Here is a 72,089-nt window from a genome sequence, read left to right on the forward strand (position 1 = left end):
ATCCCTCTCAGCGACTAATTTCACCCATTTTCACACCTCTAATCCCTAGCTGTGGAGTTGGTGAAATAAGTTGGTGAGATGGATGTAATTGAAGCATGGGAAGGAGCAGAAGACGTTGAGGAAGCATGGGTCGACGAAATAGAAGAAGAAATCAGAGAGTTAGGTGAGTGAATTTCGTATTTGGTGAAACCCTAATTTTACTGATTTGGGGATTTTGAATTTTTTTGTTGTAACTATAAAAGGGTGTTAGGGGTTGTAAAATTGGGCATCTCTGGGCTAGCCAGTGAACAACATGCTTTGAGTTATAAATTTTACTTCTTGCAATATTAATTTGATAATTGATATATTTTCACCTTGACTGTGTTTGCTGTTATGATGATATTTTTGAGTATGTCTACATCTGTGAATATGATGATAATGGTCATGTATATGTTCTAGTTTCATCTGCTAGGGATTTGAGGAAGACCTAACTTACTGTTATGTATTACACTATGATTATGTTGTTCTTGATTGATAAACAAGTTTAGGAAAGAATCAAAGTTAGTAAATCATCATTCTACTTTCACATTGTATGTTATGAATACATGGTATGTTATGAATACATTGTAGTTAGACTTATAGCATGTTGATAAAACTACAACTCATGTTCAATCAGACCACTCTTAATCCTTAGACTAGCTGTGTCTTAACCAAGACAATTAGTGCTTTGGAGTCATACTTTAGTTGATTTGATCTTTCTATAGGAGAAACTCCTTAGATGTAGAGAACCAAGAATGGAATCTTAATCCTTGCATCTTATAAGGCAAGAATAGCATAATCTAGTGAATACATGGTGTAAGTTAGAGGTGGACTTAATAACCCTAGTAACTCAATCCTTTTTATCAACTTTTGTCACTAGCTCCTTTGAATTCAGTTAACTTTTGAAACTTAGAGAACTTTAGCAAATCCTCCAAGTCCCTGTGGACAAAACCCTTATTTACTTTTTCTTGCTTCAACTTCCCTGTGCACTTGCAGGCTAGTTTAGGTACTTCTTTCCTTTTCCACCAAGTTTTTGGCGCCGCTGCCGGGGACTCGGTAGCGGTTTGCTTGTTTTTTGTTTTCTTTCTTTCTTGTTTTCTGTTTTCTGTTTTCTTTCTTTCCTTATTCTCTTTTATTTCTTTCTTGCTAATCTTTCTTTCTTGTCCTGACCTGCAACTTCCTTGTTTACTCCTGCTCTTGCATTGATCTTGTTCTTGCTTCACTAAGTGCATTGCCTTGCACTACCTTGCACTGACTGCTGTTGCTGCTGCTGTGAAGCTGCTGTTGCTGCTGCTGTTGCTGTTGCTGTTGCTGTTGCTACTGAGAAGATGTTGTTGCTGTTGCAATTCTGCTAAAGTTGCTAAGGAAGATCCAAGCCCAACTGGGCTAGTGCAACAAAAAGGGATAAAAAGCCCAAATTTGGGCTTCCCTCCAAAAATCAAGTAAGCCTAACCCATGAGCTAACCCAACTGGGCCTCATTAAATTTCTTTGGGCTTGTATTTAAGTATTTATATTTGGGCTTGTAATAATTTTAGTTTTTCTTTTTCTTTATTTTCTATTTGGGCTTGTAATGATTTTTATTTTTCTCTTTCTTTTTTCTCTTTCTTTTATGGGCTTGTAATTATTTGTTTGTTATTTTTTTCTTTTCTTTTGTGGGCTTGCACTTTAATTTGGACTTTAGGTTTATATCCCATCCATTGGGCTCCTAACCTTACAAAAACAATTCTGTTGGGCTTAGAGGCAACAAAATTCTGTTGGGCCGTGAGTTAAGATTTTTTCTCACCAAAATTCTTCAAAGAACCCAAGAACCAAAAGCCTTTTAGTTGGTTGGGCTTTGTCCCAATTAATCCAAAAATTTTCTAAACCCATTTTAAACCAAAGCTTCTAACCCTTTCAAACCAAAAATTTGGGCTCAACATTTTATAAACCAAAACCCATTGTGAAACCAAAACCCAACAAAACCAAATTTTAGGTCGTGTTTTTTTTTCATTGACTGTGGGCTTGTTAGATGTTATTTCATCGATCAATGATCTTATTAGGATATGGTTGTGACCTTTAGAGACTAATCAAACCGACTAATTAGAGTCAATCCAATAGACCCAATTGACATACCCACATCTTCTGAGGAAAACACACCGGACCAACCTGAGATAATGGAAGAAACCCGTAGCCTCAAGGATTACATGTACCCCACAAGGACAAGCCAACCCTCGTGCATTGTTTTACCAGAAGCTACTGGTCATTATGAGCTAAAATCGAGCACAATACAAATGCTTCACGTGTTTAGAGGAATTGAAAACGAAAACCCTTACCATCACGTGAGAGAATTCGAGGAGATTTGTGGAACTATACGTTTCACTCATATGTCTGACGAAACCCTAAAATTGAGACTATTTCCTTTCTCTTTGAAGGAAAAGGCCAAGTCATGGCTGTATTCCTTACATCCACAGTCAATTAGGACATGGGATAACCTCACAAAAGAGTTTTTCAAAAAGTTCTTCCCTAACCACAAGACTGCGACAATTCGTCAAAGTCTGAACAACTTTGTACAATTAGAAGGTGAAACCTTAGCTAGATATCTTGAGAGATTCAATGAATTGTTGCTTAAGTGTCCCCATCATGGTTTTGAAAAATGGAGACTTGTGCAAATTTTGTATGAAGGTTTAGATGTCTCCACCCGAACAATTGTAGAGTCTATGTGTAATGGACTCTTCACAGATAAAAGTGCTGATGACTCTTGGGCTTTCCTAATTGAAGTTGCTGAAAAAACTCAACAGTGGGAGTCCATTCGTGAACCTAGAAAGACTACACCTGTAGATAAGGTCCATAGAATTGAGTCTGATTTTGAGGGAAATGCAAAAATGGCAGCACTAGCAAGAAGAATAGAAGCGTTAGAACTTCAGAAAAACGTAAAACCTTCTACCACTGCTTTCTGTGAACATGTCGAAATGGATATCTGTGATATATGTAACGGTTCTGACCATCAGGTCAGTGATTGTCCGGAAATGCATGCATTCCAAGAATCTAGGCTGGAACAGGCACATGCTATGTTTCAAAAACAAGAGCATAACCCTTATTCACAGACCTACAACCCAGGATGGAGGAACCACCCCAATTTTTCATGGTCTAAAGGACCCATTCAAGGAGGACCATCTCAACCCACTCAAAGCTATCAAAACAGTCAAGGCTATCAATACCCTAAAAATCCTCAACAGCAGTCGTACCCTCAATACACTGCTGACAAGAAATTGTCTAGCATCGAAGAGAGTATCAATCAGTTGACCCAACATCTGATGAAAAATGAGAAAGCAACTGATCAACGAGTCTCCGCTCTAGAACTACAGATGGGTCAAATTTGCGATGCACTGAATACAAGAGAAAAGGGTAAACTTCCTAGCCAGCCCCAACAAAATCCAAAGAGGATATTTCAAGCAGGCACATCATCTTGCAATGAAACCTCACCCGATCAAGTCCATTCCATCACCACTCTCCGAAGTGGTAAGATTGTTGAGAACAATGTAGGCATACCACAATCAAATGAATCTGAGCCAAACATATCATTGCCTGCACCACCAAAGAACACCTCCAACTTAGAAAAGGAGCCTGAGCACATTAGTGAAGCCGACAATCCCACTGTTGTGAATATCCCTCTAACTCCTAATGCTCATGTTGCTCCATATCCTCAGAGGTTAGTTCATCAACAGAAAGCACCCATTACAATGAATGTTAGAACTGTTCAAAAGAGTCAACATCAACATTCCTTTTCTTGAGGCAATCAAGCAAATCCCTGCATATGCCAAATTCCTCAAAGACTTGTACTCAAAAGCGCAAGCTTAATGTGCAAAACGTGCTTTCTTAGCTGAACAGGTGAGTTCCATCATTCTAAACAAAACTCCACCCAAGTTTAGGACCCAGGTTGTCCAACAATCTCTTGCACTATCGGAAAACACGGTCAATAGAGCTTTATTAGATCTAGGTGCAAGTGTGAACCTCCTGCCATATTCTGTTTATGTGCAGTTAGGTCTTGGAGTTGAAGCCTACACCCATAACTCTCCAATTGGCGGACCGATCCGTCAAAGTCCTCGTGGAGTGGTAGAAGACGTTTTGATTAAGGTTGAAATTCTACTTTCCTGTAGACTTCATTGTCTTAGACACTCAACCTGTACAAAACCCAAATGTCACATTCCTGTCATTTTAGGACGTCCTTTCTTGGCGACGTCCAATGCGATCATCAATTGTCGAATGGAGTGTTAAACTATCTTTTGGAAACATGACTGTAGATTGAATGCGTTTAATGTTAGTCAACAGCATGTGAATCTTGATGATGAGGATGTACATGAGGTCAATATGATTGAGAGTTTGATACAAGATTCATTGACTGGCATTATGTCAAAAGATCCCTTGCAAGCATGTTTGGAAGATGTTAACTTGGAGTTGTATGATGATGAATACATTGGTGGTGAAGTCCAATCTTTGCTCGAATCTGTACCTCAAATGGACATCACTAAATGGCAGACTACAGTGGAACAACTCCCACTTTCTGAGAAGTCTGTTATATCTTCGGATGAGTCTCCTAAGGCCAAACAGGAATTGAAACCATTACCTGATACTTTGAAGTATGCATTTCTAGGTCCTTCTGATACTTTACCTGTTATCATTTCTTCACGATTAAACATAGAACAGGAAAACAAGCTTTTAGGAGTACTTGAGGAGCAGAAAGAAGCCTTAGGATGGACCATCTCAGATCTCAAAGGGATAAGTCCCACCATTTGCATGCACCACATTAATCTTGAAGAGAATGCCAAACCATCTAGGGAAATGCAAAGGAGACTTAATCCTAACATGAGAGACGTTGTTAAGAGTGAGATCTTGAAGCTACTTGATGCGGGTATCATATATCCGATTTCAGATAGTAAATGGGTTAGTCCCATTCAAGTTGTGCCTAAGAAGTCAGGCATTACTGTAGTTCGGAACGAAAAGAATGAGTTAGTCCCTTCACGTACAACCACAGGATGGCGAGTATGTATCGACTACAGGAAGTTGAACACAGTAACAAGAAAAGATCACTTCCCCCTTCCCTTCATAGACCAAATGCTAGAACGTGTGTCTGGACACAGTCACTACTGTTTTCTAGATGGCTTTTCCGGTTATAACCAAATTCACATTGCACCGGAAGATCAGGAAAAAACTACATTTACGTGTCCATTTGGGACATTTGCTTTTAGACGTATGCCCTTCGGGCTGTGTAATGCACCTGCTACTTTTCAGCGTTGCATGATGAGCATTTTTTCAGACATGATAGATAGTTTTCTCGAGATCTTTATGGATGATTTCTCTGTGTTTGGTTCCTCTTTTGATGAATGTTTGGACCATCTGGTCCTTGTGTTGTCTAGATGTAAGCAAAAGAATCTGATTTTAAACTGGGAAAAATGCCACTTCATGGTAAACTCCGGCATAGTTCTAGGACACATCGTTTCGGAAAAAGGAATTGAAGTAGATAAAGCTAAAGTCGACCTCATTCAACATTTACCACAACCCCACTCTGTGAAGGGGATTCGATCATTTTTAGGTCACGCTGGGTTCTACCGGCGATTCATCAAAAACTTTAGCCAAATCTCAAGACCTTTGTGTAATCTACTTGTCAAAGATGTTGTCTTTAACTTCGATGCTGCTTGTGTGAAGGCATGGGAAGAACTCAAGACTCTCCTCACCTCAGCTCCTATTGTCCAACCACCCAACTGGGAACTACCGTTCGAACTCATGTGTGATGCCTCTGATTATGCCGTTGGCGCTGTTTTAGGACAGCGTGTTGATAGACTACCATATGTGATATACTATGCTAGTAAAACTCTTAATGATGCTCAACTCAACTATTCGACTACCGAGAAGGAGTTACTTGCCGTGGTATTTGCATTAGACAAGTTTAGATCTTATTTGATAGGATCTAAGATCATCATATACACTGACCATGCGGCTTTGAAGTATCTTCTTTCTAAGAAGGATGCTAAAGCTCGCCTTATTCGATGGATACTCTTATTACAGGAATTCGACATCGAAATCCGTGATAAGAAAGGTTGTGAGAATGTGGTTGCTGATCACTTGTCCCGATTAACTAGTGAGTCTATTGATGAATCTGAGCTGATTAGAGAATCATTCCCTGATGAACAATTGATGTCTGTGTCAAACCTTCCTTGGTTTGCCGACATTGTTAACTACCTTGCTACAGGTAGAATGCCCTCACATTGGTCGAGACAAGACCGCTCCAAGTTCTTGGCTGAAGTTAAACATTTCCTTTGGGACGACCCATATTTGTTTAAGTACTGCCGAGACCAAATCATTAGGAGATGTGTACCCGACATGGAACAGAAAGATGTGATATCTTTCTGTCATGACCAAGCATGTGGAGGGCATTTCAGTGCCAAGAAGACCGCTGCAAAGATCCTGCAGTGTGGGTTTTACTGGCCATCGCTGTTTAGAGACTGCCATGAGTATTGTATTGCTTGTGAGCGCTGTCAGAAACTAGGAAGTATCTCGAGGAGAAACATGATCGTTGAATCCGATTTTGATCGTTGAGCTATTTGATGTGTGGGGGATTGACTTTATGGGTCCATTTCCTATTTCTGAAGGCAAATTATACATCCTAGTTGTTGTTGATTACGTTTCGAAGTGGGTTGAAGCTGTTGCAACCAAGACGAATGACCACAAGGTGGTACTCTCATTTCTGAAGGAGAACATATTTTCACGTTTTGGTACCCCTAGAGCTATAATCAGTGACGGTGGTTCACATTTCTGTAACAAGTACTTTGAGTCTTTAGTACGCAAGTATGGCATAACCCACAAGGTTGCAACTCCGTACCACCCTCAGACAAGCGGACAAGTAGAAGTTTCTAATAGGGAAATTAAGCACATTCTGGAGAAGACGGTCAACCCGTCAAGGAAAGATTGGTCATTGAGATTGAATGATGCTTTGTGGGCCTATAGAACAGCTTATAAGACACCAATTGGCATGTCCCCTTATCGTCTAGTGTATGGAAAGCCATGTCATCTTCCTGTGGAATTAGAACATCGAGCTTACTGGGCTATCAAGAAACTTAACTTTTCTCTCGACAAGGCGGGTGCACAACGGAAACTTCAACTCAATGAGTTAGAAGAATTAAGGAATGAGGCTTATGACAGTGCCAAGCTGTATAAGCAAAAGATGAAGTTGTTTCATGATAAGCGTATTCTGCGCAAGTCATTCACACCGGGTCAGAAAGTTTTGTTATACGACTCTCGGCTGCATCTTTTTCCAGGAAAATTGCGGTCCCGATGGACCGGCCCGTTCCTAGTACGCACGGTATTCCCTCATGGAGCTGTGGAACTTGAAGATGTCTCCAACAAGAACATTTTCAAAGTGAATGGGCAGCGATTGAAACCGTTCCTTGAACCACTTCCGCCTGACATTGAGGCAACCGATCTGGAGGATCCCGTCTATGCGTCCTGATTGGTCCACCCTTGTACATAAACCAGGTTGAACGTTCCATTTTATTTTATGTTTTTCCTTTTCTGTACAGTTCTTTCTTTTGCACTTTTAAACATTGAGGACACTGTTTAATTTAGGTTTAGGGGTGATAATCAGTATATACCCTTATAACATGCTATAATTGAAAAAAAACTCCTCCCTCTTTTTGAAAAAATGAAAATCAAATAAAAAAAAAAAAAAAAAAAAAAAAATCATAAAAATGGAGCTCATTTACCTTGAAATGTTGACTCTTGTGCAAATATGTAATTTTTAGGAGTCTTAGTCTAGATATTTAGGCACCCTGATTCTAGCACAATTCACATAGTGATAAGAAACTTGCACGCGCACGATCTACCAATACATGTATAGCCTCGATCTTCAAGGTGTTTATCGGAAGTAGTTGCCAATCACTTTAGAATACTGAACGAAACTTGACTAGCTTGTTCTTTGGTTGGTTGGGATAGAAGGTGGAGGTTACATTAAGAAAAACAACCATCGAATTTAACTGGGTGCATCAAAAAGGGCTACCTCTTGCAAAGTGTCATGTAATTTTTGTTTCTTTTGTATTTGTATCAAAAGTGTTTCCTTTTAAAAAAAAAAAAAAAAAAAAAAAAAAAAAATCAAGTATTATCAATTCATCCTCTCTTGTTCCAAAAATAAAAGAGAGTAGTCAATGTAAATAAGAGTCATGTAAAGAGTCATTTTGTTGTTTATTGTAATAAGCAAGGAAGGGTGTATGCCATTGATGTACAACGCGAGTAATTGTGAAATACCTCCAACTCATTCACAATTCTCGTAAAGTCCGGACAGCTAGCTAGATTTCGACCTGGTTCTTAGCCTGAGAAACTATCTCTTGGTGATTAGTAGTCATAACATCCGATCTTTCTTTACACATGTGTAGATACACTTTACACTCTTATCACATGTCTTTTTTGTTATCAGTGCTAGGATTGTGCCTTGATAGCTAGATTGACATCTCCATTTTGCTGTGAGCTTAAACTGACTTGCACATGTCACATTTGATGGAATATGAGCTTATATTTTGACCTAGAACTTTGTAGGTACGTTCTAAGCAAACCTTCACGAGACTTCACTCGTCCACTAGGGACACTTAGTGGTTTAAAAGGCTTAGTGCATACGCTAAATGCATTCGAGAAACCAGCGACAGTGGTATAGGTAGGATTTCCTTAGTTTTGTTTTACTTGAGGACAAGTAAAATTCAGGTTTGGGGGTATTTGATGAGTGCTAAAAAGTGCATATTTTTATATATTTTTCTTGGCATTTAACTCATCTTTTGTGCATTAATTCTACATTTTATCCCATATTCTGTATTTTCTTTGTTTTCAAGAATAAATATTTTTATTAATTAATTTTGCATTTTTAGGTAATAAATAAAGTTTGGATGAATAGCGGAGCGGAAAAGAGCAGAAAAGTAGTGAAAAGCCGGGAGGAATTACACAAGGAAGCCGCGAAGAATGTTGTGCACAAGACCAAAAGGCTAGAAGTGGGCTTGAAGAAGAAGAATTGTCCTTAAAGAAGATATGGGCTTGGCATACCCAAGGCCCAAAACCCTTACTAAAACACATTTCCACTATCCAAGCCCGTCTCGGATTTCAGCCGTCAGATCGAAGCATTTCAGCATCCTACGGTCGCTCCATCATCGCACATCAAACTCCGAAGCCCCCGCTTTACATCGCAACGCCCATCTTCATCTTGGTACGTCCGTTTTGCTACATCCCTTCATCCGACGGTCGCTCCACGCTTACCTCCGTATCTCCGTTGGATCCACCTACCATCTTCCCATCCATCGCTCCTTGTCGCAGATCATCAAACCTCGCCGAACCCGCCTAACACCCAAGTATCGAACACCCTATACCCATCGCCAAACACACCCTTCTCCCAAAACCATCGAATCCATCTTCTTCCCCTCTCCGTCTGCAGAACTCGTACGCCATCACCACCACCTGCTCCTTCTGCCACCACCACATCCACCACCAAAGCCATCATGGCTCCTACCAACTAAACCCATCCCCTATATCACGTCCTATATCCCTCTCAGCGACTAATTTCACCCATTTTCACACCTCTAATCCCTAGCTGTGGAGTTGGTGAAATAAGTTGGTGAGATGGATGTAATTGAAGCATGGGAAGGAGCAGAAGACGTTGAGGAAGCATGGGTCGACGAAATAGAAGAAGAAATCAGAGAGTTAGGTGAGTGAATTTCGTATTTGGTGAAACCCTAATTTTACTGATTTGGGGATTTTGAATTTTTTTGTTGTAACTATAAAAGGGTGTTAGGGGTTGTAAAATTGGGCATCTCTGGGCTAGCCAGTGAACAGCATGCTTTGAGTTATAAATTTTACTTCTTGCAATATTAATTTGATAATTGATATATTTTCACCTTGACTGTGTTTGCTGTTATGATGATATTTTTGAGTATGTCTACATCTGTGAATATGATGATAATGGTCATGTATATGTTCTAGTTTCATCTGCTAGGGATTTGAGGAAGACCTAACTTACTGTTATGTATTACACTATGATTATGTTGTTCTTGATTGATAAACAAGTTTAGGAAAGAATCAAAGTTAGTAAATCATCATTCTACTTTCACATTGTATGTTATGAATACATGGTATGTTATGAATACATTGTAGTTAGACTTATAGCATGTTGATAAAACTACAACTCATGTTCAATCAGACCACTCTTAATCCTTAGACTAGCTGTGTCTTAACCAAGACAATTAGTGCTTTGGAGTCATACTTTAGTTGATTTGATCTTTCTATAGGAGAAACTCCTTAGATGTAGAGAACCAAGAATGGAATCTTAATCCTTGCATCTTATAAGGCAAGAATAGCATAATCTAGTGAATACATGGTGTAAGTTAGAGGTGGACTTAATAACCCTAGTAACTCAATCCTTTTTATCAACTTTTGTCACTAGCTCCTTTGAATTCAGTTAACTTTTGAAACTTAGAGAACTTTAGCAAATCCTCCAAGTCCCTGTGGACAAAACCCTTATTTACTTTTTCTTGCTTCAACTTCCCTGTGCACTTGCAGGCTAGTTTAGGTACTTCTTTCCTTTTCCACCAATAGGTATGAGATTGGCCATAGAGTATGGTACATTTTTTTGGGTACCTTGTGAAGCTCATGTGTTGGATTTAATGTTGGAAGATACTGAAAAGTTCCCCTTTGTTAAAGGTGTGATTTCAGAAGCTAGAAAAATCAGTAAATTTATTTATAATCATGGTTGGGTTCTTGCTAGATTCAGACAACATTCTGGGGGACGCAATCTATTGCGCCCTGGATTAACAAGGTTTGTGACAAATTTTATCGCAATCAAAAGTATCATTGATCAACGTAATGCAATCGAGAGTCTTTTTGTAGACCAAGAATTTGTGAACTCGCCAGAAGAAAAACTCGTACAGCTAAAGATGTGAAAAACATTATTTTGAATGAGATGTTTTGGAACACATGCCAAAATGCATGCATGATGGTTGGTCCTTTATTGAAAATGATCCGTTTCTTGGATTCAGATAAACCTACCATTGGTTATTTGTTTCATGCACTTGCTAAATGTGTGGAAACTATAGAAAGGGGTTTGGGTAAAACTCGAAATAATTCTATTGTAGGTGTGATTAACCGACGATGGAAAGATCAGTTGAGTTCTCCTCTTCATGCTGCAGCGCATTTTCTGAATCCATATTATATCTACAACCCAGCAGCCAATCTCATCAACAATGAAATTTCTCAGCCCCAAATTTGTCTCAGTGAAGTTATATCAAAAATGATTAGTAGCCCTCAAGAACAAGCGACATGCATGCTAGAGGTGTGAATTTTTATTAACAATTAATTTCGTAATTATATGAATTTCTATTCACAGTTTTTGATATTTTTAGGCGGGAAGAATGCAAATGATGCAAGGCCAATTTGCATCACCATCAGCAAGATTGGCTGCTCTGCAAGGTGATCCTGTAAGCTGGTGGTTGTCATACGGTGCTCAGTTTCCATCACTCCAGAGGATCGCGGTAAAGATACTAAGCCAGACAAACACATCGTCTGGATCCGAGAGGAATTGGAGTGTGTTTGAAAGAATTCACACCAAACTACGCAACCGTTTAGTTTCGTCAAGAATAAATGATTTGGTATATGTTCAGTACAATTTAAGATTGGAGCAGCAAAGAGTTCAAGGTAAAGCAAAGCGACATAACATCGATGTCCACGATGTTCATAGCCTGCTGACAGATGAAAATATGCTTGATTGGATAGCAGGGGATGATGAAACACCAGTTTTACCTCAGGAAGAACATTGGTTAAATGAATTGGAAGAGGAAGCATCTAATAATCCAGAGCCTCTCCCTCCACCATACGAATGGCATGATCCAGAAGTTGAAATCTCATATCAAAGGTTTCCAGTGAGTAACTTTTTTTATGACTTTGGTAACCTAACATTTGGAGACAATACACAAGGTCATGAAAATGAAAATCCCATATATAATTCTCATTACACCGAAGATCGTCCAGAAGAAGATACCCGAGGAATTAATGAAGAGTATAATTCCAATATTAATATCAATAATGAAGTAGATAATCGTAATGATAATGAGGAAGAAGACTATGGTTATGAAGATGACGATACTGTTAACTACGACAGCCAAATGCATTACGCGAACCAATATGAGGCGGAGGAAGAGGAGGAGGAATCAACTGAGAATCGTCGAGAAAACAGAAAATACTTGAATAAGTCGAAAAAAATGCCGGTACAAGTTGGTTTGTCTAAGTTTAAAATTTCAAGCACTACTGTCACTAGGTTACTTATTGTAAGTTTATAAAATTTGAAGTGTTTAATGATTATTTATGACATTTTAGTTGTAAGTTTGAAATTAAAAATTGTATAAGAATTTCTCCAACTCAAATTTTTTTTCCTTAAAAACGGGTTTAACCGGTATGAAAACGGAAAATACGGTGTAAAAAACGTGTGTTAAAATGTTATTTAGAAGAAAAAAATTGAAATATTAATTTTAGAAAAACGGTAATCACAGGTGTGAAAACGGTTATAACGGGTCTAAATAACGCCATTTTTTCCTATTTATCGGTGTTATTTAGATAAGCGTGTTGGTGAGCCTCATGGGCACGGTATATGGGCGTGAGCGTTATGACGGACGTTTTTTTCGGAGAAAACGGCCGTTTTCCAAACCTTGCTACAAAGGCTTAAAGCTGTGGCTCATGATTTCCATCTTGAAAGTTCAATATCAATACCAACTATAGTACCAAGTATTTCAGATTGTGCAAACTATTTGTAACAAGGCGCAAGCCGCAGTACAATCAAGGCAGCAGCCTCTACTAACTTTCGCCATTTCCCCCTTTCTACCTGCCATCATCCTTTACATGATTACTTTGTCATGTCCTTCCTAATATTGATAGGTCTAACTAAGAGTGTTTGCATTAGAGTCAATCCAAGTCTAATGCTAAACACCTACTAAATTTTTGATTTGTTCAAAGTCAATGCAAAATTAAAAAATGATCACCACTTGTTTTGCGTGGGGAAATAAATACATTATGATGATCCCACACGTCAGGATGCATGGGAGATGACTATAACAGTCATGTTTTTCATATGTGTCATTGTTTTTATACAAGTAGCTGGTATATGTTGTGATAAGTACTACTGGAACTAAGAACACTATTCGTCTATGAATAGACCAGGAAACTTCGTTGTCTGTCATCTTCTTCTATTTAAGTCTGCACTTATTATTGTTTGTTTCTTACAAGAGTACAGCGCTTATTGTCTAGTCTACTAAGATGGTACTACGAAATAAAGATTGGCCCCTGGGATATCCATGAAAACGTCAAATTGAATCTTCGTTCTGGAGAATGAAGTTAATTTTGATGAGTTAATAGATGTTTGGCTTGATACGTTACATGACTTGTGTAGTTGTGTGTAAATTTGGAAAATTTACTCTTAGATGGCTTGCTATTTCGTCAGCTTTGGGTTACCTTATATACTTACTCTTAGATGGATGGTTATTGGGTGTTTTGAGTTGCCTATTTACTTAATTAAGAAAGATTCTACTTGTACATATATGGATCCGCCTCTGCTCCAAACATACGGGATACATTTCCAGGACACGTTTTGGAGCCCACTTGCCTAATAATGTAAAAACTCTTTTGGTCGAAAAGACTTTTTCCCAGTTCCATGGTAGAATGGATTGTGTCGTGTGCATTATTTGTTGGCTGGCTAGGTTCTCTGACTCTGTTGGACTTTTTTCAAGATTGCAGCCAGCGGCATTTGATTTGGTTGATTTTTTTTTTTTGGTTTGGTTGATTACTATGCTCTTTCGAACACATGCGTTTAGACTAGGAAACTTTCATTTTCTATGGTCAGTGTCAATTCGGAAAATTTTCTCTAGGTTTGCTTCGTGGTAACGTACATTTTTCTGGATTTTCGCTGTAGCAAATGGATATGATATGATCTTCATATCTTAGCACAAGTTCGGATTCAGAATCTTCAGGTACTGTCTGTCGGAACATTTTGTTCTTCTTCTTGGTTTTTAGTTGCCTGAAATGATACGGGCTCCTGTAGTACGTTTGTACTTTGTAGGACTGAAAAGACCATGGGCCTTGCAATGTCTGTGTGTTGACTGTAGACTGTAGTTATCATTAGTTTCTAAATCTACCCCTTCCATTGTCACGGACAGGAAAAGATTTTCAATCTCGTGTATAAATCAATGGGCATGGAAGAAGCTGGAGGCCTCGGTAGACTTTAGTGACTCTATCTTGCATTTGGCTGCGAAGTTGGAATCTCGTTCCAAACTCGGTTTATCCTTTGTCTTGGGTTGCTTCGATACCTGTGGTATGTTTTTATGCTCGCATCTTCCTATGTTTGTCCAAATGGTTTGTTGCACATATGGACGCAGCATCTTCCGTCGATGAATCTGGTCATATGCTCGTTTTAGGATTTCCTTGCAGAGTTACAGTTCTTGCATGTTGGCCACAACGTTTACAATAAAGTTAAGCAAATCCTTTGTTGTTGTTTTATTTGTAAAATTTCGATCTAATTGATAGCTGGGGTTTTTTCATTCATCCATTAATGGGTAACACTAACAAGAACACGGTTACAAATATGATCTCAAATCTCAATGACATGAACCACAAACTTAAGCTAATTTGTTTAAGAGGGTGGCGCTCCTGGTTCTGGTGGTGAGGCAGGTGGAGATCCAAGTTGGCTTCAATATAAGATCTTGATTTTCTGAAGGTCTGCCTTCCAGTAATCACACCTGGCTTCAACATAATCACCAAAATGGTCGCTACGTCATTTCTCGCTAAACCTTTTCCTATGAATTCAAGATTGATCTTCACGAAATGGTGTGAGATCTATTTTGAATTGTTGTTTTCCCATGCTAACCCTCTGAATAACAAAAAGAGAAGAAGCAAGTAAATACCCAAAACATTTTAAAATCCTGAATGATGATGGACAGTCATTACTCAAAGATGGAAAAAAGACTTACGGCAATAGCCACGAGCTCCTGTAATAGCTCCTCCAAGTTACGTAACGGCTATACAAAAAAGGGTAACCATCATTGGTAATAGATGTAAGAACTGAAGTACCTAGAACTAGCTTTCCATAAATAAAAAATTGACCAAAGACAAGGAAATGAAACTCACCCACTGCGTTGGACCATCAACAGGTGCACTTAGGGGATCGTCATGTACCTAACCAGTCAAAGAAAGAGCATAGCAGCTATAGTAGTAAAAAGAGGAAAGACGGAAAAAGAAAACCCCCAATAGTCTACACGAACATGAAGCAAATCAAGGAAGACCAGTAAGATGTGTGTTTCAAGGAAGCAGAGAGAATCATGCATCTGTTTCTGCGGCTCATGTTACCTCCAATAAATAGAATTAACATGCAAAGGGAAAAGAATGAGATACCAAAATAAATCAAATTTGAAAACGTAAAGTATAATGGTTTCAACTATACCTCCATAAAGATACCGTCCACCCCGACAGCAACTGATGTCCTTGCTATACATGGTATTAATTCGCGAAGACCTCCACTGGCAACTCCTCCACCCTCCAGCTAATTAAGAAATTTTCAGTCGTATCAATTCTAATAAAAAACCCAAATGATATACAACAACATTCCATCTAATCTAATATATTATTGAAATACAAATTACAAACGCAATACCTTCCAGGAAAAAAAAGTTAACTATTCATATCCGTAAATAAAAAAAATATATATATTGCATTCTTAAACAGGTCTGACCTTTTTTCCTGCAGGTTGTTGCAATGAATGTGTAATATCTGCTACCTGCAGTGAGAGACATACTCCAGAAGCATCAGTAATGATGTGACAAACAACCAATTAATCTTAGGATCTACCACCTTTGGAACCCATTAAACACAGTACAGAGAAGAGAATAAAAGGAAGAACTAGTTCTATACTTACAATGGGACAATTAGCTTCTCACATCCACTCCAAGTTGCGGGTATCAACAATTAAATCATCTAGAAACCAATTGGTCTATGCAATTGTATGCCTCAGAAGTTTGTGGAGTTGGCCAATGAACATTTTCCCCTGCTCTTCAGAAGATTATTGAAGATGACAAAGCTGGAAAAGTGTATTATAGGGTGTAGTTGGCCTATTCTTAGGCTTGAGTTTTCTGTTTTTTGAGTTTTTCTTTGCAGTTTTGTATTTCTATTTTTCTTTTCTTGTATTCTCTTAGTTTGGTTGGGGTCTCCTTAACCCCGCGTGCTGTGTCAAAATTAAAAAAAAAAAGAAGATAGGAATGCAACTTTTGCACAAAAAATCCAAATGCTGATTTACTTACTATAACCAAACATGGTGCCTCGCTCACAGACCATCACATTCGGGTTACCAGCTAACCTAACCTTCTCTGCAGAATTTGCCATAACCTGTAAAGAACGAAGACATGTTATATAAAAAAGTTCAACTGAAACATGCACACCATGAAAGCTAATAACCCCTGGATATTTTAGCACTTTGAAAAACACAATAAAATCTTTGAACTGAAAAGAAAAGGCATTTGATAGACGCTTACAGAAGAAGAACACATTTGGCCTTTTTTAATGTTGATAATTTTTCCAGTCTTCGCAGCTGCAACTAGAAGGTCTGTCTGTCACAATTAAAAGGTGTCCACATGAATTAAAAGACGGGTAGCACACTTATTGACATTAAGAAAATGAGAATTTCTTACTAGATGCAAGCCTTTGCAGAGTGACTGAAACAATATTCAGTGAGAAATATGACAAAAGATGCAAACCTCACGGCATAAGAAAGCAGGAATCTGGATAATATCAGCAACTTTTCCAACAGCTTCACACTGCATGACATTAACTTCATTAAAACTTCCTAAAGGATTACTGCCAAATCGACATGAAATCCAGGCTAATCTCTTTAGGCATAAATCAAAGAACTCAAGTTACTCAGAGGAGACCACAAATTTACCTGCCAGCTCTCATGCACATCAGTAACAATAGGTAAATCATATGCAAGTTTAACTTTTTCAAGGATCTGCATTTGCAAACAATAGTATATAAAGTTGAGTCCAGACTCCAGAGTACAAGAAAATAGAGAGCACTAGTATGACTTTTATGAGTACTTTAAAGGATTAGAGATTCAGTCATATATGATAAGTAAAAGCTCAAATGCAAAAAAAAATTTAGTAATCGGATATAAGAAAAAGCCCAGGTTATCAAATTCAAGTTCAACTTGACGAGGTTTTCAGGAAAAATCAAAATACAAAGCGTGCTAATGTTTACGTCCATTTATGGCTTACACTTTCTAAAAAGCCCTATAGTTTAATCATCCATAATAGAGGTTAGATGGCACACCACTCATTCGATGAGGTATACATGACAAATTCCATCCACTATAACAAGGGGACTATACATAATCCCTTTCTGACATTAATCTCCTATTTAGGAGCTACACTTTATAGGAATTCTTAATTTAGACAGCCATTATAGTTATTGAGTGCAAATCATTCACTCATACTGCTTAAAGGTGAGAAGTTCCAAACTACTATTCAAGGGACGACTCAATTTCTACAAGGTAAGGGCTACAATTACTCGGGTTAATTGAATGTCAACAAACATAAGCATGAACAAATGGCATTACTACGAAACGAAATTTCGGTAACCACTAAAAAAGTGTCCAATGCTTACCTTCAAGCCTTCTTCTAAACCAGGACCACGAAACGACTTAGACGATGTACGATTAGCTTTATCGAAGCTCGATTTAAACACAAGGGGCACACCAACCCTAATTAAACAAGCCATATGTAAAAAAGATTATACATTAGTAAAAATTTAACATTTTGATGAACAAACAAGTGAATAAATACTAAACCCAATTTTCAGCAAATAAAATTCAACCGTATATTATAACAAGGAAGAAAAATTAGAAGCAGAAAAATATGTACTTGTTGGTGATGTGTTTGATATGTTTAGCCATTTTAAAAATATGTTCTTCAGATTCAATCACATTTGGTCCAGCTAATACAAAAAAGGGTTCTGCAGACTGTTTAGAACAAAAACAAAGAAAGCCCATCTTTAGTTAGATCACCTTATACTCAATTGTAATATAGAAGTTGAAATTGAATTCAAGAAAAATGAAACATTTATGGATCTAATAGCAAGAAATTCAGATTGTTTATATATATAGAGAGAGATAATTGATAAGTTATAGTGAATCAAACCTTGAGTTGATTGAATAGATCTGCTGAGGAAATCATGTTTTCGTTTGTTTTTTCTGATCTTTGAGTGAAGAATGTTGAAGAATTTTCAGAACTTTAACTACAGAGAGAAAAAGCAGAGTGGAGATTACAGAGACACACCCAAACTGTCACGAGAACACACCCACTTCAAAATCGCATATGACTTTTCAACTACCCAAACTTGTGATGGCCGGTAATGCAACAAATGTCATTATCTTGATGCATACCCGGTAAGGAAAACTAGCAAAATCAAGCTTAATGAAGTCTAAGCCAATGAATGAAATTTCAAATAATTCAATTACAGATGCAATGCCCTGATAATATTAAAACTATATCAAATAATAAATGACAAAGCTATCCGTAGCACAACATATTGACATTAGACCTCGATAAATGAGTTGAAGCACCAACCATGACCTTATTCCTAGTATACAGAATAATACCCGAAGAATGAATTGAATTCGCATATCTCAGATGCAACCCTCTGAACGTCAGAATCCACACAAATGAACAAGAAGAGGAGTGACAAGATAACTCTTCTTAATACTTGATGACAATAAATTTAACCCATACCTCAAACAGTAATCAAACACAGAATAAATAAGGATAGTGCAAAATTGTCAAAGGTAAAACTTAATAATTTAATATCTTCCCTCATCAACCTTATCAGATAAACCACAACGAGCGTCGAAAGTGTATTAAGTTAACATTCAGACTTTATATGCTTTCAAATGAAAATAGAAATACTGACGATATTTTTGTATACTGTCTCTAATCTTTCCCTTTTGAGAAAGTCAACTACTTACAAAATATTGGATACCTAGTACCTCAAAATCACATATCCTTGGGCTATCAAACGTTAAAGGCAATATTAGAGAGACAGTTTCTAAGAATGAAGTCCAATGGAGATTCAAGATAAGAAACACCAGTGTCAAAGAAAAAGAATTGAAAAAGCTAATTTTTATGTTCAGAAGAGAAAATGATTCTTTGTTAGGTTGAATATCTGTCTTGTTATCTAATAAAGGGTGTAGCAGAGGTGCATTTCATCGAATTAATTGATGCTAATAATTGTGATAGTATCTCTACAGCATTACCCAAGAACATTAACTCAAATGATAAGTTATGCAGCACAAATTTTGACATTAGAAATCAATAAATGTGTTGAAGCATCACCCACAGCCTTATTCCTAGTACAGAGATTAAAGGGGTAAATCACATATCTTAACAAAGACATCAACAATGGACACGATAAACAGACAATTTAACAAAGCCTACACTTATACACTACATACACACGAACAAGACGCCACGAGCGACGAACATATTGACCTTGTCAAGTGTGTGCGCTTCTTAGGTTATATTGGAGGCAGTTCTAACACTGCGGTGCCACACTATCACGAGTATATATCTTGTTTTCTCTGCAGTTTTCACATTATTAATAACAACTGGGTTGAGATACTGCCAACAAGGAAACAGTAAATTCATATATCAACATATGCTCATTTAATCAACTTATATTCTAGTACGTGAATTTTCTTTTTTCCTAACTGTTCCTACATGGTAGACAATTTTTCTCATTATTACATTTAAGCTAAAATCTTATAATGATTACACTTCCTGTAGTAACTACTTCTTTATCATTTAGCCTACTATGATCATTAGCCCAAAACCCTGAATGAAAAAGCAACCAAAATGGGCAAAATAACTCACCTGCATTTTTACTTTGCTTGGTAGTTTGTAGCGTCCCTTACATTTCAATACAGAATACAGAAATCCTAATAAAGAATCCCTCTTTTCACCCAGAACCAGATAAGATTCGACGAGGATGATGATGGTGATGATGATGACAAAACATTTCGCTTTAGAACCACACAATTAATTGAAGCACAAATCATATGTGATCTGCTTACTAGATACATACACTGTAAACAACCCAAATTCTTTAGGTGTACCAGACTTTCTCAAATAGAAACTGTCACCAACAATGCCTAGGATACCTTGGCAGTATACACCACGTTACGAGCTTGCAAAGCTACTGACAACTTGAATTGCAAGAGTTGGATGGATCTCAATCAAATAGCCTTGCAAGCTCGTAAGGCGGACTACAATTCCAAGGTATGCTAATATGTAGCCATTGCTGGTGGCCTAATCCGGTTGACAAAGTGTGATTACAGGGTAGAATCTAGTATGACAAGCCAGGATCATTTAGTGAAATCAGTGTAAGAAAATACCAAAAGTAACCAACGAGACCTTGTTCCACAACAGCTGACTTAAGATGAATAAACATAGGTATCAATTATCACTCTATGCTCGGACAATTTAGAGGACGTCACACATAAGAAATCTGCAAGAGTGTCAACGAAATGGTACTCTAATAAAAACGTGGGTAGACATCCAAGTTCCATAACAATATATCTGATGATAATGCACACTAGCCTGTTTGGATACCAGAAGTAGAAGTGCTTCTGCTTCTCCAGAAGCAGAAGTCGATCTCAGAAGTCAGAAGCAAAAACAATACACCTTGAAGTTGTTTTTCGACTTCTAGAAGTCAAAAAGCAGACATTAGCTTGGCGACTCAATATCAAAATGGCTTCTAGAAGCAAACAAGTAAACACTTTGCGAAGCAAGACCGTTTTGCTTCTGACTTCTGAGATTGACTTCTGCCTCTCCAGAAGCAAAAACTCTTCTACTTCTGGTATCCAAACAGGCTAGTGATGTTGGAGACTTGATTGTGCTAACGCTAGTGAGAAACATGTCTAGTTATACACTAGAAAGCATGCTGCATGGACACAGTACACAAACCAATTTAACAAAACCTACAATATTTTACACTACAAACCGGCGGACAAGGCGCCACAAGCAGTACCACTGCAGTACCACGCTTCAATTTAACAAAACCTACAAAGAAGTTGACATTTTATATTGAAAACAATTTTAACACTGCAGTACCACGCTTCCGGACTATATCTATCTTATCTTGTCTGCAATTATGAATAACAACTAGGATGAGATACATCCAGGAAACCGGTTCATGATATCAACACTCTAGCATATATGTTCAATCAACTTAGATTCTAGTACTTGAGTGCTCTCTTTTCCTAACTGCTCCTATATCATAGATAAAGCCACCCATGTTTACATTTAAGCTAAACTGCAACCATGATCGTACTTTCTCTAGTAACTACTTCTGTATCATGTGGCCTACTACTATCATTAGCCCAAAATCCTGAATTAACATTACACCTTCCATCTAAATTTACAAAAGTTACATACCAGTATACAGAAACTAAATACAACTAATTTTATCTCTTAATTTTTTACCCTTGTTATCAACTAATTTTTTTACCGTTCTTTTGCTATTTTATCTCCTTTTATTTTTCATTTTTGGAGATTCAGATGCTCCACCCACAGAAAATGCTACTTTCTTGATAATACACCAACACTGGAATTCTGATAACTTCGATTTTATGGAGGAATTAAACCCAGAGATGCAGGTTTTTTATTACAACTACTAGTGACTACTATTTTGCTGCCATGATACACGCATGGAATGAAAAAAAACATCCAAAATTGGTAAAATAACTGACCTGCATTTTAATCTAGTATGACGAGCCAGTATCGATTAGTTAAATCAGTGTAAGAAAACACCAAAAGTAATCGAAGAGACCTTGTTCCACAACAGCTCGTAAGGCGGACCACTAGTACAATTCCAAGGTATGCTAATATGTAGCCGTTGCTGGTGGCCTAATCCGGTTGAGAAAGTGTGTTAGCAGCGTAGAATCTAGTATGACGAGCCAGTATCGTTTAGTGAGATCAATGCAAGAAAAGACCAAAAGTAACCAACGAGACCTTGTTCCACAACAGCTGACTTAAGATGAATAAACATAGGTATCAATTATCACTCTATGCTCGGACAATTTAGAGGACGTCACACATAAGAAATCTGCAAGAGTGTCAACGAAATGGTACTCTAATAAAAACGTGGGTAGACATCCAAGTTCCATAACAATATATCTGATGATAATGCACACTAGCCTGTTTGGATACCAGAAGTAGAAGTGCTTCTGCTTCTCCAGAAGCAGAAGTCAATCTCAGAAGTCAGAAGCAAAAACAATACACCTTGAAGTTGTTTTTCGACTTCTAGAAGTCAAAAAGCAGACATTAGCTTGGCGACTCAATATCAAAATGGCTTCTAGAAGCAAACAAGTAAACACTTTGCGAAGCAAGACCGTTTTGCTTCTGACTTCTGAGATTGACTTCTGCCTCTCCAGAAGCAAAAACTCTTCTACTTCTGGTATCCAAACAGGCTAGTGATGTTGGAGCCTCGATTGTGCTAACGCTAGTGAGAAACATGTCTAGTTATACGCTAGAAAGCATGTTGCATGGACTCAGTAGACAAACCAATTTAACAAAACCTACAATATTTTACACAACAAACTGGCGGACAAGGCGCCACAAGCAGTACCACTGCAGTGCCACGCTTCAATTTAACAAAACCTGCAAAGAAGTTGACATTTTATATCGGAAACAACTATAACACTGCAGTACCACGCTTCAAGACTATATCTATCTTATCTTCTTTGCAGTTATGAATAACAACTAGGATGCGATATAGCCAGGAAACCGGTTCATGATATCAACATTCTAGCATATATGTTCAATCAACTTAGATTCTAGTACTTGAGTTCTCTCTTTTCCTAACTGCTCCTACATCATAGATAAAGCCACCCATGTTTACATTTAAGCTAAACTGCAACCATGATCGTACTTTCTCTAGTAACTACTTCTTTATCATGTGGCCTACTACTATCATTACCCCAAAATCCTGAATTAACATTACACCTTCCATCTAAATTTACAAAAGTTACATACTAGTATCCAGAAACTAAATACAACTAATCTTATCTCCTAATTTTTTACCCTTGTTATCAACTAATTTTTTTACCCGTTCTTTTGCTATTTTATCTCCTTGTATTTTTAATTTTTGGAGATTCAGATGCTCCACCCACAGAAAATGCTACCTTCTTGATAATACACCAACACTGGAATTCTGATAACTTCGATTTTATGGAGGAATTAACCCCAGAGATGCAGGTTTTTTATTACAACTACTAGTGACTACTATTTTGCTGCCATAATACACACATGGAATGAAAAAAAAACATCCAAAATTGGTAAAATAACTGTCCTGCATTTTAATCTGCTTGTTGGTTTATAACGTTCTTTATATTCCAATAACATAGAATCCCTCTTTTCACCCAGAAAAAGATGTTCGACTATGATGATGACATAAAGTTGGCTTTAAACTACACAATCAATTGAAACAAAAAGATGATGACATAAAGTTGGCTTTAAACTACACAATCAATTGAAACAAAAATCGTATCAGATCCGTTAAACACATACATTACACACTACACAAACTCTTGGGAATACTAGATTCTTTAGCTGCAACCGATTTTCTCAAACTGAAAAGCTCACCAACAATTCCTAGCATACCTTGAGACTATCCTCCCCATTACTAGCTTGCACAGATATTGACAACTTATGGATCTCAAATAGATAGCCGTAACATCTCGTAAAGCGGAGTATAATTTCAAGGTATACTAATATGTAAGCGTTGCTGGTGTTCAATTTGATTGAGAAAGTCTGATAACATCGTAGAATCTAGTATAAAATCCTACTAGATTTCTCCTCATCAGGATTTCTTTTCTTTCTTATAATTTTCTGAATCAATCGAATTCTTTTACAAATGAAAACTGATTACGAAGAAATCAAACATTTCAGAAATAAAAGAATTCAAATATAAATGCGAATTAAAATTAAATTTTGAGATCATACCTGAGTGAAGCGATTGGAAATTCCAAAGTATAAGAAAACAAACGAGAAAGAAAAGTTATGTTTGAGGAGTTCGATTCAGTCTAGGGAATCTAGGGATTACCTGCCCTTCGTTTAATTTATTATCACACCCTCGGTAAATATTTCTTGGTGTTCGGTCCTCGGTCGGCAGGGCTGGCAACGGATAAATATCCGCCGGATATTGGCCATACCGATAAAATTAAGGTTAATGGTTAGCGGATATCCGATATCCGATAACATCCGACAAAATCTAAGAATTCCAATCCGATAAGGTTAAGGTTAAGGTTAAGCTATCGGATATCGGATTTTTATACGATAAAATCCGATAACAAAAGTAAATGTTCAAATACACCCCTAAGTTTCTCAAACAGAACCCATCACTAGACTACTCTTCTTCTTCACTTTTCATATCTTCGCTCGATGAGTTCTGTTTTCTTTGTCTATGATCACAAAAGAAATCCGCCAAAACAAATTCATAATCAGGCATCTTTTCATACCCAGGGGCATAATTAATGTCAAAAACGAGATAATGATTACTAGCTCTTGAATCCCTAATGGCATCAAAGTTAATCAGATGCAGTCCCGTAGCTTTGCTCAATCCTGTAAGATGAATTAACATCTTATTCTTGTGATTCGTCGAAATAAGAACAAAGTTGAGGTAATTCTAACAGTTTCAGTTAATTCATCTTCAGTTGTGGTAGAATATATCGAAGTATCAGAAGAATAGGATGTTGCGGTTGGAGTAGGAGAACATAGAGATGAAAACGACTTTGATGGTGATAATGAGGTGATGTTGTTGTTGGTGACGGAGATGATATGGAATTATTGAAGTTTTCCATGGTTGCAGCTGTAGTAGCAGCAGCTTGGATATCACGAGGTGATTTAGAAGCTGGACGAGGTGATGAAGAAGCGAGTTCTGGGAAATTAAAAGTTAATCAGATGCAGTCTCGAAGTAATGAATCCCTAATGACATGGAGACATATAATACCTAGGGGTAGGAAATTACAAGTACACCCCTAGGCTATCGGATGTCGGATATTAACCTTACTGAAGCAGCCTATTCTGATTCCGATAGGGTTAAGAGGTAAAATCCAATAGAATATCCGATTCTGATATCCGATATGTCAGATTAAATCCTATAGGATACCGTATTTTTGGAAACGGATATCGGACTTCGGCTATCCGTCGCCAACCCTATTGGTCGGGGATTTCAGTTTCCAGATGAACATTTTATTGGGCTTCAGCTGAAAAGTTTTGAGGTCCTCAGTCCCTAGAGTTAGGGGTGTGCAACGGACGGACAGATGCGTATTAGGGGTCACCCGCGTCCAATCCGTCAAAGTTGTGGATTTGAAAAATCCAACCGTGTCCGGCCAATCACCCGGATTTGACATCCGCGGATCGACGGATGATACGGGCCGGAAGCGGATTAATCGCAGATTTAGCGCCAACAAAGAGGAAAGAAAAAAAACCAGGTCATTCACTGATTAGTCTGGTAACTCATCATTTTTTTTCAAGACATTCAAATACCACAAGAATCAGATTCAGTTGGTCATGAAGGTGGAGGCAACAACAGCGACAACATCTTAATGAATTCGACGTTACAAATGATGGGGTTTTCACTTTCTTCTCACCATGATCAGTACCTTCTCTAGATTGGAAAAACCAAAACTACTTAAGGTCACCCCGACCTAGAGGACTTAATGAGTTACATTATATCGAATGTTCAAATCGTCATTCCTATGTAACCAAGGTTTGAAAAACGGGTCACGGCTCAAGTCATGGGCACTAGGCATGATCATTATAATGCGTTTTGACATGTGTGAGCACGTTTTGGGCAAAAACGTGTTATATAGTAAAAAAGAAACGCGTTTTTGGACGTTTTTTAAAAAATAACGGGCGTTGTAACAGTTAAATAGAAAAAAAAATTATGATCTGAAATTCCTATGTAACGGTTATAACGTGCGTGAAAACGTCTTAACGAATCTAAAAAACGTTGTTACTAGGTTTGTTTTCTTTTTTAATACTCCCTCTGTCCCTAAATAGATGACCTATTAATTTTTAAATTTTGTCCCACTAATAGATGACCTATATCATTAAGAAATGGGATATTTCTAATAGTACCATTTTAATTGACTATTGTTAGTATAAGAAAAATGTATAATTCGATAGCCATGTTTATATTCCTTACATAGGTGTTTTAAAATGCTTTTCACTATACAATTTATGAAAGTTTGATAAAATTCGTGATGTGAATTATAGCCACTAAAATTTCATCGGCAGCAATTATGCAATACATGCATAAGTAATGTGAAGAAAGAAACAATCATCAGTCCAATTTAAGAGAGTGCGTAACCTAGCTAGGTAGACTTGTCCCTTTATTAGATTGCAGAATTTCCATCAAATGCCAAGAAGTAGGCAGGGTTTTAACTCGTCTATAAGGTACTAATTTCTAAAAGTCAATCATTGAATGCTTAAACAACTCCGTAAACTAGGCATTGCATGGTGAGTTAAGGTAGAGTCAATCAACCCATTATTAGATTCGATCTAAAATTCCACTACTTATCATATGATATGATTATTACGTCCAATTCATGTACCCCACCGCCACTGCATGGTGATGCATCTATAGTTTTTTTAATCTCATTTTAAAAGCATCTCCAATGCTAAGGGTGGAGGTGATTCTATGTGGAGGTCTAAATATAACATTTTCTATGGAGGTCATTCACATATAGACAAAGCAAATAAAGTTAACACCTTTCAACCCAAAAATCATCTCCAATCCTCAAGGTTTTATCTAACAACTTTATAATTAATATAGAGATAAATTCATGATGTGGACTTAGACCCAAAGTCATAGAGAAGGTCTTATTTAAACTTTCTCTTCCACCCCCACATTATCATGTCACAATTTTCAAGGACCTTAACCCTTGCATTGGAGATGGAATTTTGGTATGAAAGTCTTAAATCTTAGGTGGCATGGTTTTTTATGACCTCCACCCCCTGCATTGGAGATGCTCTAAGTTTTAACAAAGAACTAAAGCAATGGACTTGGTTCACTTGAAGATTCAAGTTGGTCAATTGGGGGAGGCAACGAACAATATCTCGCATCACTTTTTTCTTTCATTTCCCCTCTTTTAGAAAACAAAATCATGATCATACTATTTTTTTTTTCCTTTCTCCTCTTTATGTTCACCCTTTAAAAACATAAGAAAGCATATTGTTGTAGTAGACAAACATTCTATAACTCTGCTTCTTCCGCGGAGAAATCTTCCTTCCTCTGTGTTTTAAAATTTCCAAGTTTCAACTTTCAACTACAAGTTTAAGAGGTAATTTTAATATTTTCTGGGTTTGGATGTAGAATTTTAAAGGTTGGATTTATGGGTCCATGAGATTTGGTGGAATTATGTTTCCTTCGGATTGTTTGGTTGCCCAAATTCCTGGAATCATGTGATAAGAAATCCCCAATTACTTAGAATTCTTAATTAAAATTAGGGTTAGGATTAGAAATCCCTAAATTCTCTTGTTTTAGGCATTAGTTTATTTTTGGAAATTGTTGTGTTTTAAGAATTTTATTTTAGATTCCTAGTTATAGAAGTAGTTTCCTTTCTAGGTTACCTTTCCTTAATTTTATAGTTCAGTGGCCTATATAAGAAGGTCTAGTGTTATTAGTTTGATTATCTATGAGAATTATAAGTTTTTTCTAAGTTTATGTGTTCTTTTAATGTCTACTCTATTGGTCGTGGGTAAGTACTATTAAGTTCTTATCAATTGGTATCAGAGCAGGTGTATCCTGTTTATGACCAAAACTCGAAAACAAAAACAAGTAATTATGGAGAAGCAATTAGGTGAGCTAACGGAGAAGATGGCTGAGATGACATCAAATCAAGCTTTGTTAATTGAGAGGATCGGCCAGCTTGTGGAAAGCAAAGCAGTTGGGAATAATGAGGGACAAAACCAATCAAAAAGAGGAGGTGAGAGATTATATTTTTCCAAGTTTGATGGATCTGATGTAGAAGGTTGGCTCTTTAAGGATGCACAATATTTTGAGTATTATGAAACACCTGCGAATCAGAAAATCAAGTTGGCAACATGTAATTTAGATGGTAAAGCTTTACAATGGTATAGGTGGTTGAAGAGAACTAAACCTGTAGTTACTTGGGGAGAATTTGAGAAAACTATTATTAGCCGTTTCGGTATTACTTCATATGAAGATGCAGGAGCAAAACTCGCTAAAATTAAGCAGTCAGGTTCATATGCAGAATATTGTGAAGAATTTGAACGATTATCAAATTTGGTGGATAATTTACCTGAAGAATTTTTAGTGAGCTGTTTTTTAAGTGGATTAAAAGACGAGGTAAGACTAGAAACTCAATCCCACACCCTATTAATTTACATGATGCAATGGAAATTGGAAGGTTACAAGATGAGAAGGTAACATTGCGAAAACAATCATATAGAATAGCACCAAAGACACCTAGTTTTGTTAATACTAGTAGACCTTTTAATTCTAAAGCACCTATATCATCTTCAAAACCCATGACTGAAACTCCAGTTGTTAGAAGATTAGCTCAGGCTGAAGCTGAAGAAAGAAGAAAGCAACAACTATGTTATAATTGTGATGAAAAGTGGCACCGAGGTCATCGCTGTAAAACTCAGACATTGTTCTTAATTGATAGATATGACAATCAGGATGAAGATGAAGGTACAAATGAAGTTGTTATACAAGAAGAATCTGAAAAAGAAACCGTCGAGATTTCTATACATGCACTGGATGGATCATTAGCTCCGCAAACCATGCGGGTACAAGGAGAAATTAAGAAGGCTAAAGTTGCCATACTTATCGATTCTGGAAGTACCCATAATTTTGTTGATTCTGCGATACCTAAAAGAATGGGAATTAAGATAATTAAAGATGAGACTTTTGAGGTGTTGGTAGCTAATGGTGCTAGAATGACTTGTGAAGGAAGATGCTTGGATCTGGATTATAAGTTAATAAATATGGGTTCAAAGGAACTTTTTATGTATTGCCACTTGGGGAATGCGATGTGGTTCTGGGAGTCCAATGGTTAGAAACGTTGGGTCCCATAACTTGGGATTTCAAACATTTAACCATGGATTTTAAGAGGGATGGTGAACATATTCGACTAGAAGGAGATAAGAAAAATAAAGTAAAGTTAGCCAACATCAATAGCATCTAGAAACTCTTAAATAAGGGAGCAACTGGGTTCTTTTGCAAAATCAACCAATGTTCAGAAGCACAAATTAGTCAAGAAACACCAGGAGAGATACAAGAATTGATTGAAGAGTTTGGTGAGGTGTTCTCGGTACCCACAATGTTGCCACCTGTGAGAAGTCATGATCACCGTATAACGTTACAACCTGGGAGTGCTCCAATCAATGTACGACCTTACAGGTACGCACATTACCAGAAAGGTGAGATCGAAAAGATTGTTAAAGATTTGGTAGACTCGGGATTAGTTAGGCCAAGCACGAGTCCTTTCTCTTCTCCTGTTTTGTTAGTTAAGAAAAAAGATGGCACTTGGCGTATGTCTGTTGATTATAGAGCTTTAAACCAGGCTACTATCAAGGATAAGTTTCCTATTCCAGTCATTGATGAGTTATTAGATGAACTACATGGAGCTTTATTCTTTTCGAAGCTATATTTAAGATCGGTTATCATCAAATTAGGATGTATGAACAAGATATCTACAAAACAGCTTTTCGAACCCATGACGGACACTATGAATTCCTAGTGATGCCGTTTGGATTAACTAATGCTCCATCTACATTTCAACATCTTATGAATGATGTGTTCAGAAATCAATTAAGAAAATTTGTCTTGGGTTTCTTTGATGATATTCTGATCTATAGTCCTACCTGGGAAGCACATTTATTGTACCTTCGTGAAGTATTCCTAATATTAGAAAGACATCAACTTAAGGTCAAATTAAGTAAATGTTATTTTGGTACTGAGAGGGTTGAGTATTTGGGTCATATCATCTCAAGAGGAGGATTGGAAGATGATACTATCAAGATACGAGATATCTTGGACTGGCCGTTACCAAGAACTGTCAAGGCATTACGAGGATTCCTAGGTTTGACAGGATATTATAGGAAATTTGTACAAGGTTATGCTAATATTGCAGCACCACTTACAAAATTTCTAAAATAAGAAGGTTTTTTGTGGACAGATGAAGCAACAAACGCATTTGTTAAATTGAAAAGTGTAATGACATCCATACCCGTGCTAGCATTACCTGACTTTACAAAGACCTTCATTATTGAAAGTGATGCTTGTGGAGTAGGAATATGTGCGGTTTTGATGCAAGAAGGTAGGTCAATTGCTTTCACAAGTAAGACACTTGTACCTCGTCATATGGGTTTGTCAACTTATGAGAAAGAGTTGTTAGCAGTAGTTCATGCGGTTACTAAATGGTGACCTTATCTAATTGGGAGAAGATTTCTTATTCGGGCAGACCAACAAAGTTTGAAGTATTTTTTGGATGCTAGAGTTGTAATACGGGCACAACAAAAATGGTTAACAAAATTATTAGGCTATGACTACGCGATTGAGTACAAGAAGGGATCGTCTAACAAGGTTGCTGATGCACTTTCTCGAAAATTTTAAAACGGTGAAATTTGTTCTGTAACTTATGTTAGTTGTGCTTGGATGGAAGACCTATTGGCTGAACTAAAAACAGATCCGTGGATCACAAATTTCATCTTTAAAGTGAGTCAGCCTTCTTTCGGCAAGAATAACTTTACCGTACAAGATGGTTTAGTTTACTATAAACAACATCAACTAGTGATAAGTCCTACTTCAAGGTGGAAGGCACTACTACTAGCTGACTTTCATGACTCTCCAATTACTGGTCATGCCGGATATTTGAAGACAGTAAAACGTTTATCTAAGTTGTTATACTGGTCTAGAATGCATAAAGAGGTGAGAGACTACATTGCTTGTTGTGATGTTTTCCAAAGGAATAAATATAGTACTCTTTCTCCAGCAGGATATCTTCAACCATTATCGATTCCTACTACAGTATGGACAGATATATCCATGGATTTTGTTGAAGGGTTGCCAAAGTCTAAAGGGAAAACTGTGATTCTTGTAGTGGTGGATCGACTAACTAAATATACCCATTTTCTTGCATTAAAACATCCATATACAACCACATCGTTAGCCCAGAAGTTTTTAGAAACAGTCATCAAACTTCATGGATTTCCTCAATCTATAGTTTCTGATAGGGACGCTGTATTTACAAGTAATTTTTGGCAAGAGTTGTTTCTCCTACATGGAACTCAGTTAAAAATGAGTTCCTCCTATCATCCGCAAAACGACGGTCAAACTGAAGTGACAGATATTTGGAAGGTTACTTACGGTGTTTCGCTGGAGATAAACCAAAAGGATGCCCATCTTGGTTACCATGGGCAGAGTATTGGTGTAATACATCCTATCATACTTCAACTAATACTACACCGTTTGAGGCTTTGTATGGCATTCCTCCTCCGGTATTAGCATCTTATTTACCAGGAGAAGCGAAAACCACAACTTTGGATGAGGCAATAACCAAGAGGAATGAAGTTTTATCAATGCTTAAGGATCAACTTCAAGTGATGCAGAATAAAATGAAGCTAAGGGCAGATGAAGGACGCCGGGACGTTGTATATCAAGTTGGGGATTATGTGTATCTGAAGTTGCAGCCATATCGGCAAAATTCTAATGTGCAAAGGAAGAACCAAAAATTATCTCCACGATATTTTGGATCTTATAAGATTTTGGAGCGTATAGGACTTGTGGCTTATCGATTGGACTTGCCTAAGGAGTCAAAGATACATTCGGTATTTCATGTATCGTTTCTGAAGAAGGCTTTGTTTCCTAACGCAGCTGTTGAGGATAATCTACCAGAAGAAGAAGATGAGGTTGATCCAGTAATCTCCATGGTTGAACTGATCCTTGAGGTCAAGGAAAATCTTAAGGGGCAGAGAATGATAAGAAATCCCCAATTACTTAGAATTTTTAATTAAAATTAGGGTTAGGGTTAGAAATCCCTAAATTCTCTTGTTTTAGGCATTAGTTTATTTTTGGAAATTGTTCTGTTTTAAGAATTTTATTTTAGATTCCTAGTTATAGAAGTAGTTTCATTTCTAGGTTACCTTTCCTTAATTTATAGTTCAGTGGCCTATATAAGAAGGTCTAGTGTTATTAGTTTGATTATCTATGAGAATTATAAGTTTGTTCTAAGTTTCTGTGTTCTTTTAAAGTCTACTCTGCTGGCCGTGGGTAAGAACTATTAAGTTCTTATCATCATGCTTCCCACGGGAATCGGTTTTCTAGTAAATCCTCCATATAGAGTCCGACCCCTCCCCCTAAGATTTGTCGGGAAACTTATCATGAGATATGTGGACCCACTTTTTTAAACTTTAAATCTCATATGTATACAATTTTAAGATTTTAAGGGTAATGCCAAACAATATATGCACTTTAAAACAAGGTAATTCTATGAATCGTAAGAATTTTAAATTAGTTACAAATTCTATGAATCCTAGGACTTTTATGGACCCACTTTTTTTTTTACTTTAATCTCTTATATATATATATATATATATATATACAATTTTAAGATTTTAAGGGTAATACCAAACAGCATATGGACTTTAAAACAAGCTAATTCTATGAATCCTAAATTGGTTACCAAACATACAAGGGATTTAAACGAATCCTAAAATTTGTAATCCCATGGGATTATAAATCTTCGAAATCGTGAATTTTACGAACACACCAGTGTCCCAGTTGATACTGTAGCTGCAAGAGTAAAAGAAGAGAATGTCAGTACTGAACAGGGGTCAATTACTGAGAAATTAACATAAGAGGTTGATATCATCAAAACAAATCCCTCTATTTTACAAAGAATCGAAAATGCCAAAGGGAATGGTGTTTTGGAAATGCTCGCAATCCATCTGATGGAAAATGGTTAAACCCAAAGAAGAAGAAATTTAGAGAAAAAAAAAAAGAAGACAATTCAGAAGCATACAGCTTATTTGACTCCTTTTAGCATTCTTGATACTTAAGAACCTTTTGCAAACTTAAGTGAGGAAGACAGTGTAGGGGAGAAATTATAATCGAAGATGCCAGTGAATCATGGGAAGTTACTCCCGCAGAAGTTGAAATGCAAATAATTAATGTAGACAAATCTATGAATTTTCCAGGAGAAGAAAGTAAGAAAAATGCTTGGATTCCCATGAATAAATAAAAAAGCTTAGTAAAACAATTGCAATGACTCCATTGTTGGGATATCTTACGAAGGTGATGGAGATATTGAAAACCATGTACGATGAATAGAATGAGAAAGACGAGAAACCTCAAAAATCTAAAAGGACAGAGAGTTAGACAAATTAGGTTGGAAAGGAGATGCAAGCTATGATAAAATGGATAGGGGACATAGATCTCCAGTGAAGAAGAAATAGGTTGCTCTTGTAGATAGATATGGAAGTCTTTTTGTTTTGTCTTTCCAATTGAAGTTTTGCAAGCTTATACACTTAGCTCCTTGTAGCATTGTAATGTGCATTTTCTTTTTCTTTTATCATTGTATTAGTTTCTTTCCTTTTAAGTAAAAAAATTCAAGATCCATTATTATATTATTTGAGCTACATATCTGAAGTGTAAGTATGTTCTCGATCACCAAAAGATTTAATGTAGGAAGGTCATTTTAACTATTTACAAGTATAACCGGTAACCAGTTTCTTTTAAAAACATATTAAACTTGAATCCTCATTCTAGACTCATCCACTTTTTCATGCCGCCAACAAACTGGACAAAGGAACTTTCAATACCATATGTTGAAGAAAAAAAATATCACACATGAAGATTAACAGAGTGCAACCAGGTTGAACTGAAAGATTTATACCACATCTTCCATATAACTCAAGGAATCAAATAAAATCAACTTGCAGAGAAAATGTGAAAACATTGGGCGCTAACTAAGTGAAAATCTAATTTGTATAGTTATAATTCACTCTGGTTTTTGCATTAAATGCGTGAAAATATGGTATGCCAATGAGTTACATTTGACATTTGTATACATATACGACTTAGACTCAATTATTAACTCAACTGACTTGTGGAGCAGAAGGTGACACCAAATTGTTCTAGCAATGCAACTATCCCATTAGATTTGGAAGAAACTCGCCTTTACCGCCCCAACTATTTCATCTGCATAATTGTACATGTAAACAAATATTACTCAAGTTTCTGAAAAAATGAGTCACCAGAGTTGATTTACATTTGTTTACAAAATCCAAAGTCAGAATGGTGAATGCCAATGTTCTCTGCTTCTCTTCAAATTTGAATTCAGTCACATGTTGGGTTTTGTATAGATTGAGACATAGTTTTTGTTAGAGCATAGCTCGGTTGAACCCACCAAGCATTGGTATGTCAAGTTTGGTTGTCATATTTTAGTGAATCAAAACTCATTTAAGAGTCGCTTGATTGTGTACTAGAGTCAACTTCGTATAGGTTAGCTTGAAAGTATTAGGATATGAGACATTACAAGTATTGCAAAGACTTGAAAAAGTGAAGAAGTAAGAAGCTACAACGACAACATCATCCTTCCACTTGAGGTTAGTGATATTTGACTTGAACTGTTTCATTTCCTAACGTATCTTTCAAGTCGTGCATATTGAAAACAAAACTGCGAAGCATGAACACTCTAGATAGACATAGTATTAAGGAATACAATACGAGGTTTATTACTTAACCATTAAACTTTGTAGATAAGACATCGACATAATCGTTTAAATGCTAGTGTGATTATGTATGGGTATGAGGTGAGGATTTCATCCTAGGAAAAAATGTTTTACATGTGTTTTAAGGAAGTAAGTTCATATACTTGTTTATGAATCGAAAAGGAAATCGCCAGGCGTTATTGGTATTGTTATTCATTGCATATCTTGTGAACAACCAATATGGGTGATTTAGTATAACCGCTCATGACTTGTTTGTGTTCTTGGTAAAACTATTCACAAAGGCCTGACTTATGTACTGGTATGACTTTTATTAGTGAAACCGATCTTAAGTAATCACCTGAGATGGTTGATCGAGTTTGTGATTTGTGTATGACCGAATTTGGGTAAAGGGGAACCGATCCTATTAAGAGGTGCAACACATCACAAAGGGGAATCAATCCTTGTATGAAGTGCAACAAGTTTGTAGCAGACGGGGGAACCGATCTTATGGACATGTGCAACACGTTTTTAGGCAAAGAGGAACCGATTCTATTGACATGTGCAACACATATAAGTTAGATACCATATATATGTGGGGAACCGATCCTAGTACCTTGTCAACCGAATTTCGGAAAGCTAGTGTGACTATGCACAGTACTCCCATGGAGGTAGAACCGAAACTTGTTTAGGTAGAACCGTTAAACCCATGATTTGTGATTGAGTGTTCTTGATCAATCACATAGTTCTTGAAAGTCAGATGAACCAATTCTAAACTTTTTTGGAAGTGTGGCAGATCGGTTTCAAGGTTGTAAGTATGAAAGAGGACTTACAAAGTAAGGATGTCGACACACTTTGAACACAGACAGTAATGTTTATCTTTAATTGTTCAAAGTTATTCCTTAATAGCTACAGGAAGAAAATCCCAGAATCGAAACATAAATAAGTTAAGAATCTTTTAATTAAGGTCTTAATTTTGTTTTAGAAAAATGAGAATTAGTAATGTGCATTTACTAGTTAAAGATTTTCCGAAGAGATTTTCGGTCATTATTTTGGACAAAGCATTTCTAGGAATTATGGAAACCGAATTTGGAATTATATTGCATATCTTGAGAATATTTTCGGTTTTGGGAATTCCTTGGTGTCCAAACTTCCTAGTCTATAAATACTTGAAGTCTGCATTTCTAGCAAACTAATCCTTCGTGACAGCAAACTTCCTCGGTTGTGTTGTTACTGGTGAAGCCGCCTATTCGGAGAGGAGAGTAACCTAATTAGACAAAATCTCTTACGGCCGCTCAGTTTAAAGTCTTCTTTGGGATTGAGAAGCTCTATTAGTACCGTTGTTGGGAAACTAGATACTTGCGGTTTATCTTGTGTTTTCGATTGATTTGATTGACTAACAGTGGTTGAACTTTGATTGCACCTAGTTTGTTTATCCTTGAGAATCTTCTCTTCTGATATAAGATTCACTTAAACTAGATCGAAGTTTGGACAGGGATCTTTAGACTGTTTTTAGTTTTAAAGACGATCTTGTGATAATCTATTGTTATCAGACTCCATTCTGTGCGTGATTGATCACAAGAGATTCAAGTTGTTGTGTGTAGGTGTTTATTTAAGATCTAAGAAGATTTGAAGACAAAGAAGATATTGAAGATTTCTGATTTGGGTTCATAATCTTTGGTGTGCACAATACTTGTTTCGGTATAAGAGGATCCAACTATAATCGGTTTATCCTTGTGGTAGATAGGATTGATTAGTTGTGTAGATCGGCATCAATACAATTCTTTGTGATTAAAAGTATTGATTGCAAAATCTTAACAATTACTTCGGTAGTTGAGAATAATATAGATCTAAGAACCTGACGAAGGAGTTTATTTGAGATAAACAGAAGAGCCTTTGTCGAACTCACATCACTTGGTTGAACAAAGTTGATACCAAACAAATTTGTTGTTCCTTTACTGTTTGGAATACGAACCAAAGGAATTGTTCCAAGTAAGTGACTTATTCATAAGTTGGAGGCGTGGGAATACAGACGGAACTAGGTGAACTATAGGTTTAGGTGCTTGGTCTCAACTATACGAAGGTGGTGTAATTTTGTGTAGCGGCTTAATCCTGAGAGTATTCAATTCTGGAAAAGGTCCCGGGGTTTTTCTGCATTTGCAGCTTCCTCGTTAAGAAAATCATGTTGTGTCATTTACTTTATATTTCCGCATTATAATTGTTTTATTATAATTAAAGTAAATTATACAAACGTTAATTCTTATTTACTTGATAAGCAATCCTATTGTGTTTGGTTAAGTCCGAACCTTTTTATCAAGTAAACATACTTCGTTGTTGTATTGTCTCGATCTCGTATCCATAGACGATCACACGAAGTGTGAACCGATTAGTTGCATTGTCTCAACTCAGTCCATAGACAATCACTTTCAGAGAAAGGACTTATAGGTAGGAAAAGTTTTAGCTTGAGGTATATTTGGGTATCCTCGCCTTTTCAATTGGTATCAGACCAGTCAAACACGAAAAGATCTAACAATCTATGTTTGGTGCGATCCAACCTATAAGAAATTGAATCTATGTCTGATTCAGTTAACGTTATGCAAGAGTTTGAATACTCAAAAGTTGAAGATGTTACTACTTCGTTGACTCATGATCCAGGAGTTGCGAAAACATCTGTGTCCATCTCTGATGGAAAGGAAGATGCTGATAAAGAGTTGGTAAAACTCCTAAAGCCTATAAAATCTCTGTCTTCTAAAGTGGTGTTATTAAAGACAGAGACAAATCTTCTTAAACAGGAGATCAGAGATAAATACATTCAATCGAATTGTCTGTCCAAAGAAAATATGGATCTCACTGTCAAACTGGAAGCTCTTGGTAAATCTCTTACTGTTAAAGAGACACGTCCTATGACTCTGACTAATGATGTTGTTGTGATTTCTTCTGATGCTGAGGAAACTAAAAGTCCTTGCTCGGCTTTTATAGACTGTGATAAAACCGGTTTAGTCACATCTGAAACAGATCAAGATGATGGTAGTTTGCCTAACTACATCAAGTCAGAAGAGGATAAGAAACCATCTTCTATATCTACTGATGAACAAACGAAATCTTGTCCAAAGGAAATTTTGAACCGATTCCGTAAAAGTGATCTTAAGGAATACAATTTTCAGTTACTTGAAAGAAAACTTATACTTCTTCAACATACGGTGGTAAAAATATTGAAGGAAGTTTCTTGTCTTAAAAAAATGAAAGACCATTCCTCAGTAGAAAGACAGATTATACCACTATCCGATAAGATCAACTCAAAATAATCTGAGGAAAGAGTTGATAATCACTTATGGAAAAAGATTCCTCCTCATCCTTATCGAAACAATCCTTGTTTTGATGAAGAACGACTCCAGAAGAAAGGGAAAGAGAGAATCTGTGCCAAAAGAAACAATTAGGAGTTTCCAATAATTGTTTCAGATAATCACACTGATGTGAATCATAAGGAAGTCCTTAGAATGAGAAAATCCTATGAAAATCTCATTGAAAGAATTAAGAGAGATTTATATATCTCCGAAAATTCTCACGTCAGTAAGTTTCTCCACATGATCATATCTCTAGAGTTAGAAAAGATCATCGTCTTGGGAGAAATTTTTTTGGGCAGAAATTCCCTAAGAGAAACATGAACTATGTTTCTGATATTCCCTGTAAGCTAGAAAAATCTTACTCCGATGCAACCTAGTTGTATCAAAATTGTGTATTCTCATCCTCTTTTGTGCTCTTATTCATGGATGGGAAAGGCACAATAAATCTGGAGCACATCTGTTTGTGTAGTTGTTTATCAGAAAAATTGTGAAACTTTATGATAGCTGCGAATCCATAATTGTGTAAAAATGTTTGTGTTTATCATGATCTTCCAAAAATTAGGTTATATTTGGAATTTTAGAATTTAAATAAACCTTCCAACTTGAGAAGTTCGGACAAAGGAAATGAAATATATTGTTTAATATTTTTGGTTTCCCCCGATATCTTTCGGTCCGGAAGTTGTCTCTTTTTAAAGTGAAACTATCTCTTGTCTGTATTCTGATACCCTGATCAATCCTTTTATATATATGAGCATGCATTCCTCCAATAACTCGCAGTATCTCAAAGGATAATAAGGAATAAGCTCAAAAGGTTAAAGATTGTCAAGGAATCAATACAGAGAGGAAGAAGAAAATCATATCAAATATCATGTCGGATTCTGATTCTGATAGTTCAGTTGGATCATAAGATGAGTCATGTCTGTTGGCTTACAACAAACAAGATCCAACCAAAACCAAGTGGATTTGTTCTGATAGTATGTCTCAATATATCCAAGGTTTTGAAGAACTGGAAACCAATCTTGTTATGACTGTTTGACATCAAGATTGGATAAAAGAAAACATTGAAGGAACAAGAGGAGTTATTGCTGAACTTAAGGTTATAATTGATGAACTTGAAAAACAAGAAGTGGTTGCTAACAAGTCTCTTGAGACATGCTTTAAAAGTTTGAACACTGAAGAAACCTCGGTGAACAACAAGAGCACCACTAGAGATTAAGTTATTTGCTGTAATACTTAATCTAAGAAAATAGACATCAATTTTTGATTTCTTTTAATGATTGTATTAAGTCTATTATGAATAAAACTATTATAAATAAAATTATTTGATTTATAATTTTTCTTGTGATGGTTTTTGATTTACATAGCCTGTGCTTGAATGCTTTATTATTGCTATGGATGTTTATGGGATGTTTGATTTCGGTTTTATTACCTTGATATTCGATCTCATAATATTGTGAACCCTTATGGTTTGGGTGACTTTTTGATTTAGAAGGATTAAGTTCTAGCCCGTGTTGATAGGCTTTATCAAAGGATCATGAGAGGTTCTGATAGAACAATATGTGAAAAAGTCACAATATGTGGAATAGGTTTTGGTTTAGCATAAAAGCATATGTGTTTCGGTGGTTTTCAATTTTTTCTTGCAATAGTTAAAAACCGGTTTTCAACCTTTCGCTGGTAAAGGTTGGTTGTTGTTATTCTTTTGCATGAGGATGACAACATAATGATATTTCAATATCAATTCTTCCTGGAAGAAGGTGCAAACATATTGGAGAAGTGGATGCGAAATTTGAGGTAACAATTTTGTTAGTTAATTGTTTTCCTGTTTAAGAAAAGCCTGATTTTATTTCATATATATTTTCCTTCTGCTTAACAAAATTTCGGCACAATTGATGATATATTCCATTGTGTATGTATGGATGTGTGTGTGATTCAATTGGTTCCGGTTAAGAAAAACTATTGTTATCTTGCTTTATTGTGTGGTATCAATTTTTTAGGCTTAGAAAATTTCGGTGCAATTGCGATGCTATAATGTCTATGTTGTTTCAATTGCTTCCAGTTGAGGTGAATAATTATGCAAGTTGATTTATTTTTGTTTGTATGAATTATTTATGGCTTGACGAAAGAAAAAGTCTACGGGATGGATTGTTTAGTCCAATTTGATTCCGGATAAGAGAAGCTAAGTTTATCTTAGTTAGACTTATCAAAGTGGAGGTTTCGGTTATTTAAGTCTAATCAAATGCCTTAACAATAAATGCTAGTTAACTAACCTAGTACTTGTCTTGTTTAAAACTTAAAGGTCTAAGTTATATGGATAATTAGAACCTGATGAGAAAAACAGAGTTGTCTTTATTTTGGTTTTATCGAATGAAGCGATTGTATTTGTACAATCCGTTTAGCAAAGGGACAAAGGTGCTTAGTTGATTTTTGGTTTGCTAAACCAAAATTGGGAAAATTGCTTCGGGAAATTATTTCCTTGATAACATATCAAAACAAATTACTTTTTAGTTTCAGTTTTGATATTGGTTATCAAAAATGGTGTGCGGAACCCTCGTGCTTAACTCTATAGGTTTGCAAGTCTATTTTGAGATTTGTAAGATTCTTTTCGTTTTGTCCTTTATTTTTTCGTTTCTTTTTCATTTTGTGACAAAAAGGGGGAGAAATATATGGAGTAGACAAGTGATACTGGCATTGATTTTCTATTGATTGGTATTACTAAGGAAAAGGACAATTGTGCTTAAATGTTTATCTAACGAAAGAGTGAAATCATAGACTAAGGGGGAATAACATATCATATTAATTGGTATAACAAAGACGTGCGGATTGATAAAATCTACATATCTCACCTTTAGGTGGAGTATTAGCTTTGTTATTATAATTTCAACAACGACATTTAAGGATTGAATGTATACAGGTTATTGTGTTATTGAATTCGGGAATCAAGCGAATGTGTAATGAATTCTTGTAATTTGTTTATCCATATGATTGTAAGAGTTTTGTCACTAAAATTGACAAAGGGGGAGATTGTTAGAGCATAGCTTGATTGAATCCACCAAGCGTTGGTATGTCAAGTTTGGTTGTCATATTTTAGTGAATCAAAACTCATTTAAGAGTCGCTTGATTATGTACTAGAGTCAACTTCGTATAGGTTAGCTTGAAAGTATTAGGATATGAGACATTACAAGTATTGCGAAGACTTGAAGAAGTGAACAAGTAAAAAGCTACAACGACAACATCATCCTTCTACTTGAGGTTAGTGATATTTGACTTGAACTGTTTCATTCCCTAACTTATCTTTCAAGTCGTGCATATTGAAAACAAAACTGCGGAGCATGAACACTCTAGATAGACATAGTATTAAGGAATACAATACGAGGTTTATTGCTTAACCATTAAACTTTGTAGATAAGACATCGACATAATCGTTTAAATGCTATTGTGATTATGTATGGGTATGAGGTGAGGATTTCATCCTAGGAAACAATGTTTTACATGTGTTTTAAGGAAGTAAGTTCGTAAACTTGTTTATGAATCGAAAAGGAAATCGCCAGGCGTTATTGGTATTGTTATTCATTGCATATCTTGTGAACAACCAATATGTGTGATTTAGTATAACCTCTCATGACTTGTTTGTGTTCTTGGTAAAGCTATTCACAAAGGCCTGACTTATGTATTGGTATGACTTTTATTAGTGAAACCGATCTTAAGTAATCACCTGAGATGGTATGATCGTGTTTGTGATTTGTATATGACCGAATCTGGATAAAGGGGAACCGATCCTAGTAAGAGGTGCAACACATCACAAAGGGGAATCGATCCTTGTATGAGGTGCATCAAGTTTGTAGCAGAAAGGGGAACCGATCCTATGGACATGTGCAACACGTTTTCAGGCAAAGGGGAACTGATCCTATTGACATGTGCAACACATATAGTTAGATACCATATATATTTGGGGAACCGATCCTAGTACCTAGTCAACCGAATTTTGGAAAGCTAGTGTGACTATGCACAATACTCACATGGAGGTAGAACCGAAACTTGTTTTAGTAGAACCGTTAAACCCATGATTTGTGATTGGGTGTTCTTGATCAATCACATAGTTCTTGAAAGTCAGATGAACCAATTCTAAACTTGTTTGGAAGTGTGGCAAATCAGTTTCAAGGTTGTAAGTATGAAAGAGGACTTACAAAGTAAGGATGTCGACACACTTTGAACACATGCAGTAATGTTTATCTTTAATTGTTCAAAGTTATTCTTTAATAGCTAGAGGAAGAAAATCCCAGGATCGAAACATAAATAAGTTAAGAATCTTTTAATTAGTAATGTGCATTTACTAGTTAAAGATTTTTCGAAGAGATTTTCGGTCATTATTTTGGACAGAGCATTTCAAGGAATTATGGAAACCGTATTTGGAATTATATTGCATATCTTGAGAATATTTTCGGTTTTGGAAATTCCTTAGTGTCCAAACTTCCTTGTCTATAAATACTTGAAGTCTGCATTTCTAGCAAACTAATTCTTCGTGACAACAAACTTCCTCGGTTGTGTTGTTACTGGTGAAGCCGCCTATTCGGAGAGGAGAGTAACCTAATTAGACGAAATCTCTCACGGACGGTCAGTTTAAAGTCTTCTTTGGGATTGAGAAGCTCTATTAGTACCGTTGGTGGGAAACTAGATAATTGCAGTTTATCTTGTGTTTTCGATTGATTTGATTGACTAACGATGGTTGAACTTTGATTTCACCTAGTTTGTTTATGCTTGAGAATCTTCTCTTATGATATAGGATTCAGTTAAACTAGATCGAAATTTCGGCAGGGATCTTTAGACTGTTTTTTAGTTCTAAAAACGATCTTGTTATAATCCGTTGTTAATAGACTCCGTTTTGTGCGTGATTGATCACAAGAGATTCAAGTTGTTGTGTGCAGGTGTTTATTGAAGATCTAAGAAGATATTGAAGATTTCTGATTTGGGGTTCATAATCTTTGGTGTGCACAATACTTGTTTCGGTATAAGATGATCCAACTATAATCGGTCTATCCTTGTGGTAGATTGGATTGATTAATTATGTAGATCGGCATCAATGCAATTCTTTGTGATTAAAAGTATTGATTGCAAAATCTTAACAATTACTTCGGTAGTTAAGAATAAGATAGATCTAAGAACCTGGTGAAGGAGTTTATTTGAGATAAACAGAAGAGCCTTTGTCGAACTCACATCACTTGGTTGAAGAGAGTTGATACTAAACTGATTTGTTGTTCCTTTACTGTTTGGAATACGAACCAAAGGAATTGTTCCAATTACATGACTTCTTCATAAGTTGGAGGCGTGGGAATACAGACGGAACTAGGTGAATTATATGTTTAGTTTCTTGGTCTCAACTATACGCAGTTGGTGTAATTTTGTGTAGCAGCTTAATCCTGAGAGTATTCAATTTTGGAAACGGTCCCGGGGTTTTTCTGCAATTGCGGTTTCCTCGTTAAGAAAATCTTGCTGTGTCATTTACTTTATATTTCCGCATTATAATTTTTTTATTATAATTAAAGTAAATTACACAAACGTGAATTCCTATTTTGTTTGTGTTGGACAAAACCTGAGTACCAAAAACAAAATAACCCAATTTAATTTTAAATTTGCCATGTTTCGATATGTTATAACGTACTAATTTATTCATAAATAATACTTTTCTAAATTGATAAAATTTAGAAATCCCAAAACTATTAATTTATTAAAGTCTATGTATAGAGGTTATTATTATATAGAATTTGACTTAAAAAAATGAACGGTCAATGTTAACATATGGTTGCAAGAAACACATGTAAATGAAATTTTATAAACAAATGTTCAAAGTATTTATAAAACTTCTACTTCTTTTGTTATGTACGTAAAACAATAGGTTCAGTTTTTCACAATTCATATAATCATTAATCCACAACTATATATTTTTTGCACTATATTACCAATTTATTCTTATATGATGGCAAAATGATTAAGAAGAGACATAAAATAATATTATTTATTCAAATATGTAGTTTACATTTTTTTTTAGAACTGGCCAAAATTAGAACCATAAAGTTTTATTCTTATATCGAATCTTTTTATATTGAGGTTCTAATGTAAATAAAAAAAATGCAAAAAGCCAACCATATAAGAATTTAAAGGAGAAGAGAATAGTTAATCAATTTCCAGAGGTCCATTATGAAATTTACCTGATTAGCGTTTCTTTAGAAATTTGGATGCGACGAGAAAACCGAAACTCCAACATGTTGTTTGACTTGTTAATTGTATAACATATCGAAGTTAATGAGGAATCTTTTGTGACACTTTTGAGTAGCAGAAGCTTCTGTTTGAAAGTACCGGTGGCTGTAGATTTGTTGAGAAACTACCGGTGCTCTTTGACCGAAGTTGGAGAGGGGTAAGGAAGAAAGGCAGATGTTGGAAAGTACCGGTGGTTGTAGCTTTGTTGAGTAACTACTGGTGCCTTTACTGAAGTTGGATAAGAGGGAAAGGAAGAAAGGCAGAGGAATTAGGGAAGGAAATAGAGAGAGACAGTACGTGCATGGTACAAAACAAAAGCTAAAAGAAACAAAAATTTGCTAAGTGAATGAGATGAGAAAAAGTGGGTGTTCCTTTGTATACCCAAAGAAAATACTAAGAGTACCCTCTGAGTTATTGGTTTATCTATAGTGGTGGTATTAAATATTTCCTTCGGTTAAAGATAGTTAATGTCATAGGTGTTTGTGTGAACTAATTGTGTCAGGTAAACATTAGTCAAAGATATAATAGAGGAATAGACACATCGAACTGCAAAGCTCAAAAAAGAAAGTCTTCTTGGATTGTGCATTATAATAGTCTTCACCAACATTTTACCGCTGGATTGTCTACCTTTTTAGGTAAGTCTGATGCTAAAGCAATTTCAGAATCTTTCAAAACTCTAGAGAAGTTGAAATTCAATGCAGGGAGGTTATAAGTGAGAATTATGATCTCTCTCAGATAAAAGAATTTACTTTTAGAAATTCTGTAAAGATTTGGGGAAAAACTTGCCAAGGGTCTCCCACCCAACAGTCATGCCAAAATAAAATTATATTGCCAATTTGAATAGGCAAACTCATAATCTGTTGAGAAACATGCTTTGATTTTAGGATTGCATACCAAAGCCTTATCCCCGCAAGCATAGAATTGTCAGCAGGAACTAAAGCATTATCATTCCCACCAGATTTTTGAAAAATAACTTTTCTCCGGAAGAACATTTTTCTCCTTGCCATATCTCCAACACCATTGGGCATGTAAATCCTTGTTAACTAGTCTGAACTTTTTTAGACCCGCACCACTTCTAGCCTTTGGGATTGGGAGACATTGCTTTCTGCCAGCTATCCCAACTAATCTTTGCTTTAGAGTTAGAAATCCTTCATAAGGACGGCCTCATGATGTTTTTGTTGTTATTTTTGGCCATTCGTGATGGTGATCAACTGTTACTCAACATTCCTCCAACTATGTAGCTCATGCTGCTCATCTCAAACCAAGCTGCAATTCCTCACGTGGTTTTAACTCTACATTTTCCACGTTTAATTTTTTTCCAGGTTGCCATTACATGCGAGAAATTTGTACATACGATTAAACTGAGAAATTTGGTCTCATCTGCATCCAATCCAATATATGATAGATATTGAAGTGGCCTTCGTATCCAATAAAAATGAATCTACAAGGGTTGGATGCGTAGATAGGGTGTCTGAGTGTTGTCCAACTCTAACATCATTCTCTATATAAAAATAGAGTTTTTTCGAGCCCTCTTATTAACCAGAGCTTCTGGTTGATTCTGGTAATGTTTTAGTGGTGGGTTTGAACATTGTGTTTCCTTGTGTATGTTTGGTTGTCCAAATTCCTGGAATCACGTTTCTAACATGAATCAGTTTTCCATCAAATCCTCCATATGGAGTCCGACCCCTCCCCCTAAAATCTGCTGGGAAATTTGTCAAGGGATTTATGAAACCATTTTTTTTAAACTTTAGATCTCATATATATTCAATTTTAAGATTCCAGAAATATAAATTATAAGGGAAAAGCCACTTTTACTATAGGGAAATCTGACTTTAGTCAAGCTTATTTGATTTTGGGTGGAACTAAAAATAAGCTTTCCACGGATAACTACTTTTGAAAATTAGATTTCTCACGTCATCCTCTAGCCTAACAATACTAACCGTACAACCCCTTATAATGTCAGACCTTCCACTAGAACAAAGGGGAAAGGGGTTAGAAGAAGATCACCTTTATTACCTTTGTTAATGGGTTATAATAATAATGTGCAGGTGGAACACAATGCACCAGTCCCTCTATATCTGCCAAATGATTTTGCATAAAAAGGATTGACCGACTGTGAACGGAAATGGTTAGGCATATACAAGAAGAGGATCACAGTCTATGAAGCGCTCTCGAAATAAGCAAAACCCATAAATATTAATGAAAAGCTTGAAATAATTAAGTTGGAATAAATTAATGCAGAAGAATGATGTTACGTGGCAATTGCTCAGAAAAACAAATTTTGGGCAGTCAAGCACCTATACTGTGGTTGAACAAACCTTCTTGTTATGCTTTCTGGATGTATGGATTTGATTTTGCATCTTTGGTTTGGTAGTTTTAGATGTGGAATTGAAGAATAATTCGTGTGTTGGTTCAAACTAGATGATGCTGGTATCATGGAATGGTATGAATTATTCAAGTTTATTTTTGCTCGATATATTGAATTATTTAAGCTATCAAATCACTATAATGAAATGAAATTTGAATGCACTTTTGTCTCATATGTGTTATTTTGAACTTCTGACAAACTCATTTTAACACCACTTCCCTTCATTTACGTGTTATTTTGAACTTCTGACAAACTCATTTTAACACCACTTCCCTTCATTTACTTACGAAAGAATATGGGTGTTGTGTATTTAAGGTTTTACGCAACTTTAGATCCCAGAGTGCACTAGAACTGACTCTGCAGAACGTAGAAATTTTGATTTTGTTTTTGTTTCTGCAGTTGAACAATTTTCTTTTTCTTTTAGGTGTGAGAAGCGATGGAATGGTTTTTCATTGAACTTGTTATGTCTTTTAAAATTTTAATGTTTACAGTTGGAATTATGAGTATAATTCCGGAATCAGTTGAATAGAATTTGGGTAGAGAAACCATGATTGTATATGTCCATACATGGAATATGCCTGACTGGGTGACTATCCGGATGGAAAGGGTTCTTTACCAAACAATTATTGTTTGAAATATTAGTGTATGTCAAAACGGTTCCTCAAAAGGTATCTATAAAAGTCATGTCTCTTCCGATCGACTTCTTCTTCATGGAAAAAGACTGTTCATATGCTTCCAGACGTGGTGACGATTGTGAACAGCCAAGTTTCTCCTCTGTAGACATTATAATATATATCGACACGTGGAGGATGATTAAGAGTGGAAGCTGGATACAAGACTACAACAGCGTGCACCATATCAATCCCACTACAACTTCAATCCTAAGCTAAGGACATAAGGGTAAATGTCTTAGGGTTGAATTCTCCTTATAAGCCAAATGATTAGGTTGAGTAAAGGGGGCTTCGTTTTCTTCTCTTATGCCCACCTGCAAGACAGAGAACTTCACATCTTCTTTAATGGAGTTCTATTCTTACAAAATGTAACCAATCAAACACATAATGAACTTCTTATTTATACACGGGGATGTAGGCATAGCCGAACCACGTAAATCTCTTGTGTTAATGTCTTCTTAGATTCCTGCACTTTACATTTTGCATATGACTTTCTTTGACCATTGCTCTATCATTTTAATCAAATGGTTGTGATACTAGATAAATAGTATTCACATCCTTTATAAATACTTCTTTGTTCTTGGTTTTCAATCACTGCTTTTCATTCTATTGCTCAAGTATTTTCAAGTGTTCAAAGAGAGATTACTGCATAATTTAGTTTGAAGATTCTTGCGTTGTTTGAGTGTTGCATCAATCAAGAAGGTAAAATTGTTGAAGTCCTAGGAGACAAACACCATTCACCCATACAACATCAATGTGGGGGTGCTAATTGTTTTAAGGAAATAGAGTTCTTCTATAACATCAATCTTGTTTTACTTTATCTGTTTTATTTTGTTTCATTATTTCTTGTATATAATGCTTGTTTGTTGAATGAATTACGACGGGTTTGTAATTGTTTGTGATAATGCTTTTGGAGTGTTAATTACAAAGTAAAATTGATTCTAACATAGTTCATAGTTTCGTGCATACTAAATGAAAAAGTGGGGGTACAACAACCTCACCCAATATTTCGATTAGCAATCTGTATGGATTAACTCTAATATACTTTTAAGAGAATCAACTAGACAGTCAGACTCAATCTTAATAAAAAGTATATCAAGGAGTTAATATCTCTATCTCTCGATTTGATCTTTACTCAACCAAATAGAAATCTACGAGTCTTTATCAAATACTAGAGAGATAAACTTGGATGGTACCAAAGACCAATATCCAAGTGTCAATCAATGTAAATCAACAACCAAAGGTTGAATATTGTAATTGACTGATCTCAACGCACAACCTGTGATGTTTCAATTATATAACAAAATATAATGCGGAATAGAAATAACACAGACACCAGAAATTTTGTTAACGAGGAAACCGCAAATGCAGAAAAACCCCGGGACCTAGTCCAGATTGAACACCACACTGTATTAAGCCGCTACAGACACTAGCCTACTACAAAATAACTTCGGTCTGGACTGTAGTTGAACCCTAATCATTATCACACTGATTCAAGGTACAGTTGCGCTCCGTCTCTGATCCCAGCAGGATACTATGCACTTGATTCCCTTAGCTGATCTCACCCACAACCAAGAGTTGCTACGACCCAAAGTCGAAGACTTTAATAAACAAGTATGTATCATACAGAAAAGTCTACGATGATAGATAAATCTGTTTCCCACAGATAAACCTACAAGTTTGTTCCGTCTTTTGATAAATCAAGGTGAACAAGAACTAATTGATAACCCGGACTTATATTCCCGAAGAACAGCCTAGTATTATCAATCACCTCACAATAATCTAAATCGTATGGTAGCGAAACTAGATATTGTGGAATCACAAACGATGAGACGAAGATGTTTGTGATTTCTTTTTATCTTTCCCTATCGGAGATATAATCTCAAGTCAATTATTTCTATTGAACTCGTACGATAGAAAATGCAAGATCAGATCGCTTAACTACAAGAGAAGTAGTTTCGTCTGTCTTCACAATCCCAATGAAGTCTTTAAGTCGTTAACTGACAGTGTCTCGAGAAGAAACCTACGGCTAAACGAGAATCGACTCTAGCAAAACCAACTAGTATCACACAAGAGGTGTGGGGATTAGTTTTTCCAGTTGCTAGACGTCTCCCTTATATAGTTTTCAAATAAGGGTTTGCAATCTTAGTTACCTTGGTAACAAAGCATTCAATATTCACCGTTAGATGAAAAACCTGACTTATCCAAGTCAATATCTTTCAACCGTTAGATCGAAACTTAGCTTGTCTCACACACAAATGAAATGTATTTATTTAGGTTTGAGTAACCGTACCTAAACGTGTACATTGGGTTGGTTCACAAATAGTTAACCAATGGTTAGCCATATGAGCACTTTCATATTAACCGTATTCATCTTTCTCATAACTAGTTCAAATGACTCATAAGAACTAGTTCAAGAGTTGTTCAACTGATTAGATCTTTATACATAGACACAATTGAAACAAAATCGGTTTGATTCACTTGAATCAATTCATGAACAATATAGCCACGGTTTGCAAAGATTGCATTCCTTATTGATTTATTGTTTAAGTTCATGAAACTACCGGTTTGAAAAATATAACCAGCTTAGGTATGTGTATGGGTACATGTACCATAGCTAACAGACTTGAGTTTGGAAACTCAGCAGAAATTTTCGGTTTGAAAACTTCCGTGGGTATGCGTACGGGTACGCATACCTAAGGTGACTGGTTTTCAGTTTGCAAACTTCACAAACTACAACAGAAATTTTCGGTATGAAAAACTTCCGCCAGTACGCGTACGGGTACGCGTACCTAACCTGTCTCCTTCACCAATACTGCATGCACACATATGCACGCACTTGGTTTCTGACACATGGATTTATACACTAATGTGCGAACACACTATATGCTTATATCCATAGTTGGTAATCTCAACTCTACATTTCAATCATTGAAACATTCTTCTGTAATGTTATAATAGTCGTTAGACAAAAAGAATCGACTATCGTCATCAAAGCTATTTTTAAGATTGAAACGTCATCATGAATTTCGTCACAGGTAAAGATGAAAATGGTTAAAGCAAAAGCTTACCAACACATATTTCGAGAAAAAGATAGGCGAGTAAACTCGGCTCGAAATAACAAATGTGTATGTATAAAAACTGTCATACTTATACGACTTTTGTCTCAAGAGTAGGAGATAGAGTATGTAGACTTTTAAGTGACATATGAGTTCAAGTCTCCACATACCTTTTGGTCGGATGAAGTTCCACTGGTTCCTTGAGTAGTTCTTCGTCTTCGTAAGATAATCGCCATGGAGTCTGGAGCTCAAATATACCTAACTATCCTAGACCGAGACTTAGTCATAAGTAAACTAGAAATCAAGACATATAGTTTTGATCACTAACATTGACAAACATGCTTGAGATAGCAACGCATGCGAGTTAGACCGAGCAATGCTCTAACACTAAATATTTGAGAAAACGTCTCAATGTCTCATCTATATATGTATATGCATAAAGCATATTTAGGACTGGATGAATTGAAACTTTGAGTTATTAGTATGCAATGATTCGATCATTAAATTGGGTATCTTAGTTTTCAAATACTAATGATATTGACACAAAGATTGGCTAATGTAATTGCTTACATTGTTGTTGCACTATATTTGTGTACTGGATTGTTCCAAGTGATTGTGGTTCTACTTTCTGCGCACTGTCACTCAAATATATAGGCTTGTGAATTTTCTAAAGATGGTATTGTGTACAAATGCTTATGTACTATACGAGAATACTAACATAATTTCTAACAATCTTAAGATAATTAGTGTTTATGTTGGTATCTGTTCCGATGTGGCACTATCGTTTTTTAACGCTTCTGATCTGCATCAAGTAGATTTTTGTAATCCCATCATAACAAAATCATTTTTGGAATGGGTAATAACATATCCATATGTTCCAAAAATAAAAAAAACAAGCAAACCATGTTTACAAAACTGAACATCGCAAATGCCATTGAATATGAACTTGTTATTCTAAAAATATGTTTGTTTGAACATTTAGTCATTGGATAAACGTCAAAAGATATAATCTTACATATCAATATCACTAATAATCTATAAATGTCAATAGAGTTACTGAAACACTTAATCATTTAAGTGAGAAACTGACACATCAAGTGATCAAGGAACTAAAGATTATAGTTGGGTTTCATAAAACCAATCAAGAAAGGAATTTATTAATACTTAGACGACACAGATCTAGGAAACTTTTACAGTTAAATAATGATAAACACGAAACGATACTCTCAAATTTATGTAAACTCATTGAAACAAAAAAATAATATCTTTGAAATTCCCATAAACAGTTAAAGTTTATGGAAAAAAGTGCTCTAAATTTCCAAGAGTACACACAATAAAATTAGGAACTTTTCATGTTTGTAACCCCTATATTGAACTTAATAATGAAATGATGAGTCACCGTAAGGTACCAAATGACACCGCACAATAAAAATTAAGTTCAATTAGAAATGAGGTTGAGAATTTAAATTTATCACGGGTAATAAATATACTTAATTTTTGCTCTAAGGAATTTTGTCGAATAACTAAAAGGTATGGAGCAAACCAAGGTCAAGTTTTATTATAACCTGTTCCAAATATAAATATTTATATATAAGACGGTGTAGCCGATATTTGAAAATCCAATTTCAACTGATTTGGTGATTTTAATTTCAAATATTGATAAAACTAGTTTTTTGTTAGAAGGAGAGGAAAAAACGATCAAAGGAGAAGGAAAATCGTTGTCAACACGACGACTCAAACTTATTCGATATATTTTTATGATTTAGACCAATTATCCTTATTCAATGAACCACAAACCACACATAATCATTGATTTCCAAAACAACTTCACAGCGAATGGGTTCAACCGTTTGGATCAAAATTTTTGCTTGATTCAGTATTTTTTTCTTCCAATTATATTAAAATAACTTATTTAATTGATCTACTTGATTAAATTATTATATATGTGCCCTTGCCTTAACCAATTGATCATCTTCTGGAATTGAATATGAGACAGATGAAGATTGGTTTCCATCAAAATAAAACACGAGATTTTGTCAAACTCCAACCTTGGAAATATATTATTATTCAATAGATTAGTGGTTTGTTTACCTGACAGGTTTATCAGGTGATGATCATTCGATTAGAATAAATTCCGTTTCAAATTCCGAAAATATGAATCGAGCCATGAAATCGATGACATCTAATCAGTTGTGGGTTTCTTTTATCTTTTTTAATCACACATTTTTTTTACATAATTCGGGTTAAATAACAAATTTGATTATCTTTATTTCTTTGGTGGGATGATAGTGGATCAATTTAAGAATGATGGTAGAAGGTATAAAGGAAGAAGAAGGGTCATGTTAACTTATATACACATATACAAGTTAATAAGGGTATAATCGACTTCTTATATATAGGAAATTGAAATCGTTTAGGAAATCAATAAGACCACTAACTGTTAGAGAATTGCTCGGTTAAACCCACCAAGCGTTGGTATGTCAAGTTTGGTTGTCATATTTTAGTATCAAAAATCATCTAGAGTCGCCTGATTAATTACTAGAGTCAACTTCGTTTAGGTTAGACTAGAAAGTCTAGAAATGTTGAGACTTACAAGTATTACTATGAAGATCTGAAGATTGTGAAGAAGTAACGACTACAACGAAGACATCATCCTTCCACTCGGGTTTAGTAATACTGACTTGACTTGTTTTCATTCCTAACATATCTTTCAAGTCTCTTTATATTGAAAACATAACATGCGAAGCTATATTTATAACATTCTAGTGATTAGACTTGGTCATAACATTATGATCAAAGTATTAAGGAATTATATTGAATTACGAAGTATAACGCTTATCTTTTAAACTTCGTAAATACGACATCAACATAATTTATGTATTTAGTTACTTGATTATGTGTGGGATATATGTGCGATTTCATCCTAGGAAACTATGTATTATTACATTGGTTTAAGGAAGTAGATGTACGAACTTGTTTAATAATTGAAAGGTAAATCAATAAGTGTGTTGGTCCGGTTTTTCATTGAATAATATTTGGATGATCAATGCAAGGTGACAAGGTAGAAATGATCTTAGCTTTTGTTGAAAATCAAGGTAGAACGGACATAGACTATATTTGTGTGACAAGGTATAGCCGGTCCTAACTAGTATTGGGAGACAAGGTAGAACCGGGTCATAGCCTATATCTAGTGACATGGTATAACCGATCCTAACTAGTATTTGGAAGCAAGGTATAACGTTCATAACCTATATTGGGAGTCATGGTATAATCGATCCTGACTTAGTTTGGGAGTCATATTAATACCGGTCCCAAGAGAAAAACCGAGTTTCCAAAATTCACATATTTCTTTATGATTTTTGTTATAGGGAAAGCCAAAATATTTAAGGGGAAAGCTGACTTTCAGTCAAGCAGATTTGAAATGGAGTCAACAAGGGTGGAAATACAAAAACACTTAATCATCCGTATCCACCGATTTCACCTATCTTGCATTCCACGATAAGGTTGAACACTCAGTCAATTATATAATCATCAAAATAGCACAAAGATGATCATCAAATAATTAACGACTGAATACAAAACCATTAATTGAACCTTATAATTATCTACTATTATGAGCAAATTTGAATGATCCAATTGGCTCTGTTCAAACATGATTGGGACGACCTAGGATGATCAAGTTTGCTATGTTTGATATTCTTTTTGCTCTTGATTATATAGTAAGATTCTAATAAATTACTTGTTGTAAGCAATTAGTGAAGATTTTCCAGAAACATATATTTTGTTTAACTTTAATCAATCAATCTTTAATCCAGTTAGTAATGACGATTGTCGCAACAAGAATACACAAATTGTGACGTGATTTTTTTTTTGATTAAAAAAGATAACAACTATGCATTGATCAGTATGGTGTAGAGCTTAGAATGTGTTTCCCAGTGGTTTAAAATATAACTTCATATCCTACTAATCAATTCCAAGAACAACAAAAACAATACTGACGAACTCTTGGTGTCCTTCTGAGTGTTGGTGGCTCTCTGGTATATATCTGTTGGGTGTAACGAGCTGACACCATCCTGATTAAACCCTTTTCCACCAAATCCTTGATTTCCCTATGAGCTAGGGATCCATTAATCCCGAGTCTGTCAGACATGACTGGAGGAGTAATAAGATTATATTTAAGTGCTTCTGAAATAAGCTTATCATAACTTGTTTGATAAAAAACCATGTTGTTCACGTTCTCCTTTTTCTTTCCGTTACTCCATTTTTATTTCTTCTGCTTGCCTCTACCCGATTTGAATGGTTTGGAAGAAGCATCAAAGGAAAATAGTGGATTTAGTCATACCCATAGGAGGGCTGATATATTTTTATCATCTTCTATTTACCCCCAAGTCACTCTATTTTAACTGAAGGTCAGCTTTCCCCGTAAACAAATTAGCTTTCCCTTTATCAATAATCTTCTTTATGTTGTGTGTGAATTTGGAATTAAGATTTGATAAGATAGGAAAATTCAGGATGTCGATATTATTTGAACATGTGCATAACTCTTGTCACTAATTGTTCAAAGATATTCCTTGATGCTCAACGTGATCCCAAACCGAAATAATTGAAAAGCATCTAATTATGATTTTCGATTTTATATGTTTAAATTACCAGCAATTAAAGCATATCTAGAAAAGGATTATTAGTTAATGTGCTAAATTATTAATATAAATTTTCAATGAAAGATTTTGGAATTTTTTTTTAACATTAATTGGAAATAAGAAAAACCGAAATTAGGTACTTATTGCATATCTTGAGAATATTTTCGGTTTAGAATTTCCTTGTTGTCCAAACAACCTTGGTCTATAAATAGTTGAGTTTGCGTTTCTTGCAAACTATCCTAAGAGCCAGGCAAACTTCATTCGTGTTGTTTCTGGTGGAGCCGTCTATCCGGAGAGGAAAGTAATATAATTAGGTGAAATATCTTACGAACATTCATTTAAAGACTTTTGTGAAATCAAGAATCTCTACGAGTACCGTAGGTGGGAAACTAGATAATTGCATTTTTATTTTAGTTTTCGATTATTGATTTGATTGACTAAATATTGTTAAAACTTTGATTGCACCTAGTTTGATCATTCTTGAGAACCTTCTCTTATGACATAAGTTCACTCAAACTAGATCAAAGTATCTACGGGATCTTCAGAATTGATTTTAGATCTGAAGATAACTTGTGATCATCCATTGTTAACAGACTCCATTCTGTGTGTGATAGATCATAAGTGGATTCAAGTTTTGTATGCAGGTATAATTGAAGGCATTGAAGATTTGAAGACAAAAATATTTTTCTTATTGGGTTTCACAATCTGGCGATTAGTGCACACATCTTGATCGTATGGGATCCGACTTATATTAGATTTATCTGATCATAAAGTCGTTCAGATCGGAAACTATCATTTGGTGGTATTCATCAATATCCGTATCTGATAGTTATGCATCTAAATCTAAGTTATTGATTCAGGTAGATCTTACCCGACAAAGGAGTTTATTAGATTAAACATAAGAGAAGCCTTTGTCAAACAACTCAACATATATTTCTTAAAGATTGAATAAAGTGGTTATCAAACAGATTTATTCCTTTACTGTTTGGTAGACGATCAAAAGGAGTTGAGTAAATAAGTCTTTACAAGGATAAAAAAACTCAAGATAGTGATTTCTGTCTTGGGATTCACGTGCGTGACACAAAGGTTGTAGGCGCAAGAATACTGAGGGAACTAAGTAACTAGGGGTAGTTTACTTGGTCTCAACTATACAAAGTTTGGATTTTGTTCTTTGTATAGCGTCTTAATTCTAAGAGTATTTCTGCATTTGCAGTTTCCTCGTTAACAAAATCTTGTTTTTGTTATTTACTTCCGCATTATAATTGTTTAGTTATAATTAAGTAAATACACTTGTACCTTAATCCAAGACACTTGATAGTGAATCCTATAGTCAATAGGTTTTTATATCGTAACTATTATCAAGTGTATACCTTGTTGTCGTATTGTCTCAACTATTGTCCATAGACGATCACAGTTGGTATCAGACTTATAGGTTGAAACAAGACGATTGTGGTGTATTTGGGTATCCTCGTCTTATCAGTAACCGATAATTTAATTTTCTCTTTATATTCCATTAATAAAGTTATTTCCTCTTTATCTTATTCTTCTTTCCTTTTCGTTTTGTTCCTCCACTTTATATATTTTCTTCATCATTTTTGTTATACAGTAAAACCCGAATCGTATTTTGGTAGATCTCATGAGAAGTTCAAATTATAACCCCACATATACACATATTTTTTTTCTTCTTATTTTTAGTTACTCGAATCATTCTGAAAATGATTAAATTTTCTACCCAATCTTAAAACATGCGAGTAACAACCAATATTGGGAAATCATTCATGTTCCTAATCATAAAACGTTAGAGTAACAACAAATCGTTCATTGCCCCAATTAAGGGAAAAGAAAAGGAAATAAATTATGTGTATGTTCTCACAAACTCTAACAATAATTTCTATTTCTCGTGCTAAGATGAAGAGGTTCTATGTTTTCACACCCAAAAACTAAAACAACATGGCTTAGAAAGTGAGACTTTAAAATTTTAAATTAATTGGACATTAGTCTCAAGCTTAAGAGAGAGATAGATAGATAAAGATTAAGATATTCAAAAGAAAAAAAGAAAAAAGATATGTAAACTGCAATGTTTGACATAGTTAGATATCAATCTTTATGCTTCACATGAATTTACACAAACACATGATAGTCAATAAGACTGTCGGCAGATTAATTCTAAGTATCCAAAAATGTTGGCGTTTCTTATTCCTTAAAAAATAGGTTTGTTAATGTGGATTAAAATATAAACATACAAGGGGTAAATTATGAAGCGAAAATTCCCAGAAACAATTAAATTTAGTTACCAAACTTTTTAAGTTCCCCGACAAGGATGGCAAAATCCAATATAAAATAATATTACTTTAATCTTCCTTAACCTCTATTCTAGTATACAAGTTAACATTTTTCGATGAATAATCAACAACATGAAGGGGTTTAAATAGAAAAGATGGACAATAAAATTTTAGATTTTCAGTGAAGCTCATACAATTAATAAATGGATGTTTCTATTTTGTCTACATGGGGTTAATAAAACCAAGATATTTTTGTTTCGATGAGAGCATAGTCATTAATTCAGACTCTGGATAATATATGATGTTAGTAATGGTGAGTATTAAAGATAGGTTGGTGGTGACATGGCGGAGAGGACGATTATCGCGATAGGAAGATGAACACTTAAGATAAATATGAAATAACAACTGTACTCAAAAGGGGTAGTTTGGTATGAATTGAAGAAATATATTGACTAGGTCATATTTAGTAAGTTTACAACGTTTGTTTTTGCTTTTCCTCCTACAAAATCTAAAACAAAGTAACCCAAAGTAATTGTGGGTTTGGGTAACCTAATATAAAGATCGAATGCCACATACATTTAACAGATGGAATTTGAATTAATGCAATTTAACCACTCTAGCTAACACTTAATGGGTCCATAGCTCAGTGGTAGAGCATTTGACTGCAGATCAAGAGGTCACCGGTTCGAACCCGGTTGGGCCCTTTTTTATTAATCTGATCTTACATCACAGCTATCTTGATCCAAGTACGTTCCGTTCCCGTTGCCCTTCACAGAGGCCATATAATATGCAGATTTTTTTGTTTCTAATGGCACCCAGAAAAAGTACAGAAGGGAAAGATGGGGCAGTTAGATCGTCTTCTCACACTCCACACTTTTGCTCCTCCTCCTCCGCCCAAACCTAATGGATTCCTCGCAAAAACCTTCAACAAATTCCCGATTTCCCGCCTCCAATTTCCCACCATTTCTTCTTCTATTCTTAGTCATTCTATAAGAAATTTCGGAGACCAAACCAACAAGTCAACGGTTCTTAAAATACCCATTTCTCCTCGATTTAGCCATGTCTGCAACATGAGCAAAGACTCAGGTATATTTTACCTTCTATTATCTCTATTTCTCTCCTTTTTGAAGTAATTTGATATGGATTTGCCCTAATTTGTTTGGGTATTTTGGTATTTCAAATGGATAGAACAAAAATTTGACCTTGAATTAGTTGATTTTGAAGATAATTCTGATTAGGGTTTAGGGTTTATTAGAGAATTTTGAGTTTGATATGATTATGTATGTTCAATTTTTGCTGGAATAGATATGATATCACAGCTGGAACTTGGAAAGCCTGACGGGAAGCCGGATAAGCGTGTGAATGGAATATTCTGGATTTTACTTATTAATCTTGGAGTTTTCGCGGCTGATCATTGGTTTCATGTACTGTAAGATGTGTTCTTTTAATGTACTTACTGTTAGTAACCTTTTGATGATAATGTGTATGCATAATTGAAGTTTGGTTTTGGTTATTTGCGAACTGGTCAATGAATTGATATGAGAAATAGGTGAAGTCAATAAGATTAATTTTAACAACTGCAATGAGCAAGCAGACATTTGTAATGAAATTTATTAAGAAAATCTCCAAGCTTGTGTTACGACCGTGAGAACCCAAAGTTGCAACATGGATTATATTTATGGGTATAAGAAGCATTGAAAATGTATACCACTAGCAAACAGAATATGTAAAATGCAAATTTCAATTGTATTCTTAATGAGGGATACCTCATAGATTACTTCTCCCATCATAAAGTATGGAATTGAGCTGTGACGTTAGCTTAATCAACCAATCTAGTGAAGGATCCTTGTTTTGAACTTGCATTTTGGTTTGCTATATGGATTATAGATGTGGTAAAACAAACTGTAATTGCCAATCACACTTTCCGTTATATGAGTTTGATAAATGAAAAAGAATTTCTATGTTGATATGTGAAGTTCTCGAAGTGAAAACTGATATGGAATTACACTTTTCTTTTCCTTTCTCAGATAAGGGAGATCAAAGGACTTTACTTGTATCACAGTCTTCCAGTTTGGTACCAGTTTGTGACTTCTACATTCTGTCATGCTAACTGGTGAGACTTCTCTACTTTTTGATGCTTCTAATGATATCTGAAATAGAAAAGCTATCATCTTTGATCTATGCAAATTATCCTCAAACATTTTTTAGTTTCCCAATATTTTAACTTTTGGACTATCTTCGTGGTGATAAAATTTCACAGGAAGCATCTCTCCAGCAATCTGTTTTTCTTGTACATTTTTGGTAATTTCTCACTCTTTCTTTACATGTGTGAAATTTAGTTCTAATGGACAAAACTTCTTTGGTTTAGAGTTCCAAAATAATGTGGGTTTTTTCTTTGGTTTTTAGGGAAGCTTGTTGAGGAGGAGGAAGGAAACTTTGCATTGTGGACTTCTTATATTCTAACAGGTCTTGGAGCAAACCTTGTGTCGTGGTTGGTTCTCCCAAGAAATGCAGTTTCTCTTGGAGCGTCTGGTGCTGTGTTCGGTCTATTTGCTATTAGTGTTCTTGTCAAGGTAAGGCTAATCAATTATCCTGCCACCTATCAAAATCATTGTAGGAATGAGAACCGAGCTACTCGATTCCATCCTAACCACCGCTAATGTTTTCTTGCAGATGTGCTGGGACTGGAGAAAGATCCTCGAAGTTCTTATACTGGGCCAGTTTGTAATTGAGAAGGTAATCCTGCTGCTTCTACTGCAAAATGATTATAGCATCTCATTTATGTATGGAATCATCCTCTTGACATCTAACAACATTGATATGCTGATATCAGAAGAGTTAAAAATTGAACCTTAGTATTGAGTCACTATTGACTTTGTTGCGAATTCGATAAACCTTTACAACTTAATGGTGTCAACAATAACATTTGAATTACTTCTTATAGTTATATTTAAGGTACTTCATAAATACTCAAACTTTGTAAATCTGAAAAACTGGTGAATGAGGTTTTTTCTTTCAAGCTTTATTAGTGAAGTTACTCATACTACAATTCAACCACATCATCTTTTAATACCTGGATTGAACACTGAAAGTCTCTGTTTCCAACAAATACTTGACTGATACTAGTCAATAGGCCTGATAATAGCTTACTTATAATTACTATTTTTCCTTTCACATAGTGTGGTGATGATTTTTTCGAATCCAAGTACCAGGGTTTCTTTTGGTTAAATCCTTCATGCCTGCTGCATCCAAGTAGAAGGGTTTCTTTTGGTTATATCATTCATGCCTGCTGCATCATTGGCTTTTTAAGTATGTTCTTTGGCCCTTTGGGTAATCAGGTGATGGAAGCAGCACAAGCTTCAACAAGAATGTCTGGCGCAAGTTCCGCTATGCAGAGCGTCAATCACATTGCTCATCTCTCTGGCGCTTTGGTCGGTGCAGGACTGGTTTGGCTTCTAAGTAGAGTTCCATCAGAACCTTCCGACCAAGACGTATCGAAGTTGAGTGATAAGACAAATCGAAAAACTTAAGGTGGGAGGATATGAACACCATTTCTAATCATAGTTGTTTAATAATATTATTACATTTTGGTCTTATTATCAATTAAGAAGCTAGTTAAGCATGCTGCTATCCTTGGAAACATATTGGTAATCCTCCTTTTATGTGTATAAACAGGCTGTTTTGAGAAGATAGGCAACACAACAATCTTTTTTAGCAGAACCAACTGTACTCTGCCTGTAGTAGAGAGTTGAGTTCCGGTTGCTTGGCATTGTACTGTATTAGTTACAGATGAATGTGGTTGTTATTTTAGCAGCAATTTTCTTGGTTTAATAGCATTTTGTTGAGATTTTAGCAACTATTTAGTAAGGAAAAAGGGGACTAATGAGGATATGAGAAGAACAGAAGTCAGAAAACCTAATATAGGACCATCCTGACTGACATAAGCCCAAGCCCGATATTGCCTGATTTCCTGAAGTACAGGAGATCTTTGCATTTGATTAGAAATCTAGAATGTTGAAAATTAGAATTTGGAATACCAGAAAAAATAGTATAAACCTGCCTGGGAGTTGTACCATTTATTACAACCAGGTTTTACAGTTCTACTAAATCAGATTTTAACAGGATTGATTAGTCAAAGTTACTTGAAGTTTTCCATTTGAATATGATTATTTCGCTGATGATGAGTCCATTGGATTCAGCTGATGATTTCATTGGATTGAAGCAACGACTTTAGACACAAAACATCTGTAAAATAACCAAAAGAAATCATTTAAAATATTAGACGACTTTTGAAACAAACAAAATTAAACATTTTAAAATGTAAGATGAAATTTCATTGGAATAGGAGAGCAATGACTTCTAAAAACAGAACAAGCTTCTAAATTGATGAAAGGAGACACCTACATACGGGCTCTCTTTTAGTATCTTTATCCTTCTTTTTGTTTGATGAAATCATTCAATAAGACGTTTGATGTGTCAAAATCACACCAGAAATCTGTTGCAGTTGATCATGTGTGCTTCTTATATTGCAAGAACCATTTCCCATCGACCACCTGTAAGTCCCTAAAATTTTGTTTTGTTCTCATCTTACTCTTATTTATTTTTTTCATTTTCAAACCCAGATTGAACCCCATTTCCGCTGCATGTTTCCATCACTATTTCTCAAACTCTGCTTTTTCTGTCTTTGAAGATTAAAAGGATTTCATGGATTATTTCAAGATTCTCCCTTTGGAGATCACATTAGACATTTTAACTAGAATACCAACTGAATCGGTTCTTAATTGTAAATCAGTATGCAAAATTTGGAACCATCTTGTTTGTCATCATCCATCATTCTCTAAAATGCACTCACATCGTCTAAACAATCCTCCTGCTATTGATTTTTATAAGCTGGGTTTTATTGCCTTTTCATATAAATGGAATTCTACTTTGATACATGAAAATGAAAATTTTCACTATTTTGAATACAATGAGAATCAGGAGTCAACAACACCCATAGAGAGAATTCGAAGGTTTAATTTCACCCCGCCGTTTAAGAATGCTAGCATTCTTGGTTCGTCTAACGGTTTGATCTGTGTTTCTCAAGGCCCAGAAAGAACTTATATCTGTAACCCCATCACTAAAGAATATGTTATGCTTCCAGAAATCAAGACAGATTGTGACCGGCAATATCATGATTGGACGAGTGGATTCGGTTATGTTTCTTCGTCCAATGAGTACAAAGTGGTAGGAATGTATCTGAATAATTGGGACCAGTATGCGGAAATCCACATATACACTCTAGGCAGCGGTGATTGATGGAGGAACCTTGGAAAGCTGAATCATGAGTTCGACACATATCTTTGGTGCCACGGTATCTTTGCTAATGGAGCTCTTTATTGGATGGACAATGCTAAAGAAATGATTGTGACCTTCAACTTGGCAAAGGAAAAGTTTCATGAAAGTCTTTCACCACCTCCTTTATGTACACCAGCCGATGAATGGATGGTTAATATTATAGGGGTTTTGAATGGGATGTTATTTTTTGGTGTCTCTGTACTTGTTGAAGGAGCCGAACTTTATGACATATGGCTATTAGCAAAGAAGAATGACAATCATGACGAGGGGGAGTATCATCAGTCCTTTGGGTGGACTAAAGAGTTTCGGATTGATCATGGTGACGAATTAGTATCTCTTATGAAGAGTGGGAGTGTTTTAACTTACGGGTACAGCAGTCTCCGTAGACATCATCTCCACATTTACGATCCAAAAGCTTCAACCTCAAAACCGCTTATGGAGTTTAAGGAACAGATTCATCAAGTATTCCCCCACAGGAACACCTTAGTTTCACTGAAAAAATTAGGTGAAGAAGAAACAAAGGTAATGGAGTCAGTTGAAATTGAAGAGACAAAGCTTTGATTAGCGTTTGAACCATATATATATATATATATATATATATATATATGTGTGTGTGCGCGCACTTATAAACTGGTGACGTGAAGTGGTTTTCATATCGTAATTTATATTAGTATGAACCATCCTGCGAACATACTGTCATTGGCGTTGTCTTGAGTTTGATATTGTAACTTTATTGTTAGTCTGTCTTTATATCATCCAATCAAACTTTGTGGGAGTGTTGTCTGTTTTTGGTTAAGCTATGTATTTGCACAGTTTAATTAATTTTCCATTTCCTTGACTATGATTCAGTTGGATATTAAGTTGTATCATTTAACATATATAGGAAGGAGGTATGTGAAATTCTAGTCTGCTTGTAGGATAGACTTGAGTTCAGGTTGCTTGGCATAATTGTGTATTATTTATATAGATGAAGGTATCTAGAAATGAGGATATCAGAAGGTTCATTACTCGACAACATAATGCAGTTCATGTCACATAAATGAACAGGAGTCAGAAGACCACATAAAGGACCATCCAAAACATTACCACAAATCCAAGACTGACATCACCTGATTTCTAATCATATCCATTACATATGATCAGAAATCTAGATTGTTGTTTGGAATACCGGAAACTTTTTATGAATTATGAACCTGGGAGTTGGTACCATTTAGTTTATTACACCTGGGGTTTACCCTGGAAACCAATTTTACTAAATCACATTTTAACAGCAATGATATATTAGTCAAATTTACGTGGAGTTTTCCTTTTTTTTAGGCTGCTGATTCCAACCAACGACTTAAGAAACAAAACATTTGTCAACCAAAAGAAATCATTTAAAATATGAAATAAATAATAAAACAAAATAAGTTACTTCTTTAAAATGTAAGATGAAATTTCATTGGATTGGACATTGGACCTGGAGCAGTAACTTTAGAAACAAAACCTTTGGTTATCAATATAGAGCAGTTTCTCTTGGAGCATCCGGTGCTGTGTTTGGTCTATTTGCTATTAGTGTTCTTGTCAAGGTAAGGCTCAACTATCCAAAATCATTGTAGGAATGAGAAGCGAGCAATTCGACCCTAACATTTTCTTGCAGATGTGCTGGGACTGGAGAAAGATCCTCGAAGTTCTTATACTGGGCCAATTTGTAATCGAGAAGGTAATCCTGCTGGCTGCTGCTTCTACTGAAAAATGATTATTGGATCTCATTTATATATGAAATCATCCTCTTGACATCAAACAACATTGATACGCTGATATCAGAAGAGTTAAAACTTGAACCTTAGTGTTGACTTTGTTGTGAATTCAATAAATGCTTACAACTTAATGGTGTCAACATCTGGATTACTACTTCTCATAGTCATGGGCAATTAATAAACACTCAAACTTTGTGAAAAACTTGCCAGTGAGTTTTTTTTTTTCTTAACATTTGGATTACTCATACTCAAATTCAATTACATTTTTTTGTGAATACCTGGATTGAACACCGAAAGTCTCCATATCCAACAAAACCTGACTGATACTGAATATGCTGATGGTTTTGTTTGGTTATATCATGCATGTCTGCTGCAACAATAGGTTTTGAAGTATCTTTTTTGGTCCTTTAAGATATCAGGTGATGGAAGCAGCACAAGCTTCAACAAGAATGTCAGGCGCAAGTTCAGCTATGCAGAGTGTCAATCATATTGCTCATCTCTCTGGCGCTTTGGTCGGTGCAGGTCTGGTTTGGCTTCTAAGTAGAGTTCCATCTGAACCTTCTGACCAAGACATATCGAAGTTGAAAGATAAGACAAATAGAAAAACTTAAGGTGGGAGGATATGAATGCTATTCCAAATCATAGTTGCTGAATAACATTACATTTGGTCATATTATCACATAAGAATCTAGTTAGGCATTGTGCTATCCTTGGAAACAGATTGGTAATCCTCTTTTATGTGTGTAAACAGTTGGCAGCATTAATAAACTGGCAATGATGGGACTGGAACACTGGAGTGGAGAGGAGGTCTTCAAGAACACCAGTTTCTGGTCACTCTTAGCTCATACAAACCAAAAACTAACTAGCGAGTAACCAAATACTACTATGGGATTCCTTTGTATTTTTGTTGATTTAAATAAATAGTCACTTCTGTACAAGGTGCACCATTCCGGCGTTCCACCTTTACATTGATGCCTATTCTCAAATTGGGATTCGAAGAAAAAAGAATTGCACCGAACGTTTTGAGTTGACCCGGGTGTGTAACTTTGCTGCCACTAGACCTGACCACTACATCTCAACATACGCTTTATGCCATGGTAATGAACACAAGACTCCATAACAGACTATCCATCCAAAACATAAGCGCGACTGGCTATGCCAATGCCTGAATCTCATACTGGCATCTCCAATAACCCGTAGGTGCTTTTTTTAACAATACAGGAACTGATTCGCATATGACAACAAATTTAAATTGTTGAAATCATTTACTAATGAATACAAAAGAGATCATTTAAAAAATGAAATGAACTTTCATAGGATTGGAGCAATGACTTTAGAAACAAAACCTTTTGTATGAATATATTAAAAAACTTATGAGGAAAACGATGTTTTCGCTGTCGAATAATGTTGATGAAGCTTCTAGACTAATAAAACGAAACCTATTGACTCTCTTGGTCTCTATGAAACCACCATAGGTTCATCTGTTCGTATTTTATCTTCATCCTTTCTCTTTGTTTGCTCAAACTCCAAATTTTCAATAAGATGTTTAAGGTGTCGAAATCACATCCGACATGTATTGGGATCGATCCGAAAAATTACATGGTGACCTGTGTTCTTTACATAGTTGCAATTACTCTAATTGGAAGATTCATTTCGCATCGACTACAGGTAAGTCCCCAATGTATATATACTTTTTCTATTTTGTTTTCATCTTTATTTGATTTTTGATTCCTCTGTCTGGTTTTGTTTTCTTCATACCCAATCGTTTATATTTGATATTGTTATCTTTCAAGAAAAATAATCTTGGTTTGGTCAAACAGGATGATGGAAAGCGATTCAGGAGTAGATACGAAGACAAAGCTATTATATGCGTCTTACCTTTCTATTTGCTGCTCCAGTTGGTCATTTGTGGTCAGCTCTTTTACCTTAATTTGCATAATCAGGAGTAGAATCTAAACTCTTTTACCTTACTTGCTTTTATAGAAAGAAAAAAAGAAAACCCAATACAGAACTTTGTATTTAACGTTTTTAGGCTACCACTATAGATTTCATCTAAGTTTGCTTCAGCAGTTCACTAGTTTGGCACATATAGTCTCCGACCGTGTGCACTGAAGGATGGATGGAGTACTACTTTATCCTCGGATACCTATGATCAGACCACGTGCACTTGTGATATGCCGGTGCACCCGAAAACCTGCTTTTATTTGACCTTAGCAATTTTAAGCGGAACCGGGTTTTGGTCCCTTCCTATGTTTTCAGTTATGCATTTGCACGGTTTGTTAAGATAAAATTTATTGAAAAAAATGATTTTAAGATGATCAATTTTTTCAATATTTTTATAAATAAGTATATATTTTTTTTTTCTTTTTTGCTGATTTCATGATAAAAAATTTAACCTCTGCAATTACGATATCAGAATATACACTCCTTATGGAACTGAGATGGCAAAGCGAGAAACCAATCAATGGTGTCAAAGGTATATATTGGATTTTACTTCTTAACTTGGGAATATATGTAGTGGATTATGTGTTTGAGGTACGTTCTACAAGATCCTTTCCTAAGAATTTCTTGCCATATTACAGTACTCAATCTCATATGTACTCTGTTCACAGCCGAGGATGTTTAGAGCACTAATTTTGGACCACCGTCAGCCTGCTTGGTACCAGTTTGTGACTGCAGCATTTTGTCATTCTAGCGGGTGGGACTTTTAGTGCTTGAGTTTTGAATTTCTTATTGGTCTGCTTAAGTCTTCATAGGATTTCTCTTTTAATTGATTTAGACGTCTGCGATTTTATATTTGGCAACAGGGATCATCTCTTCAGCAACCTATTTTACATGTACGTTTATGGTAAATCCTCATTCCCCCCATATCTGGCATTCATCGGAAAAACCTGTGTAGTTGTAGCCTTAGAACATAAGGCTGACTGGCTGAGTATAGTTTGATTTCTCTTTTTTAAGGGAGTCTTGTTGAAGGGGAGGTCGGAAACTTTGCACTATGGGTTTATTACATTCTGACTGGGTTTGTGGGCTTCGTTGTATCATGGTTAATTCTCCCTAGAAATACAGTCTCTGTTGGAGCCTCTGATGCTGTATACGGCCTCGCTGCTATTTGTCTTTTTGTCAAGGTATGCACTCCATTCTTGTGCATCTAGTAAAAACCATTGCAAGATCCAAAGTAGATAACGTTTTTAAATATGCTGGTCACTTCCAGATGCATTCTGAATGGACGCATATGCTTTTAGTGCTCATACTGACTTACGAGTTCGTATCAAGGGTGAGCTATATATATGTTTAATTATCCTTTTATAAATAGATAAGATTAAGAAGGAAGGTCGGTAATCATACTTGATATTAATCTAGTAGTGCTTTTGGTGGATTAGATGAGAGAAGAACTACGGGGTGCAGCTGCAGTGTTGGATGCAATCAAGAAAGGTGATGAACAGGCTCCTGTCATCAGTCACATTTCTCATGTCGCAGGTGCTTTAACAGGTGTCGGTTTGGCATGCCTCCGTGCCATGGTTCCTGTATTCGTTCTGAATGTTTCGATCGAGATGCAGATACGTTACATATCAACCTACCGATCAGGATTGGTCATAGGTGGACAGTTAAACTGATAGAATAAGTGTAGGTAACCGAGTCTGACAATTTGGTATGACAAACAAATGTGTGTAAAAGGATAGCAGATCAATCGCACTTACTTGTTACCGCTGCTGCTAGTACTGCTACTACTACGAGCAGAGTGCAGGAGCGTTGCACATCATCAAAGAAAGTTCTCGTGGGAGGAGAACTTTTTATAAATTATTTAGTTTAATGTTTGATGTTTATACATACTATATCAAACTTAACTAGTTCAGCTTCTAAACACATTTTCATATACGGAACCGAAATCATAGAGTACCACACTTCCCAAAAATCTTTCCTCCCATAAGATTTTATTTTCAAAAGTCAGCCCGCAGCCACGACACTCTGCAACAAAATCGGAATCAACTCACTGAATGTATATGTTGAATATGATTCCTATAGAAACTCAGACACAATATTGATTTTTTATACGATGACAAATACGATATTCTTTCATGCCATTTCATATTCACTATCCGAAACTTAGATCAGCAATTGTTCAAATCTGTGATCAAGATCATGATCAAGCTCCAGTGCGGAATTCTACTGATGATGCGAATTTTCAGAATGAGAATTATTCAACATCTGCATGTCCTAATTTTCATCCGGATAATCAGACAGCGAAATATTCAACTTCAAATTCAACTTCAAATTTTTCCTCAACGTCAAATGAGGCGCTAAAAAGGCTAAATAAGGTTTGGAGAAAGGTAGCTGATCTTCAGTTAGGGGCTACCCATTCTGATAAGGGGAAGTCTAACTCTGATTCTAATGGGCCTGATAATGAGGTAGATATCTCATGGGTAACAGTAAAAAAACGGGTTCGGGTCGAAATATGAGCCAGATGGGGAGAGTGTTACCGAGTAATGGTATCGGCTCTAAACGGGTTCGGGTCGAAATATGAGCCAGATGGGGAGAGTGTTACTGAGTAATGGTATCGGCTCTACACCAAAGGGTAGAACTCCTGCTCATGACCTGAGGGAGAATTCAGATCTGAATATGGGCCAGATGGGGAGAGTGGTATTTCATGGTGCGGTTTTAGACCTGGATATCGGCTCTATATCGGACAAGGGTGGAACTCCAGCCCATGAACCGAATTCTTCTGAACCGTTGATTACTTCTCCTTCAAATTCAAATTTGAATTCTTTACATCTTAACAATCCTTGTACATTACCGTTACAAGAGCACAAACATGATTCGAATTTGTCTCATCAGCTGGATTTTTCGAATCCCGTGCAACAAAAATTAAATTCACTAGCTCAACATAATACTGTTATTGAGATTCATAGCATTGAGAATTCAGATATCGTCGAGATGAGTGCTCTGGAAAAACATATGAATTTTATTTGGGTATCTCCACTAATCATCCAAAGGCTAGTGTGATTTGTGAGGAATTAGTAGAAAGAACATCGAAGGAGTTGCTTGATATGGAAATTCCGATGGAGGAAGATGATGATGGATTAGGTCAGTATGACAATGAAGATTTCATTCAAGACTCAATTGATAACGAAAATGATGATCAAATTGAAGCTCTAAACTGTGACAAGGTGATGGAGAATTTGGATTTGGATATGGGATTTAATCCAATTGCTTCTAGGGATTCAACGGGTTCTTAATGGATCATAGAATCCTAAGTTGGAATATAAGGGGTTTGGGGCAATATCCAAAAATTATTGCTATCAAAGCAGCAATTGCTAAGTATAATCCAACAATCTGCACTATTCAAGAAACTAAAACAGAAGTGGTTGATGATTCTTTAATCAGGTCCCTATGGGGAAGTAATAGATGTAGCTACATCTATCTTGCTTCTGAAGGTGCTTATGGTGGCATTATTTTCATGTGGAAGGAACGTATTTTAGTGATGGAGGATCAGTTAATTGGAGCTTTCTCTGTGTCTATTAAATTTAGGAATATGAGTGATGATTTTTCTTGGATTTTCACTTCAGTTTATGGGGCTTCAGATTCTGGTTATTACAGGCAATATTGACAAGAGCTGAGAGATATTAGATTCATTTTTTGATGATCCTTGGCTTATTGGAGGTGATTTCAATGCCATTTTAAGCTCCGATGAAAGAAATACTCAAGGGGGTGGAGTTGCAAACATAAATTATTTAAAAGCTTTTGTTCAGAAGTTTGCTTTAATTGATATTCCTATGGCTGGTGGAAGATTTACATGGACTAATTCAAAACAACCTCCTCTTTTAATCAGGTTAGATAGATTTCCGCTATGTCCTGACTTCATTAATCATTGTCATTCTCCAATGCAAGTTAGGCTTAGAAGACCAATATCTGATCATGCTCCCATTATGCTTCATTGCAATTTTGGGGAAAGTTTGAAGTCTCCTTTCAGATTAGATAATTTTATCTTGCATCATCCTGAATTTCTTACGAATTTAAGAATTTGGTGGGATAACTTATCTTTTACTGGAACACCAAGTTTTATTTTTGCCAAAAAGCTGCAAGGACTAAAGTTTTTAATTAAAAATTGGCAAAAAAGTACTTTTGGTAACTTAAACTCTCAAATTGAGAATTTAGATATTGTGATTAATGCTCTGGATAATTTGGAGGAGTTGGCAACTTTATCAGATGCTGAAGTTGTAGAAAGGGAGCAAGCAAAATTGCAACATGCCTCTCTTTCTTTGAATGTGGCTAGGAGAGCTGCTCAAAGAGCTAAAGAGAAATGGGCCAAGGATGGTGAGAAAAATTCAGCTTATTTACACCAAATAGCAAATTTCAAGTATAAGCTTAATAGTATTAAGTTCCTTAAGATAAATGGAGCTCTTTGTTTTGACAAGAATCAGATTGCTGAGGAAACCAATCTTTCTATTCTTCTTTATTCAATGAGAATCACAAGGTTAGGCCTGGTTTTGATAATCTAGTAACTCCTAAGATTTCTGAAATAGAAAGCATGCATTTAGAAATTCCTTTTTCAGAAGAAGAGGTTAAGAAGGTGGTGGATAATTTTGGCAATAACAAAAGTACTGGGCCTGATGGATTCACTATGAAATTTTATAAATGTGCTTGGGATATTATCAAGAATGATTTGATGCAGGTGGTGAAGGAATTTGAACTTGTCAGTAAATTGGATTGGAGGATCAATTGCACTAACATCACTTTGATTCCAAAGTGTAATGGGGAAGTGAATCTAAATAACTTTAGACCTATAAGTCTAATAGGCAGTGTTTACAAGATCATTTCCAAGCTTTTAGCTAAAAGAATGAAATTGGTTCTTCCTTTTATAATATCTGAATTTCTGGGTGCTTTTGTGCATGGAAGACAAATTCAAGATGGAATTTTAATTGCTTCTGAGCTTATTGATGCCAAGTTGAGGTCTCAAGAAACTGGTTTTATTTGTAAAGTTGATTTTGAGAAGGCATTTGATAATCTAAACTGGAATTGCATAGAATTGACTTTAGAAAGTTTTGGTTTTGGTATGAAATGGAGAAGCTGGATAAAGTGGTGCATTACAACTCCAAGATTTGCAGTTTTATTGAAGATAGAAGCAACTGACTTATTCAAAAGTCAAAAAGGTATAAGACATGGTGATCCAATCTCACAATTTCTTTTTATCTTAGTAGCTGAGATTCTTCCAATCATGTTCAAAAAAGCAGCTTCAGATGACTTAATTACTGGTTTCAAGGTTGCTCAGAATGGAACCATAATTAGTCACTTACAATTTGCTGATGATCTAGTTATTTTTCTAAAAGATAATCAAATATAGATTCAAAATTTGAAGCATATCTTGACTGCTTTTGAGTTGATATCTGGTTTGAAGGTGAATTATAGAAAAAGTACCATTGCGGGTCTTGGTCAGTTGAATAATGGAGAGGTGTGTGCTGATCTTTTTGGTTGTTCTAATTCTCAGTTCCCAATGAATTATCTTGGAATTCCTATAGGGAGTAAGTCAAAAAGTAAGTTGATTTGGTCTGATATTATT

At 35.7% G+C, this 72,089-nt stretch overlaps 4 protein-coding genes and 1 non-coding gene across 8 annotated transcripts; 4 read left to right on the forward strand and 1 right to left on the reverse strand.

Annotated features, from left to right (window-relative positions):
* Window positions 1–14,609: 14,609 nt before the first annotated feature.
* LOC113318595 (2-dehydro-3-deoxyphosphooctonate aldolase 1-like) lies at window positions 14,610–21,814 on the reverse strand. Of its 2 annotated transcripts, none has more exons than XM_026566780.1 (12): window positions 18,244–21,812; window positions 17,968–18,065; window positions 17,711–17,807; window positions 16,992–17,057; window positions 16,807–16,866; window positions 16,585–16,659; window positions 16,354–16,438; window positions 15,789–15,796; window positions 15,501–15,599; window positions 15,188–15,235; window positions 15,031–15,078; window positions 14,610–14,930 (listed from the first exon to the last, which is right to left on the reverse strand). In XM_026566780.1, the coding sequence occupies exons 1-12, from the start codon at window positions 18,277–18,279 to the stop codon at window positions 14,865–14,867; spliced, it is 786 nt and encodes a 261-aa protein (XP_026422565.1). In that variant the 5' UTR covers window positions 18,280–21,812; the 3' UTR covers window positions 14,610–14,864. The 2 variants fall into 2 exon arrangements, 1 of the variants encoding a protein (XP_026422565.1); XR_003344674.1 differs by having other exon boundaries at window positions 14,877–14,930; window positions 15,188–15,311; window positions 18,244–21,814.
* A 36,276-nt stretch (window positions 21,815–58,090) lies between these two features.
* On the forward strand, window positions 58,091–58,162 carry TRNAC-GCA. The gene has a single exon. It is a non-coding gene; the product is annotated as a tRNA-Cys (tRNA).
* Window positions 58,163–58,241: 79 nt separating this feature from the next.
* On the forward strand, window positions 58,242–61,314 carry LOC113319572 (rhomboid-like protein 11, chloroplastic). Its single transcript, XM_026567821.1, has 7 exons — window positions 58,242–58,544; window positions 58,764–58,882; window positions 59,486–59,571; window positions 59,719–59,759; window positions 59,865–60,031; window positions 60,132–60,194; window positions 60,797–61,314. Exons 1-7 carry the CDS (start codon window positions 58,298–58,300, stop codon window positions 60,986–60,988), a joined length of 915 nt encoding a protein of 304 aa, XP_026423606.1. The 5' UTR covers window positions 58,242–58,297; the 3' UTR covers window positions 60,989–61,314.
* A 4,667-nt stretch (window positions 61,315–65,981) lies between these two features.
* LOC113315071 (rhomboid-like protein 11, chloroplastic) lies at window positions 65,982–68,410 on the forward strand. 3 transcript variants are annotated; one of them, XM_026563384.1, is made up of 8 exons: window positions 65,982–66,202; window positions 66,355–66,445; window positions 66,951–67,069; window positions 67,147–67,232; window positions 67,342–67,371; window positions 67,593–67,659; window positions 67,746–67,808; window positions 67,915–68,410. In XM_026563384.1, exons 1-8 carry the CDS (start codon window positions 66,077–66,079, stop codon window positions 68,146–68,148), a joined length of 816 nt encoding a protein of 271 aa, XP_026419169.1. In that variant the 5' UTR covers window positions 65,982–66,076; the 3' UTR covers window positions 68,149–68,410. The 3 variants fall into 3 exon arrangements, with proteins under 3 accessions (XP_026419169.1, XP_026419168.1, XP_026419167.1); XM_026563382.1 differs by having other exon boundaries at window positions 65,986–66,202; window positions 67,342–67,382; window positions 67,493–67,659; XM_026563383.1 differs by lacking the exon at window positions 67,746–67,808 and having other exon boundaries at window positions 65,983–66,202; window positions 67,342–67,382; window positions 67,493–67,659.
* Window positions 68,411–69,767: 1,357 nt separating this feature from the next.
* On the forward strand, window positions 69,768–71,031 carry LOC113315972. Its single transcript, XM_026564210.1, has 2 exons — window positions 69,768–70,129; window positions 70,215–71,031. Exons 1-2 carry the CDS (start codon window positions 69,768–69,770, stop codon window positions 71,029–71,031), a joined length of 1,179 nt encoding a protein of 392 aa, XP_026419995.1.
* Window positions 71,032–72,089: the final 1,058 nt, after the last annotated feature.

This window comes from Papaver somniferum, chromosome 10, assembly GCF_003573695.1.
Source record: "Papaver somniferum cultivar HN1 chromosome 10, ASM357369v1, whole genome shotgun sequence".
NCBI lineage: Eukaryota > Viridiplantae > Streptophyta > Magnoliopsida > Ranunculales > Papaveraceae > Papaver > Papaver somniferum.

Excerpts from the sequence above, each read along its gene's own strand:
- LOC113318595 (XM_026566780.1), bottom strand. The coding sequence starts at position 18,279 with ATGATTTCCTCAGCAGATCTATTCAATCAACTCAAG. Across the intron at positions 18,066-18,243 it reads ATCTATTCAATCAACTCAAG|TCTGCAGAACCCTTTTTTGT; the intron begins GTTTGATTCACT and ends TGTTCTAAACAG. Across the intron at positions 16,867-16,991 it reads ATGTGCATGAGAGCTGGCAG|TGTGAAGCTGTTGGAAAAGT; the intron begins GTAAATTTGTGG and ends AATGTCATGCAG.
- LOC113319572 (XM_026567821.1), top strand. The coding sequence starts at position 58,298 with ATGGGGCAGTTAGATCGTCTTCTCACACTCCACACTTTTGCTCCTCCT. Across the intron at positions 59,572-59,718 it reads ACATTCTGTCATGCTAACTG|GAAGCATCTCTCCAGCAATC; the intron begins GTGAGACTTCTC and ends AAAATTTCACAG. Across the intron at positions 60,195-60,796 it reads GCCAGTTTGTAATTGAGAAG|GTGATGGAAGCAGCACAAGC; the intron begins GTAATCCTGCTG and ends TTGGGTAATCAG.
- LOC113315071 (XM_026563382.1), top strand. The coding sequence starts at position 66,077 with ATGTTTAAGGTGTCGAAATCACATCCGACATGTATTGGGATCGATCCG. Across the intron at positions 66,446-66,950 it reads GCTCCAGTTGGTCATTTGTG|AATATACACTCCTTATGGAA; the intron begins GTCAGCTCTTTT and ends TTACGATATCAG. Across the intron at positions 67,070-67,146 it reads TAGTGGATTATGTGTTTGAG|CCGAGGATGTTTAGAGCACT; the intron begins GTACGTTCTACA and ends CTCTGTTCACAG.
- LOC113315972 (XM_026564210.1), top strand. The coding sequence starts at position 69,768 with ATGGATCATAGAATCCTAAGTTGGAATATAAGGGGTTTGGGGCAATAT. Across the intron at positions 70,130-70,214 it reads TCAGATTCTGGTTATTACAG|CTCCGATGAAAGAAATACTC; the intron begins GCAATATTGACA and ends TGCCATTTTAAG.